Source organism: Dermacentor andersoni, chromosome 2 (genome assembly GCF_023375885.2).
Source record: "Dermacentor andersoni chromosome 2, qqDerAnde1_hic_scaffold, whole genome shotgun sequence".
NCBI lineage: Eukaryota > Metazoa > Arthropoda > Arachnida > Ixodida > Ixodidae > Dermacentor > Dermacentor andersoni.
In genome coordinates, this window is record NC_092815.1 from 149,296,396 (window position 1) to 149,368,484 (window position 72,089).

At 45.8% G+C, this 72,089-nt stretch overlaps 1 protein-coding gene and 1 long non-coding RNA gene across 2 annotated transcripts; both read right to left on the minus strand.

Moving 5' to 3' along the window:
* Nucleotides 1–16,964: 16,964 nt before the first annotated feature.
* LOC126540943 (female-specific histamine-binding protein 2-like) lies at nucleotides 16,965–52,930 on the minus strand. The gene is made up of 6 exons (XM_055076146.1): nucleotides 52,873–52,930; nucleotides 46,577–46,721; nucleotides 37,968–38,134; nucleotides 32,234–32,316; nucleotides 18,324–18,407; nucleotides 16,965–18,187 (listed from the first exon to the last, which is right to left on the minus strand). The coding sequence occupies exons 2-6, from the start codon at nucleotides 46,706–46,708 to the stop codon at nucleotides 18,015–18,017; spliced, it is 639 nt and encodes a 212-aa protein (XP_054932121.1). The 5' UTR covers nucleotides 46,709–46,721; nucleotides 52,873–52,930; the 3' UTR covers nucleotides 16,965–18,014.
* On the minus strand, nucleotides 28,269–29,560 carry LOC129387293 (uncharacterized). Its single transcript, XR_008614569.1, has 3 exons — nucleotides 29,509–29,560; nucleotides 28,542–28,653; nucleotides 28,269–28,330 (listed from the first exon to the last, which is right to left on the minus strand). It is a non-coding gene; the product is annotated as an uncharacterized lncRNA (long non-coding RNA).
* Nucleotides 52,931–72,089: the final 19,159 nt, after the last annotated feature.

Consider the following 72,089-nt stretch of genomic DNA (forward strand, 5'->3'; position numbering starts at 1 on the left):
TAAGGACACTGCTGAGCAGACACAAAAAGAATTATCAATTACACAGCTGACAATGTCGTCAGTACTATGGTGCATTTATTCCTACAGCATGATGACACTGAATGAATTACTAAGCAAGCTAGGTAATATTTGAGGGTCTGTGATGAAGCACCGATATTTGCACAGCAACAAAATGCAAAATTAGAACTGTGCATTGCAGTGCCCAAGGTACACGTGAATATAGCAACATTCAATACTCAGTTAAATACTGGCCATTGACTTGCACGCTGCCTTCTAGCATCAGTGCACAGAATAAAAAAAAAAAACTACTTATGTTTTGTGTTTTGTTTTTGTGTGTGCATCATGCAAGCCCTCTTCTTTTTATTCATCCTGCTAATTTGTATGTGATATTCTCTGTACTTCTGTCTTATGCTTTATTGTTAGGTTTTTAAGTGCTATTTTACTTGTTATTTTGTACCTGTATTTCAGCTTTCTCTGCTCCCCACTGCAAAGCCAAACTGGCTTTGTGGGTACCTAAATAAATAAATATACAAAGCTATCTTTGTACTGCTTGTATGTCCCCTTACCGGATCACATTTAACGAAATATGCGATCATCGGAGCGGCGATGCAGCACAAATATTTTATCGCCAATTAGACAAAGCTGAATATAATAATGCATACTGTGCGTCGACTTGTGTAAGCACAATTTTGAGTCGATTCCCATAAGTGCGGTGCATTGCCAGCTATAATACAAACATACGGCATCGCCGGTCGACGTGGTAAAAGGAAAGCACTAGAATGCCGTGTTTCATATTAACACGCCAGCTAAGATGGAAACTTCAAGATCACTTACGGTCTACACTCCATTGTGTAGCGCAGAAACATCATCTGGTCAAAAAACAGCCAGATGACGTCGTCGTGAACGTCGACTGGCGCGGCTCTTTTCTTTCTGAAACGTCTTCCCAGGCGCCGAAATTTATTCCCCAGGGACTTCCATCACTTCTGCAGCGCTGTGATAACGTCATCTGCACAGATGAAACGCGTTTTCGACATCTGCGAGTCGGCTGATGAGAGAGGCAGCTTACACCAGTGTCACACAGCTAGGCTTTCGATGGTGATCGAGCGCGATCAAACTTCTCGATCACGATCGGTTCTACGCCGATTGCGCGGTACAGGCAATCGTGATCACAAAATCCGACTCCGATCGGGCTCGATCGCGATTGAAACTGCTCCGGTATGACGCCCGTATAAAATTCCGAGCACTCACCTGTTCGCTAGCGTTGGGCATGACGATCCATGACCACCTCGTCAACTGCTTGTTCTAGTGGCGCTTGTGTTTCGCCTGCTACCAAAGCGCAGGTCGAGCCTCAACGCAGGCGATCAGCGCTTCGTTGTTGATCGCCTCCATAGCCTCTGTGCTCTATCGACACGAAACCAGCAGCGACTCCCGGCGTCTTCGCACGATTCTGAAACTTCAACAACCTTTCCGAACCGCCGGAAGTATACATGCGGCCCACGTGACGTCGGTGCACAAGCTGCCACTTCGTTCGCGTACGCTCAAAATGACGCCGAAGATCAAGACCTCCTTGACGCGCGCGTTTCCTGCGCGTCTGCCCTCTCTAGACGCGTAGGACAGGCGCGTACGGCCTCGCAGACGCGTGACGCGCAGCCAGGCGCGCACGATTCACCGCGTGTGGTTGGGCCTTTACGTTTCGCCTACGACGCGCGGTATAGCCGGCGCGGATGCAACGGACGCCGGGGCTTCGTTCAAAGCGGCGGACATTTTGGCCCGTTCGGAGCTGCCGCAAAGCCTCCCCGCCAAGCGCGTCCAGGCGTGTTTCAGTGCCACGTGTCTTCGTGTGTGCGTGTGGGTGTGTGTGCCCACGCTTGTCAAAGCGCGGCAGCCAGGGAGAGGAGCTCCCCAAGTGTGAAGCGAGGACGTCTGACCGGCGCCGCCTTGGCGGATGCGTCACTACACTCGTCTCAACGTGTCTCTCAGCCTGTCCGTGCCCCGCCGTCACGTGGTCTCGTCACGAGGCCTTCCTCTTGCCCTCGACTCCGAGATTATAAGAGCAGCCCCCCCCGGACGCCAAGAGAGAGGCTCCGATTTCTTCTGTTGAGTAACGTGCTCTCCCGTCTCTCCACTTCGGTCGACCTGACCGGCCGCTCTTTTGCGATGCTAGAATAAACAAGTTGTTCTGTTACCAGTCGACTCATGCTTTGCCGGGACCTTCGGATGCTTCCAGTTGTGCCCCAGGCCGCCAGGCCAACGCTACCCTTGGGGCTTGCGACCCATTTGCAACAACTCGTGCCAGCGGTGCGATTGCAACAACGGGCGTCAGCACTGAGATTCCAACAACTGGCTGGTAGTGGTGAGATCGCTACAACGGAGGCCAGCAGCGAAGATATGCGGTTGACTGTATGCTGAGCAGCACAACGACCATCCGGGAGCAGTGCAACGAGCCCTGTGTGATGACTGGTTGCCTGCAGCGGAACGACTGCGCTGAATTCTTGGCTGCGAGGTTTGGTGAGTGCGGGACTTTCTTCTTCTGAGTTTTGCCAGGCTTTTGTTAGTGTCAGAAACAGAGCTGGTATTTGTGGTTGTCGTTGCTGCCGGGTTAGTTTGCGGCAAGACAATAGAAAGCAGTAGAGAAAGCAGCATTCATAGCAGCCATGGATTTGAAGTCGTTGCGCAAACCGAAATTGCTGGAGCTTGCAAGAGAGTTGGGTCTGGATGTCTCAGACAAACTCAGAAAACCAGAACTGCTAAGGGCTATTCTTGAGTTAGAAGCTGAGGATGACGAGCTGTCGGATGCCTTGAGACCATTGAGGAGAGGGAGACGGCAAAAAGACAGGAGCGCGAACTTAAAGAGCAAAAAGAGAAACAGGAGCGCGAACTTCAAGAGCAAAAAGAGAAACAAGAGCGCGAACTTAAAGAACAGAAAGAGAAAGATGAGCGCGAACGAAAAGAACAGAAAGAAAAAGAAGAGCGTGAACGTAACGAACAGATAGAACGAGAGCAACAACAGAAAGAAAGAGAGCGCGACCGTCAACACTCTTTGGAAATGAAGCGTCTCGAGTTAGAGATGGAACGCGCTCGTAATGGAAGTCAGGCACACGGTGCAGGAGAACGAGTATTGTTCAAAATGACTGACCTGATGCGGCCGTTTAAGCTTGGAGAGGACATTGGTTTGTTCCTGGTTAACTTTGAGCGAACGTGCGAGAAGCAGGGGTTCTCTCGGGAAACGTGGCCACAGCGCTTGCTCACTTTGTTACCCGGCGAGGCGGCCGACGTAGTCGCTCGCTTGAATAGAGAGGAGGCAGAGGATTTCGACAAAGTGAAATCGAGTCTGCTAAAAAAGTACAGGCTGTCAGCGGAGGCGTTCCGTCGGAAGTTTCGGGAAAATGAGAAAGGCAGAAGTGAGTCATATACAGAGTTTGCCTACAGGCTTATGTCAAACATGCAGGAGTGCCTCAAAGAAGAGAAAGCGTTTGATGACCACGAGAAAGTTCTGCAGTGTTTCGGGCTAGAACAGTTTTATAGTCGGTTACCTGAGAACGTGCGGTACTGGGTCTTGGATAGGCCAGACGTTAGTACAGTGACTAAAGCCGCTGAGCTAGCCGAGGAGTTTGTGACGCGTCGGGCTCGCGGAGCTAAGGACGGTCAAAAGGGTGAATTTGGCTCGAAGTTTGAGAGGCCGAAGTTCACGCCCATGAGAAAGCGGTTCGAGACGAGGCAAGCGCGCGTGTGTTATACGTGCCAGAAGCCGGGTCACTTTTCGGCGCAGTGTCCGACCGAACGTAAGGAGACGGTGGCAGCCGAAGCCGAACGTAGAAAGCGGTTCGAGGCGAGCCAAGCGCGCGTTTGTTATACGTGCCAGAAGCCGGGTCACTTTTCGGCGCAGTGTCCAGAAACAAAAACAAAAGTCGTGTTTTTGTCATTATGCAGCACTGACGAGAACATGAAGCTTCTCGAGCCTTACATGCGAGACCTCCTCGTGAACGGGAAAGAGTGCCGAGTGCTTCGCGATTCCCCAGCTACGATGGATGTAGTTCACCCCTCTTACGTGGAACCCGATATGTTCACGGGCGAGTGCGCATGGATCAAGCAAGCCGTGGAAGCTCATAGCGTGTGTCTGCCCGTAGCAAAAGTGCTTATTGAAGGACCTTTCGGAGCGCTTGAGACGGAGGCCGCAGTGTCATCTATGCTGCCCCCCCAGTACCCGTACCTATTTTCGAACAGGTCCGATCACCTCCTGCGCGAGAAGGCGCTTTTGTTTGGTGAGGCTAGCGTTCAGGCCTTAACCAGATCGAAGGTTCGGGAGCTCGCTGCAAAGGCGGTAGTTGCGGGGCCGACGTTGTCGAACAATGAGAAAGGGTCAGAGGCGCAGCAAGCTGATATTCAGAGCACGCCCGAACTGAATAAAATTGAGCCTGTAGCGTTAAAGGCACCAGATAATGGAGAGGAAATTCCCGATGCGGGAAAGTTAGAAGAGCTATCTGCAGACTTGCTCATCGCGCTTACGTCAGACGGACTTAATAGGTTGTTAAAGTCAGCCGGTCGGCTTTGATAGCCGAGCAAAAGAAGGATGGCAGCCTAGAAAACATACGCTGCATTGTCAAGGAAGGTATCGCCAAGAAAAATGCTCGGTTTGTGGAAAGAGGTGGGATCCTGTACCGGAAGTATCTAGACCGCAGGGGAGTGGAGTTCGATCAGCTGATCGTGCCTCAATGCTATCGTCAGGATCTGTTGCGCTTGTCGCATGGGGGTTCGTGGTCCGGACACCTAGGAGTTAAGAAAACTAAGGACCGTCTCTTGCAAGAGTACTATTGGCCAGGGTGTTTTCGGGACGCAGACCACTTTGTGAAGACATGTGACACCTGTCAGCGGGTGGGCAAACCAGGGGACAAATCGAGGGCGCCGTTGAAGTTGGTACCTATCATTACGGAGCCTTTTAGACGGCTCGTTATTGATACAGTGGGACCTCTGCCGGTAACAGCCACGGGGTACAGACACATTTTGACTGTGACCTGCCCAGCGACAAAGTTCCCTGAAGCAGTGCCGCTTAAAGAACTCAGCTCAGTTGAGATAGTCAATGCACTACTGTCCATATTTGCGCGAGTTGGTTTTCCTGCGGAAATCCAGTCAGATCAGGGCACAGTGTTTACTAGCGCTTTGACGACAGCCTTTCTCGAAAGGTGCGGGGTAAAGCTGTTACACAGCTCAGTGTACCACCCGCAGTCGAATTCCGTTGAGAAGCTCCACTCCGTCATGAAGCGCGTGTTGAGAGCATTGTGGTTTGAACAACAAACTGACTGGGAGCTGTGTCTGCCTGGGGTGACGTTGGCATTAAAGACCGCGCCGCATGCGGCTACGGGGTTTTCGCCAGCTGAGCTAGTGTACGGTCGCTCCCTGCGTTCTCCGCTTCGCATGCTTCGATACGGATCACTGCCCTCTCCAATGGCTGCAGACCGTCTCTTCCACAAATGGACGCCTCCTGCGCTGGAGCCTCGCTTTGCAACAATATTCCTTTGAGGTGCGTTACAAAAAGGGGAGTCTCAACAATAACGCCGATGGCTTAAGTCGAAGCCTCTAACGTGGGAATCAGCCTCAAAATTGTTTGTTACTGATGTTTTTCTTCCTGAGGCAGGATTTTTAACATATTGCTTTTGTGTAGTGTTTCAAAGTGATGATGTGCTTTCTAGTGCAATTTTCCGATTTGTGGACGCGTTCTGAGTGCTGCTAAACTACTGTAAGGAACTAGGCAGTAGTATAAAAGGGGAAAGAGCCTGGCAGGGCTTAGTGAGGGTTGTGCCGTGCTTGCTGACTGAGCGGTTGAGTTTCGGCGTAGTTCTAACGCTTGCCGGGAACGAGAACAAAAATGTCAACTCTCCCGAAGTCACTTTGCAGTGTCCTGTGTGAACCTGAACGAGAGAACGAGGCCTTCTCTGTGCGCTGCGCTCAAGAAACGCCGAAGGGCGACCGACTTCGGTTATGAGCATCATCAAGCGACATCCCTCCGGACAGCGGATGCAGTCCCCTGACCATCGGGATCTCCTTTCCCTTACGTTTCGCCTACGACGCGCGGTATAGCCGGCGCGGATGCAACGGACGCCGGGGCTTCGTTCAAAGCGGCGGACATTTTGGCCCGTTCGGAGCTGCCGCAAAGCCTCCCCGCCAAGCGCGTCCAGGCGTGTTTCAGTGCCACGTGTCTTCGTGTGTGCGTGTGTGTGTGTGTGCCCACGCTTGTCAAAGCGCGGCAGCCAGGGAGAGGAGCTCCCCAAGTGTGAAGCGAGGAGGTCTGACCGGCGCCGCCTTGGCGGATGCGTCACTACACTCGTCTCAACGTGTCTCTCAGCCTGTCCGTGCCCCGCCGTCACGTGGTCTCGTCACGAGGCCTTCCTCTTGCCCTCGACTCCGAGAGTATAAGAGCAGCCCCCCCGGACGCCAAGAGAGAGGCTCCGATTTCTTCTGTTGAGTAACGTGCTCTCCCGTCTCTCCACTTCGGTCGACCTGACCGGCCGCTCTTTTGCGATGCTAGAATAAACAAGTTGTTCTGTTACCAGTCGACTCATGCTTTGCCGGGACCTTCGGATGCTTCCAGTTGTGCCCCAGGCCGCCAGGCCAACGCTACCCTTGGGGCTTGCGACCCATTTGCAACAACTCGTGCCAGCGGTGCGATTGCAATAACGGGAGTCAGCGCAGAGGTTCCAACAACGGTTAAGTCAGCCGTGTAACTAGTGTAGAAGGCACTGACCAGCCGGCCAGCCTACACTCGCGCGCTCGTGTTAAATCATCGGTAGACTGTACATATTTCACTAACGTGCACACTGAATGAAAAATATCGCTTCCTGTTTCGGTATAGCGCCGAGTCGGCTCCGTCTGGACTTGTGATGCACACGTAATCAATGCAACCAGACACCATGGGAAACATCACCTTGGTATAAAAGTGGTGGATGACTTCATGCATATTGTCCTCGTCGGCGAACTTGACACGCACAGGGAACAACGTTGCGGCAGTCATAGTAGACACCTGTGAGACAGCACGGGAAACAGTTGGCTGTGAAACAAGAACCATGTCTCCTGAAAGAACTTGAAGTGTTCCTGTGCCGTAAAACCGGGAGTGTCACTAGTAACAACAGCGGCGGCACAGGGCAACCACGTCCATGCGTCTTCTGGTGCACAGGCAGCATGTAGTTCGAGCACTGTAACCGTTGAGGAATGGTACTTCGCAAGGTACCGTCATAGGTTAGTGAGGTCTAGGATTCACCTCAATTTGAAGAGAGAAAGAGGAAAATTGGCCAACAAGAAACAGGTCAACCTAGAGGCAGTAAACGTAAGAGCAGAGAAATTCAGGCTGGTACTTGCAAACAAATAAGCAGCCTTAGAACAGAGCGATGATGATGACATAGAGCTGATGAATGAAACCGTAACTAGGATGGCTTCAGAGGCAGCAGTTGAAGTGGGAGGCAAGGCACCAAGAAAACCAGTAGGCAAGCTCTCCCAAATAACAAAGGACCTAATAAAGAAACGACAAAAAATGAAAGTGTCCAACTCAAGAGAAAAGATAGAATTTGCGGAACCTCCAAAACTGATAAACAAGGCGAAACCAAGTGATATTTTTGTAATTTCTTTATTCACATGTTTACCAGTTTGCTTACAGAAAACTAGAAGGGTCAGGACTAAAGGCACTAGCATGCGCCTGAATGAAACTATAGGGTGAGAAAGACTCAAGAAACCGTAAAAAATGGACACAGCCTGAAATCGTTGAGAAAAAACCTTGGCATATGACAAACCAAGATGTATACATTGAAAGATAAGCAGGGTAATGCCACCAGCAATCTTGAAGATATAGAAAAGGAGTAGAAGAGTTCTATACTGACCTGAAGTCAGGATACCTCATTAAGAAAGTGATGAACAGGATACAGAAACTCTTCCTATAACTAACGATGAGGTCAGAAGGGCCTTGCAAGACATGAAACGAGGAAGAGCGGCAGGAGAAGATGGAATAAGAGTCGATTTAATCAAACATGGAGGAGACATAATGCTTGGAAAACTGGCGGCTTTTTATACGAAGTGTCTATCGACTGCAAGGTTCCCAGAAAACTGGAAGAATGCAAATATACTAATTCACAAAAAGGGAGACGTTAAAGAATTGAAAAATTATAGGACCATTAGCTTACTCCCAGTATTATATAAGATATATACCAAAATAATCTCAAATAGAATAAAGGCAGCACTGGACTTAAGTCAGCCAAGGGAGCAGGCTGGCTTCAGGAAGAAATACTCTATAATGGATCACATCCATGTGATTGATCAGGTTATTAAAGAGCGCAGAGTCGATTTACTTCGTTTACAGGGACTTCCCTGAGAAGTTCCCGATGACTTTTGCCTTGGCGTTACTCTGCGCCGTCGACAATTTTTGGTAGCATCACTCGGTGGCCACGCCGATGACGTCAAGTTTTCGCGTAGTGGGGCTTATAATGCTTATGCATTAATAAATTGCCGATAACACAATAGCGGCATAATGAATGCGTTCAACTTAAGAGGAACCTTTAGCACGGCTGCCCCTATCTAAATACATGTAAAAGAAGAATCCGTTTTTCTCCGCAACCACTGCACCAAATTTCACGAGGTTTGTTGCATTTAAAAGGAAGCCTAAAATCTAGTGACTGTCGATTTAGAGTTTTCTATTTAGGTCATAATTCTTTTGTTAAAAATTGGCAAAAATAGAAAATTTGCAAGAAGAAACTATAAAGTTTACAACTCTAACTCAACAACGAAAAATTAGAATACAATTGTGTGAATTCCATCTAAAAGTACATCTAAAGCGGAGAGAATTGATGTGTTACACATAAATATAAAAAAATTGTATTCTGGACTCAGACAGACAGACAATGAACTTTTATTGAGGTCCTGAGGGACTAGCCGGCGGAGACCCGTTGGGGCCCCCGGCTCGCCGCTGGCTGCTCCCATGTCGGAATCGGGAGGCCATGCCTCTCCGCTCTTTCACGGGCCCTCTGGACGGCCATGGACTGGAGCTTGAGTTCCGTACTAGATATGGCCTCATCCCAGTCCCGTTCGCTGGTGAGGAACGTATCCTGTAACGCAGGACACTGCCAGAGCATATCCTCCTGAGACCCCGCTATGGGGATTTGTCCAATATATTGGACATTCAGAAGTGAGACAGTACTCCTGTGACAAGGCTTTCATCCTCCTAAAACCGCGCTGTCCAACTAATTGGACGCCTGCTTGCGCCATCTATGCAGCATTTATGAAAATACATCGTTCAAATTCCCACCGAAACAGTTCCACAATGGCGGCATTCAGCAGCGCGGCGTTTTACGGCAGCTGCCGGAGAAGTAAGCACTATTTCTCGTATTTCTACCCGCTTTCAGGGCATATCTTTGATTTTATAATAAAGTTAATACAACAGCGTACGCGCAGAATACGAAATTTAAACTGTTCGCGCGCTTACTTTTTTTTACGCTTCCTTTGATTTCGCATGTCCATTACGTTGGACGCTAGGACTCAACCCGGTTATTTTGACCGCGTGTTTGCGATGGCCTTGTTATGAACAGCAGGCGAGTACTGTTGGCATTTAGCGGCTTGTCCATGAAATCGCGTCTCTTTCTTTCTTTGGGGGACCGGCCTCGCGTGTCTGATGAATTAAGCCGATAACTTTTCTTTTTTAAGTCTACGGCTAGGACCCGCAAGGCAGCTGTGGCAGGCGGTCTCGTAAGAGAAAAAAAACATAACAATATCCCTCAATCAAATATTGTGCTCATGTACAACGTCAAGATGGGTGGTGTCGACAAGGCAGACCGAATGATAAGTTACTACACGATAAAGCACGCGTTAACAAGTGGACAATCAGAGCCATCTTTCACCTCTTCGACATTGCCCTCAGCAACTCCTGGGTGCAATACACGCGGGAAATACGCTCCCTAAAGAAATAGCGGAAAGAAATACTCTGTTCTCAGTTCCGCCAATCTGTTACTGAGACTCTCGTGGCTCAAAGGAAGCAGGATGAAACGGAGAGTGAGAACGAAGCCGAGTGGCATCCGCCATCAAAGCAGGCTCGACTGTCTCCTCGAGAACCCCAAGAAAAGAGCACTACCCACTGCTCAATGCAGGCAGACACTGCAAACGCTGCCCGTTGCAGACTACAGGGCTGCGACATGAAAACAAAGTTCTTTTGCACCAAATGGCGGTTCTTAGTCGGCATCACCAAGGAAAAAAAGGTGTTTGAAATTACCCACAGGAAGTGAACACAAGAGAAAAATTTTTCTTGAGCAGAGGAATGCTCTTTTTAATGTAGTTCATTCACTACTTTCTCTTTCCAGTTATTAAAATATTTTTGCACGCGACTTTGAGCGCACTATCTGCGGTACGTCATTACGTGCGCGCTGGGTGAAAAAAGACCGGGTAGCATCCCGGTGTCCAATATATTGGACATCGCGCTATGCTGAAACTATCAGGGCTATTGAAAAAACATTTAACACTTTTCACCTTCAAAACCCTGCTGACTTATTCTGAAAGTTTGGGAAAAATCTGTGCACCTAAATACATCCCGGGTCTCAGGAGGATATATGTATTCTGGAAATATAGTTTTTGCAGAACCCTTGTAACCAACGTAACGATTTCACATAAGATTTAAAATGACATATCGAACTTGTCCGCTTTAAATGATCTAATGTATGCCGTTTACGGAACCGCGATATCTGTTCGTGATGCAGAGCTATGAATTTATAAACTTCGTGCTTCTATTTTTTTCAAACGGTCGAATATTTGAAAATCATTTTAACAAAATTCAAGCCCTAAATGGAAATTCCGCTTCCCACAGTCAGTATAATTTAACTGTCTTTCAAATGCAGTATATTTCATTAAAATCGGTCCAGGGCTTATCTCAGAAAAACGCTTTTGCGTTTTACATGTATTCCGAGTTCGGCTCGAGCTAAAGCTTTCTCTTAAGAGTGGCATACGATACTGTACAACGCATTACTGGCATACCAAGTTGTGAAAGGAAAGTGCAGTATAGCTCAGGAAATGCTTACGGAGCATATAAAAGGCAATGATGAAACCGGCGAGCGAAGAGATTAAAATGGCGGGGCTATGCTAGAGCGTAGCACGCCGCGTGCAATAATATGGACTATAATATTCGTTCTACTATATAAATATATTCCGCATACCTAAATGGAACGGCATTGCTCATAAAAATTCGGAGGACGCTTATGCTTTGCCTTTAAGAGCGAAACGCGATAGCTTTCACTGATCTCTTGACTGCTTCTCACGCTTGCCGGAAACAGCAGTTTAGGTAGCCTTAGTGTTTACCGGGAAACGCTGGCGGGGAACGCTATGCGCGAAGGAGAGCTTTCTGGTAGAAACGCGGCCCTTTGCGTGGGACAATACTGGAGGTTGTGCACAGCCGCGCCAAGAAAATTGTATCATTTTCAGGTTTGTGTCATTGTGTCGCACTTTGAATATTTCCGTGTGAGGAGATTTAACATGAAAGGCGTGCGCGGTCGCTGTTTTGTTTCATGACATTTATTTCTGGCCTGTCACTCTCAAGACCCCGTGCAATAACTTTGTCAAGCATATAAGACGAGATATGAGAAAGTTTAGCGATAGAATGGTGTGGCAATATAACCCGCACATAACGCATGTCATGTAGCAAGGCGTGATATATACATATACCTAAATATATGCGGGAATTTGCACTCAAACGGGACGCCGACACTGTACTTTCTGCAACACGGGGCCCTCAACGCCTTCGCGTGTAAATCGCGAAATATTTACAACGGTGTTCCACGTACTGGAGCTTATATTTATATAATACGCACAAGAAATATGTGTAACTGTGTTTTAATGAAACACACTACTCTTATCCGGAACCCCGTCCTACATAGCAGCAACCTTTATCCGCAGCATTGTTTAACATTCCTTCTCCTCAAACAATGCATAAGTATGTGGGAATGTTCCATTTCGCTAGATTAGATTGGATTCCACGGTTTTTTAGGTGCCCAAACCGCCATCTGATTATGGGGCACGCCGTAGTGGGGGACTGCGGAATAATTTTGACCACCTGGGGTTGTTTAACGTGCCTCGAATGCACGGGACAAGAGTGTCCTATCATTCCGCCCCCAATCTAAGTGCAGCAATCACGACCAGGATTTGATCCCGCGACATCCAGCTTTGCAACGCGACACCACAGCCCATGATTTACCAGGGCGAGTTTCCATTTGGGTAAGTGCAATATATGTTCAAATGTTTTCCACTTCTAGGTGGCCATCACAGTGCAGTCAGAATAAGAGTGTAGGGCGACAGACGAGTATAAGATAGCGCTAAAGCTAAGAGCGACAGAAACATAGACACGTTCAGCTGACCAGAACAATAATCTAAGACCAGAGCGATGTGGCGTTCAACTACGTCTGTGTCTCTGCAAGACGTCTCGCATCTTGCATCATCGGCCGAGTCTAGGTTTCCTGCATTCTAATCACGTCTTGTCTGCGTGCAACGCACGCCTATAGGAATACTTATTTTCCGCGTTCTTGCGTATTTTGCTTGCGCTTGCCGTCATTAACGACGCAAGTGGCTGATAGTTGTCGTCCTGAGAGCCACACTCTCTCTCTCTAACCTACCAATGACCCGCGTCAATAAGGCGCCTTCTAAATTAGGCGGCTTGTATTTTTAAAAATGTTTTCCCTGAATGGCACTGTTGATGCCTTTGACGTTATGTATGTAGCGATGTGTCTTAGTATGAGGCTGTGCACACCGTGCTTTTTATTGTTTTATGTTGTCCATATGTTGCCGATCTCACGCTCTTACTACGTGCGAATTTTAAAAGGTTATGCATGAGTTACGGAATGTTTTGTTTCTTTGATATGTTTTGCCTGCACATTAGTTTTTTTGTTAGCTTTTTTTTTTCTTACATATCTTAGTTGTTGGTGTTTTCACTTGGCGTTTGACGTAGCTGTTACTTTTACGGCCTACTTTCCAATTGTCTCATCACCTAATAAACAACATGATTAATTTCATTTTAGAGGAACGGCGCGTGGTACCAACTAATATTTTATATCTGTATTTGTTTTGCGAGTATTGCTTGCGTTGGGCGTCAATAGGGATGCAAGTAAACGACAGAAATCTCACATTTCGAGAGCCGCGGTATCTCTTCCGCCGGTCCTTTTTCCAAAACGTACTATTACCCTAAATATGAGTTGCAACACGCGATCCGCGGCTGCAGCTATCCTGTCGAGAAAGAACCGGATGGTGTCACCACTTGGAACAATGCGCGTAGCACCCGCTTCCCGTTGACTGCTTTCTTTGCGAAGTGATTATAGACGGTTTCACTCGCGCGATAAGAGCAGTGAGAGCGCGGCTCCAAGAAACTTCCGGTCACGGGCTTCATCAGTGTCCTGCGCCGGAACAAAAAGTGTGTTATTAAGTTGTTTCATTTTGCGGAAAGTATACCTTTAAGTATTGAGATAGAATGGGTGTATATTTCGCCTGAAGATTAACAGATAAAATTTTTCGTATAACTTATGGCAACCTTAACTTGCAAAATTATCGTTATGTACAGAGGGAAAGGGTTGAAAGGCTGCGGGCTGAGATTTTCACGCACCCTTGAAATCCGGTATCGCCGGCAATGCATTTCTTGCTCGTTACGTTTAGCGGCCTGCATCAATGAGCAAAACCGCAATTCATCCAGCGCCTATGTTTGTAAACAGTGAAAGCGTCTATACACTGGCCCCCCGAGCAGCTATTGCTCCATCGCTGATAAAAAAGAAACACAAGACAGAACGCTGCGCTAAGGGCTAAGGAGTTACAGGCTACTCTGCGGGCCACTGTATTAGCACTCCGCGTAGAAAGCAGACAGCGCAAAGCACGGGGGGCGGGGCATCCATATTTCTGAAATGACAAAAGCCTTTACGTTTTTAGAGAGACGCTTTCTTTGCATCTTCCTTCGACTTTTCCATTCCCGCTGCTGCTGCTGGTGTGCTGTTTTGCAGGCCATGTCAAGAAGTGGTTGGGTCGTTGACAGCGCATGGCAGGAGTGGACGAGAAGGCATAGATGCCCAGAGACATGCCTGATTTGGGGGGAGCATGACCACAATATATTCTGAAGTGCCCTGCGTGTTGTCGCAGTGTTCTGTCCCCGCAGAAGCATTACAGAAGTGGCAGTGCTTCTCTTCGTGCGGACGTGCAGCATTCACGAGAGGGAACCAGAGAGGCCGTAGGTGCAGGTACAGGTAGGGCCGCAGGTGCAACCGGGTGCCCTACCCGGTTGACATCCACCGATGCCGTCGAGAAACAAGTGAACAATTTCACCACTCTTCGCTAGTGGCAGCTCGCAAACACGGCTGCAGGAGAGGGGCAGGCGACGTTAGAAAGCACGCGTCATGTTTACACGTGAAAAACAGTCAACGTAAATTGAAGTCACTTTACTGCACATTATTGTTATTTCTGAAAAATAAGCATCATTTACCTGACCTAGGATGAGCACCAGAGCACATGACAGCACTACGCAAGCGGCCATCCCATAAATCAGCATTTCAGGAACCGACGCGGCATCTCAGTGGCTAGGGCGTTGCTGGAGGTCGCGGCTTCGTTCACGACCACGGCGGTCGGATTTATACGGCGGTGAAATGCAAAAAAATAGTGTACTTAGATTTAGGGTGCACGTTAAAAAAGCATAGGTGGCCAATATAAACCCCGAGTGCCCCACTACGGCGTGCCTGATAATCAGATTATATGTGCGTGCGTGCGTGCGTGCGTGTGTGTGTGTGTGTGTGCGTGTGTGTGTGTGTGTGTGTGCGTGTGTGTGTGTGTGCGTGTGTGTGTGTGTGTGTGTGTGCGTGTGTGTGTGTGTGTGTGTGTGTGCTTGCGTTCGACACATTTGTCCTGATGCGATGTGCCGTGTGAGGCATTGAGAGTGCAGTGCTAACCTTGGGTCCTATAACGTAAAACTATTCCTATATATTTTTATTCCAATCTCCTGACGTCACATCTACGTAACCGCCGACGCAAGCATAGGGCGGTGACCCGTAGGGTTGTCTAAACAGACCAATCAGGCACTCTCCTCGTTGATAGGAAGTCACTTTTGTTTGCTTTAAAAACGAATAACATTGCCTGCATTGGGCGGCTTGTCTTATCTAATTGGCTAAGAAGCGAAGAGCACGCTAAGTGGAGATGGATTCGATGGGGCAGAGCTAGTGCACTGAAAATTGATAACCGAATGAAGAGGGTAGGGCCGGCACCTGCGATTGGTCCGCTTTCCCTTACTTAGCTTGAGGTTCCTTGTCGAAAATCGTGACGGCATGCTAAGGAAGTTGAAGAAAGTCGCTAAAACGGATCCTCAGCAAAGAAGAGTTGGCAGACCGAGGTCGTAAACATGCCGAAAGTGCTCGACCATGCTACACGGCCACGTAAAAGGTTTGATTGGACGCAAATAAACCTATGCTCTCCGGCAGGTGCAAGTGGCCAGTGCCTGAACGTTCAGCGGCAGCCATCTTTTATTCCTTTCAAACGGGGCAGCCTGCGGCTATTCCAAAAAAAAATCTGTTTTGTTGGGCATATTGATGCATCTTTAACGCATTCACGTCACTTTGACGCCGTGAGTTGTCGCGGTTTTGTGACGTCGTGTGACAGCTAGATGAAGTAGCTGCAGTCCGAAAACTTTTATCCAATATCGGAGGGCTAATGGCGCAAGGGGATCTAATCAGAAATCACTATTTTTCTTTTGTTCGGTCCAGTCATGTATAATCAGTTTGTACACGTCATATTAGATGGGGAGCTATCGCGGTTTTCGTGACGTCGCGTGACAGACAGGGGAATTGGGGGTGATACAAAAATGTTTTCTACCCATCGGGCAGGGCTCCCTGCAAAATTGGAACAAAAGAGTTTGGAATAGGTTTATGTTATAGCGCCCCATTTAGCAGTCATGAGCAATGCCCCACCAGAACTAAATTCTGGGGTATTGCATACCAATACCACGATTTGATCATGAGGCCCGTCGTAATAGCGGAAACCGGGTTTATTTTGACCACCAGAGGATCTTTAATATGACTACAACGCACAGGACACGGGCCTTGTTTGCATTGAGCCCGAATTGGGGGTGATACAAAAATGTTTTCTACCCATCAGGCAGGGCTGCCTGCAAAATTGGAACAAAAAGGTTTGGAATAGCTTTACGTTATAGCGCCCCATTCAGCAGGCCCACCAGAACTCAATTCTGGGGTATTGCATACCAATACCACGATTTGATCATGAGGCCCGTCGTAGTGGCGGAAACCGGGTTTATTTTAACCACCAGCCGATCTTTAATGTGACTCCAACGCACAGGACACGGGCCTTGTTTGCATTGAGCCCCCATTGAAATGAGCTTGTATCGCAGCCTGCTCGTACCTGGAGGCCCGGGTTCGACTCCTACCCAAATTTAGATGTTCCCCACAACAACGCCAGAAGGAAACACGTCTCGGTTTGTGTTGTCTGTATTACGTGGATAAACTCAAGTGGTGCACGCAGGGGAAACATCAGCTCTCCAATCTCGTATTGCCCCAAGCGCTGAGTAATTACTTAAACGTTCTCCGTGACTATCACTGCCAATTACCGTCAACTAACGCAAAGACTACAGAAAATTCGCTTGCACAGATTGCCACGGTGCATGTATCTGCATAATTGTTCTTTCGGAAGCGTAGCTGCGCCCAGGGCTCGCGTGTTGCAGCTAATATTGAGCGCGATAGTACCTTCTAGCTTTCTCCCTTTTTTCACTTCGCATGTATCACAGAAAAGATTGCGAATGAGACATTCTTGTTATTGTGAATCTTATCTGATTGTCTACTGCAGTCGCGTTTGCACATCGCATTTATGTAAAAATACACTGACCTGTAGATTCAGTATAACAAAGTCAAGCTTTGTTTGCGCCTTAGTATTCTTGTGATTCTGCAAGGCCAAGCTGTTCGAGAAAAGTGAAAAACCATCCAGAGCACTTGCACTTTGGTTTTATTCGACAAGATTCTTTTACATTGCAACACAAGCACTGATATAGGATTACACCATACGGTAAAGACGTGACATGGCTTAGAGATGGTAAGGAGACAAATTAATTTCATTTGTGTGCTGCACGCAGCCGCTTTAGGTGGCGATTTCAGGCACTCCTTGTGCTGCATGGAATGTTATTGTACAGATGCAAATATCATGAGCAGTTTGACTCGCAGAGTTAAGATACCAGCAGCGATTCTTAGTGCACTTCTTGAGGTGGTTAAACTGCTGCTGGAGGAGACTTGCTGCACGTGTCCACCGGTCTCAGGATTACTTCCTGGCAGTGATGGTTGACGAGAAGAAACTCTTGAACGGGAACCAACCATCAGGTAAGTAGGCCTATGAGATGCAGTAGACTAAAGAGACAATTTCAGGGGCGAATGGGACGCTATGCAGCGCCAGGAAACGTGCGCGGTGTGTTTGAGTGAGCGTTAACGTTCGATGATTTTATGTAGACGTACAACTTCGTTGAAGTATGAAACGGCCATCGAGAAAGTACCGAGAAGATATGTTGGCCTGACTGCAAATTTGTTGAAATGAACCTATGGGTCAAAGCATCTGAATCAGAAGGACGAGCGCCTGTTCTATGTGTTATACAGCTTTTCATATTATACACTTTTTATGGTTCCTTCCATTGTGATTTGCTAGCTCAGTGAGTAAGGTTGCTGCTTAAAATAGGCAGTTAATAGGAATAACGAGGATGATCCCGGAAGGCCGCCCTAACTTCTATAACAATAAACACATCTCGGGATGCGTCATACGCATGAACAGAATAATAAATGCTGTCCAAGGTTACCGAGCGTTGAATACTAATTTACTGGGATAAAAACAGCGCAAGTTCATTGAGCGCGTTACGCTTTCCAGTATGCTCAAGCAAATCGGCCAAGTGCATGTGTCAATGAAAACAAAGAAAGCTTACATGATTCGGGTCTCCAAAACCGTAATGATCTGGCTTATTTTGCATTGGTGCTGGAATAGCATAATTTACATAACTAGTCCATTTTGTCATGTAAGCTGCACTCAGGTAACTGTAGCCGTTCATTTTTTTCGCACAGATCTTTGTCGTAGACGATGTACTTTTCGGGCCCACATAGCAAGTGGAACAGGAAGAAGCAGCTCGACTTGACCTTGTCGACTTCACCTGCTTTCGCCCAGAGTTCGCAGCCTGTCAAAATAAAACAGAGAGGAACCGTGTCCAATGATGCTATTATACACCATGCAGAGCGCACGATCAAGTGGTGTTGATTTTGCAGGTAGTGTGCATTAGTCTCGACTCGCACCTCACGTGCGCCAACACTTACCGTTTCTGCGGTGCGGGATCCTCAGGATGTCGCAGTTATCGTATTCAGAAAAGGCCACCGCGTACTGCACGACGAAATCTCTTTCTAACGGGACAAAGAAAGGTAATACATCGTGAGTGGCACACCAGTATCTTCTAAAACGACACATCCCATGAATTTCATGGGACACATCCCATGACACATTCATGGGACACGCTCGTTCATGGGACACATCTTATGAACGAGCGTGCTCGTTCGTAGTGCTTCCTGCGGCATCTTTCATTATCTTGGAAATTGGGAAGCTGATGCGGGATGCTTAATGCTACGCAGGTTAACGAACACATGCTCGCGCCTAATACAGGCCTGTGAGCATGAAACACTCTAGTATCCGCTTGGCACCCCGTCAGTACGCTACGCATGGATGGCACCTTTGGTACGTTCATACAAGTGTATCGACTACACCTGGAGGTGATCTGTACGTTTGACATCGTGTGTAAGATCAAGAAGACGTCGTGCGTCGCTTGCACCCACTGTAACACCCCGCATTCGTCTGGTGAAGTTGTACTAATCGAGTGCCCGCAAAACTTGCATCAATTTCTTTCTGCCTGATTTGGTGGAAGTACTCTCAATGCCTCAGGCTGACTATTTGTAGTGATGTGCTTTGGCGTTCTATGAGCGCAACGTTATTTTAGTTTATTTTTCGGCTAGGAACTGCAGGTAGTGGCTGTTCTCATAACACACGCTGTGACTAAACATTTATGTTGTGCCGATAAACCGTGCTTTGCAATATGTGCCGGAATGATGTGGTGTTCTTATTTTTCATTTCTGCCTGTGTTTTCTTTCTTTAGATAGCCACTGCAATGGATATTTTAGGGCAGCCGCTCACCGTTTAGTTAGCAGTAACATCATTTTCTCGAGTAGTTTGGGCTTACTAGACACGCGGTGGCTAATAATATGGCGTGGATAATGGCATGTGGTTATTAAGGCGAAAGCCTTACGGTGACTCGTTGCAGCAGCTCCTACCCGAAAAAAAGCGATGTCTCGTCCAGTGATAAAAAAAAAATCACATGAGTGGTACAGAAATATCAGCAGCAGCAATGGGTCGTAGCCGAAAAAAACAAACAAGAAACATGATCTGGTATGGCTCATGGTCCCGCAAGCAAGCAATGATGCAGTGCCTTAATATGAAAGAAGTGAAGAAAATATACAAAAAATGAAAGGAAGAAAGAACGAAAAAAAAGAATGAAAGACGGAACGTAGAAAACACGTAAAAGAAAGACAACGAAACAAAGAACGTAGAACATAAGAACCTTTAGATATTGCATTAGGTGCTCGCATGTGTCGTTGAGGAGATCGACCTACAGCACAACACATTTACTTCACACTGCAGCTCGCTATGCCTTGCAAGAAGTGTGAGCCCTCCGATCGGATAACTTAATGCGTTACAACGTTGTGTTATTCATGTGTTACAGGAGTGTCACACGCTGCCGTTTTCGCTTCACTGTTTTCGGCGTCAACTTGTATATAAGGCGCATGCGGATAGCGGGAAACATAATATTGTTCAGGAGGAAATTCGATGCGCCTATCAAGAAATTTTTTTGAAAGAAACCTGCTGAAGCAATGAGGCAAGAAGCGTATCATTCGAGCGATTCCTGGAGCAGTGCAGCAGGTCTGATTCTCACATCGGCACGCTGTGCAATTTCGTCGCTGATAGTGAGGTTGGCGCTAGCACAGAGCGCGCCTCCCGTACAAAAAAAATTATTGAGAAGGCATTGAAATATTGTTGGTCAATGTTGAGTTTTTTATTGAGGAATTATTGAGAGTATGTTGGAGAATTGTTGGGTTGAGTGTTGAGCACTCTTGAATATTGGCCACTGAAATCGAATTGAAACACCATTGGGTACCTCAATGTTGAATAATTGTTAAGTTACCATTGAAAGTCCATTGTGCTTAGACGGCCCGTTGTGTTCGTTTTGTTGAATGGTTGTTGAGTTACCATTGATTCTGCGTTGAACTAACGTTGTGGTAGTTCTGTTGACCTGTTGTTGAGTTATTATTGCCACAGCATTGAAAGCATATTGTGGCACAGTTGAGATGCCATTGAGATTTCAGAAGTCGCCATTGAAATATGATTGACGTTTCGTTGGGCTAGTGTATTTTTATTCATATATTGAAATTGCTTCGCTGTTCACACTTGCATGCCCCGGTGCCTGCTCGTAACTTTCCCAAACAAAAACAAAATCAAAGGAGAGACTGATCAACTTGAAGTACCTTTATTTAGACTAAAGATGCGTGCACGTGAAACATTATTACAGTACATAAGGCACCACTACATCGAACCTGGAGACATAGGCTAGTACATACAGCACTCTAGCAGTGTAAATACATCTGAAAAAACCTATACATATGAATCCAATCAAAACGATCATTGTGCTCTTCACTTTCGACTTAGTTTATGACTAGAAGGCAAAGCGACTCAAAAGGCAGGGCTTAAGCATACCCTTGTAACAACCAACTTTGAACACATGAACACTTGGAGCTGCTTGCATGTGAATACACAAAAGACATCTGAATATGTTACATTAAAATGTTGCGCACACTAACACATCACAGGAAGAGCTACGGCTGACTGTGAGAAGGTAAAATAACCAACTTGAAACAAATGACTTCACGTAAATATATACAACCTTTAGCACACGTCTTTCACCACGATTAAAATTTAATGAAGTGCCAAAGTAGACTAGCCTGAGCTTTGCCTTCGAGATATATATATTTTCATGTTGCCCAATTATTTTATAAAATAACATCATTCAACTTAGCTATTATTTGACGAGACATTATTTAGAAAGTTGTCGGGCATGATGAACACCTGAATCGTGTTTCTGACAAGCCAGGATTGTTTTCTTCAGAAATGAACTTGTAAAGCTTTTGTGTAATGAAAGCAGCTTATCTCCCTGGCACAAGTCAAGAACAAACAGTACACCATTTGATTATGTTAATTTGGGGTACAGAAGAGTTCGTTAGTGGCATTTCCTCAATTTAGTGAGCTCATTTTCAGGTAATCTTTCTGGACTTGCACAAAGCTAATTAAAGCACCTTTTGGGGCCTTTTTTCCTATACCCAGCAACTAAGTGCTACCTCAGTCAATAAAGAGATAAGGAAAGGCTAATACCTTGAACGATAAGAGAAAAAATAATTATTTAGCACAGAAAATTGGTAGTAACACATGGCTAACACAATTCCAAACAGCCAAATAAATGGTCACCTGCACTTTGAGTATCAAGCACCCCAGAAATAGTCATAAAGTATGAGGCAAGGTTCCAATGACTCGACAGCCAGATAGCTGCGACAATGAAAAACGCCAATAAATGCATATACGAAACACCAATTACCTCAATTTCGCAGATAAAATGTTAATAAAATAGCACCCGAATTTTGCTGCATAAAATACATAAAGGTTGCATAAAAATTGGGACAAAGCAGTAACTGAAAGACAGAGGGAGCTACAGCACCCATGTTGAAAAAGATTACAAGGAAAATGATATATATGCATATTTAAGTTTACAATTTTCGCTCCAACATATAGAAAAAGAACGCATGCACTTAGAGCATAAGAAGGTTCATGCGCTTGGAGAATGCAGCGCAGTACAAAGAAGCGTCATGAGAACCGAAACGTAGATCTTACTACGAATGCTTGCAACCTACAATCAGGCATGTGCCATGTCATGCCTTGAATGGATGAAATTCATAAATCTTACACACAAAGGAAGTTACCATCACTCTTATTGGCTTCACTCTTTATGGCCTTGAAATTGAACTAGAAAAATGTACTCAGTGTCAAAAACAAAGAGAAGATAAGACCCTATAGCGTTCTTCCTGAAATAAACAGCGCAAAAAACTTCATGTATCAATTCTATGGACACTTCGCCAATTCGGTGTACATTTATATTTCACAACCACCCAAACAGAGACGAGAAGGATGAATTAAGGTAGGAACACACATGAACGCTGACTCAAGTAGAAGTTTATTCGTGAAGACGAAGATTTTAAACACACTGGCCAACTTCACAAAGAAAAAGCCATGGATGCGCAGCATACACAGCCCGGCACAACAAAAAAAGGACCGAAATACGTCCTGTAGAATAAACATGTGCGTCAAAAACTAACAAAAACATGAAAGCTGAAAGGTTTCTCCTGTAAGTGATATTAACGAGAAGTACTGCAGCAACTCTTTCCCACTAAGGGTCACAGAAATCTTGCTTATGAATATTTCTTCGTGATCAATAAATAATGCTTCCATAAATCCTCTTGTGATGAAACAATCGTTCTTTCTGCTCTATACCGCAACACCAGATGAGTTCCAGAAGCAATATTTATTGATCACAAATGAAACAATTGCATAACCAAGTTATCTGTTGCCCTTAGTGGGAAAAAGTTGCTCTCAAAAGAGTATTTCCCGTTGGGTAGTATCACTTATCGGACAAATCTTTCGCTTTTTCAATAGATTTGACCGATAGTTCTCGTTTTTCACGCAAGTTTATTCTACATGACATGGCTTCATATTTTTTTCTTGTCGCACGTGGCTGTTTCTGCCACGCATGCACGGATTTTTACCTTTGCCAAGTTGACCAGTGTGTTTAATACCTTTGTCATCAAAAGCAAACTTTTAGTAGAGCTTGCGCTCGTGTGTGCTCCTACCTATTTCGTCGTCCGCCTCTGTTCGTGCTGCTGTTTACAGTACCCACGTATCACTTGGTTAGGCTGGTAAACATTCTCACAAACAAAAGTAAATGCCTCCCCTCAAAAGGTAGCCCATCCTTTACTACTAAACGCCAGTGCAAATCGAAAGTAAGCCTTCACAGCGTCCATGCGGCGGCTAGTACACCACAGAGCAACACAAAACATAGTTGAAAATCCCACTTGATGGAGAGTGGCAACAGAGATGCGAGCTTGCTAGTGAATCAGCCACATATCAACGGGTGTCTCTTGCACGACGCCAAGGTGCTTTTGGCGTAGAACACTTTAGCATCTGGGAATTTGCTGCATACGTAACCTGTGAGAAGGGAATGTGGACAGAAAATGAGATTGCGCAGATTAAGAATTTGCCACACACTGCACATAACTACGCACGAAATAGAAGTACACACTATACTGGCAAGTAAAAATTTGCGACTCTTTACGAGTGCCGTCGAGAAAAGGAAGGAATGGGTTGCTACGGTAAATGTTAGCTAAAACACGCACAGGGATGTTTCACAGTGGGGAAAATATTCCCGGCTCTCTCGCAGAACCAAAGACCACGCGACAGTGCATAGCCCATACCAAACAGATATCGAATCTTTGGGCAGAAGTCCAGTAGAAGGAATGACCTAAACATACACCGAGAGCGATGCGAGCGTGAGCGTGCCAGTGCTTACTGCGGTAGTTTTGGCGGTGATAGACGATAAGGTGAGCCCGTCGGCGGCTGTGTTCTTTGACCAAGTCACCACACCTCTGTTCATTTGCGCTGTGTATCCGTGTACAGTCACCGCGCGGAAGCTGTGACTAATCGGTTGGCCGTTCTCCGCAAATCCCAGAGAGGCGAAATATATTTCGCGGTGCGCCGCATCATTAGCCGCAACCTAAATCGAGGCGCGCTTAACCGCTACGGCACAAAAGGTGATCACACTAACCGTATGGTATACGATGAGCCACTACGGAAAAAAAAATAATTCTGATGTTCCACGTGCCAAACCAACGATCTGATTATGAGGCACGTCGTAGTTGGGGACTCCGTATTAATTTTGACTTCCTGGAAATTTTTACGTGCATACAATGCACAATGCACGAGCGTTTTTGCATTTCGCTCCTTTGGAATGCGGCCGCTGCAGGGATCGTATCCACGACCTCGAGCCCCAAATTGCCACGGAGGCCGCCATAGTTACGAAATGCGTAAGCGTGAAGTGCAACACTGCCTTCCGGTACGAGTGTGGTACAAGCGTAGCACAGCTGCACACCTGCTGCACGATTATTTGTCGCGGTTCTCCTAAACTCGTAGTGCCTGCCTAAATACCTTGAAAGGCAGCGCGCCTCTCACGTAACGGAACGCGATAACAAGCGCTTAGACGGCATACGTGAGCCCCCATGAAAGATGACGTGGCCACTGTAGAAAATTATCACTGCGCAGAGAAGCCGATCCTTATGTTCCAATTGTGTTCTCTCATACAAATGAAGGAAACGTTATTAGACAGGAACAAATGAAGCAATGCAATTTTACGCACATGGGGCGCTGCTGCCTCTTCGCCTACCATTGTTTCAAACGAAGAGACGGCGGCAGCGAGAGTTAGTATCGCGCGCATTTGCTCCGGGGCATGCGGTTTGCTTCAAGAAAGTGAACGGTGTGCTTAACATGTCACGCTCGTCAATGTCAAAATAGAAAAGAAGGCTACGTGCCCAAGAAAACGAGATTACTTACCTATCTTCAGAAGTGCGGCTGCGACTGTTTCGGGCTGCCTTCTCTCCAACAGGCATCATGGCCTCTGCCGCGCAACTCATCAAAATCGTCAGGCTCGCACATCAGTAGAAGACTAGTTGTTGGGTGAGCCAACCACTTCACCGGATAAACGTCCCACTTATCGTCGTTAAAGCATTTCACTAAAATGTGCGTCATGATGTCCGTAAAGAAAATATTTTCATCAAGAAGCACGAGGCGTGAACCACCGCACAACCATAGAATAAAGAACAACTTTAGAGAAGGGAAACTGTACCTTCCACAGTGGTTCGAAAATAAGAAGCGGCAGCGCATGGAACTTAGCGGGGGGCCCGACAGATGGCGCTACTTAAACAGGAAGCGGAAATGTCTTTTTTTTTTTAGTATAATATTCAATATGGCCGCTTTATACCGGTGCCGTACGCTGGGCACGCGCCGTGCTCGCCTCGCTGTTTTTGCGGCATGCCTCAGCTGCCGCGTTTTAATGGCCAGGAGACTAAAAGAGCCTCTACTGACGCCCATACAAACAAGCCACAAGTGAGTGAACAGGACGTGCGACTTTATTGGCAGAAGAAAAAGCAGTGCACCTTCTCATACAAGATCAGAAATAAAATTTGCATGTCGAGATGCGCTGAAACCATTAACGCGAGCTCGTAAACTGCTCACTTTCGTCGCCGCACATGGCGATCTGGTAACGAGCGACAATCAGTAGCGCAAGCAAATTGGGCAGTGCACCACCTGTTTTCATTAACAGTCGCCGTAACTTACATTGGGAAGCAATCGGGTGACGCAAGGCATCTGCTGCCGCAACCAACACAGCGACATGGACTAAACGGCATTTTAGCGTTCCCGCCTTTCCAACCTGCACGTTTCTTTTTGTTCTTTCGGGGGCCGCTAATGTGTAACTCATAGTTGGTGCCCCACATTCTCAATGTGGGCATCACCATTTTGCAGCCACTTTTGCAGGCCTTTCCACCTATGTGGCTATCAACTTTGGACCATGTAATAACGTGTGCTGTCTCCGCTCACGCCACATCACGGCCGATGAAGGCCCACAAGCATAATTTGCCGGCGGCTGCAGCAATAATGTCGAATGGGGAGAGCACCAATTACGGTGCATGTAAATTGGGAGTCTGTCGCTGTGTGGACGGCAGGAGCAGATGGTTACCTCGGGAGACTGTTGCCCATGCAGCTAACCAGGTCGCCACACCGAAGAAACATAACACGGCGATCATTATCAAATTAGACTCTGCATTCAATCACCGCATAAGGTTCAGACAATACACTGTACATTGGCTAAGATCCATATGACAACAGTGGGCATTCACGCACTACAAATTGCATACAGCTTATTCAGCTATCCGACTTCAGGCACAGTGCTTGCCTACGTCGCACATAGTGGTCTAGTAACGAGTGACAACCAGCAGCACAAGCAGATTGGTCAGTGCCCCACCTGTTTACACTGACAGTCACCGTAACTTGTACTGCGAATCAATCGGGTGACGCAGGCACCTGCTGCCATAGCCAACACAGCAACATGAACTACCCGGCATCCTAGTGTTACCTCCTTTCCTGCATGCGCGTTTCTTTTTGTTCTTTCGGTGGCCACTAATGTGTTGCTCACACTTGGTGCCCCACCTGCTCTCAATATGGATGTGGTCTGTTTTGTGGGAATCGCCATTTCGCAGCCACTTTTACAGGCCTTTCCACCCATGTGGATATCAACTTCATACACTTCAAACCATGTAATCATGTATGATAGTCTCTGTTCACGCCAAAACATGGCCAAAGAAGGCCACAAGCACGCTTTACCCACGGCTGCAGCAGGAAAGGACAAACAGGGAGCGCCAATCACACTACATGTAAACAGGGAGTTTGTGTCACTGTGTGGACTGCAGGAGCAGGTACTTTACCTCGAGAGGCCATTGGCCAATACAACTGAACAGGCTGCCACATCCCAGAAATGTAACACGGCAACCATGACCAAGTGGGACAACATTGAAACAAGATTATGCAATCAAGCATACTCTAACATAATGCTCAAGCTATACATTGGCACTATGCATTGGCTACGATCTACATGACAACAGTGAGCATACACGCACACAGGTTGCTTGCGGCACATTCAACCGTCCGACTGTAGGCATAGTGCTTGCCTTCGTCGCACACTGCAGTCTGGTAACAAGCAACAACCAGCAGCGCAAGCAGATTGGACAGTGTGTCCCACATGTCTGCACCGACAGTTGGCGTTGAATATGAGCAGCTTGCATTGCGAAGCAATCGGGTGACGCAAGCATCTGCTGCCACAGCCAACAGCGACATGGAGTGCCCGGCATTTTAGCGTTACCGCCTTTCCAACCTGCATGTTTCTTTTTGTTCTTTTGCATGCCACTAATGTGTAACTCACACTTGGTGCCCCACATTCTCTATATATGGGCATGCTTGGTTTTGTGAACATCACTATTTTGCAGTCACTTTTGCAGGCCTTTCCACACATGTGGATATCAACTTCATACACTTAGAACCATGTAATTATGTATGAGAGTCTCCGTTGACGCCAAATCATGGCCGAGGAAGACCACAAGCAAAATTTGCACACGGCAGCAGCAGGAAAGGACGGAACGGGGAGCACCAACCACGGTGTGCGTGTAAATTCGCAGTCTATGTCACTGTACGGACTGTAGGAGCAGGTGCTTGCCTCGAGAGACTGTTTCCCAATGCAACTGACCAGGCTCCCACATATGAGAAACGTAACACGGTGACAAGTACCAAGTCGGACAGCGCCGAAACCAAATTCTGCAATCAATCACTTCAATGTAGCTTGCACAAAAACACAGGCTGTCGAGCAAGCATAGCAATCCTGAATGAGACTAGGAATTCAATATGGGAATGAGAAAGCTTGCATTCAAGAAAGAAGCCACTCTACCTTGCAAGCACTGAAAGCCAAAAACATTAACAAAAGTTAAATGCTACATAGCACACAGTGTAAAGGTTAATGCAAGACACACGCCAATGCTGCATCAGCTATTTCAGGAGAGGAATTGCACATGGCAACATACACTAGAAAGAACTGCTACACATATGTTATGCTACTAGACAGTGACTGGCATTAAGTGTGAGCAAAGAATCGGTTGACCTTTATTGTTTGTATGAGGAATAGGAATGATCTCTAACAAAAGTGTGGAATGAAAAAGCTTGCATTCATTGAAACAAAATTATACTTGGCAAGAACTGGCAAGGCCAGGAAGCTCACTAAGGAAGGGCAAGCTGACAGAACACTCTTAGCCAGCGTCATCTGTGCTTGTTCAGAGGTTGCAGGTACATCTGAAGACAAATAATTTTTGTTGTTGAGGTACCTGGATGACTCGGCCAATATCCGTGCTGGTGGAATGATGGCGTAGGCTCTTTTCACTCTTGAAACAGTCGTCCGTAGACTTGATATCTCATACAAATAATTCTGCAATGGCTTCTTTGTTTGTGGTCTTGCGAATTCAGCTCCAGCTCCTTCCTGTTGGTGTAGATGGGGGCTCCCGTGATGACCAAGATGTACTTGGCACAGACTCTGTTGGGGCAGAACAATGGCACATGAGATACAGCAGAGATTATCCAAACTCATGTAGTGTTTTCTTTTATGTTCGAACTAATTATGCTGAACTGTAAACATGAACAAATGTTCATATCATCTGCTACAAACAACTGACATGTCTCTCAAGACTAGCAAGCCAATACAGCATATATCAAGCATATTTATTTCTGAACCAGGTGTTGTTTACCTTGTAGTAGCAGCCAAAGTCCACACAATGACCTTGTTGTAGCAGGCAGCAGCTTCTGTTTAGTGCATGGAGTGTGTTGCTTTATACTGGTGCCATCCTCATTACTGCATGTCTGGAACAGAAATATTGACTGCATCAGAAATTGAATAGGCACAATTTTGCAATATAAAATGCGTAAAGGTGCGACATATACATTGCAATGGTTTGTGACTACAGAACACATGCAAATGTACTGTTTGTTCTAGGGTGCTTAAGCAGCATGGTAAATAAATATGGTTACTCTCCGTAAAAGTGATGTCTGCGTAACTACAATGCATATCAACAGCTTAAGTATTATTAAGATCAAAAATAAGTTCATTTGTGCGCTCGTTTATACACTAGAAGAGATCACACTGCTGATTTCAAAAGCAAGCCAACACGCCCAACAAATGGCAATGCTGATTTCACAAGCAAATAGATGAAAGACATGAAGCTATTAGAAATGATGCATTCTTTTTGTGCATGAACGTGATGCACCGCTTCACTACTGCAAAAATAGATGTCCTGAGGTAAGCCAAACTGAACAGCAAGAACATTTGGAACCAACAGGTACGAAATATTGGTGAATTATCATGTGTGCAACTGTTTAATACATTAAATTCAGTACTTTAGCTTCAGTTTATCAAAAGGTTATTCGGTTCTGTGAACGAAAGATGTTGCCGGCGGACTCGAAAAAAAAAAATATATTGATAAGGCAACTCAGTCACTTATGGCTACGGCTACAACGAGATGAAAAATGTGACGCGCGTTCCGATATCCTTTCTCTTTCGTGAATGTGTGTATAATGATGGCCTCGCAACTGAAAGTTTATTTCGGAAACAGCAACGGGGGGTCCTGACTGCCCTTATGTAATGCAGCATCTAGTTCGTTAAGTTAACGAGACGAATAAATTACATAGCGATTGAAGCAGTGATGTTAAACGACTCACCGGTATTGCTGTCCCCAGTTGCAGCAGGACCCGGCTCCCATTTCGATGCAGACGTTCCATATGGCTCACGACTGAAACCTAGCTTTCAGGCTTACACCCCAAATTAAACAACGCGAGACATCGAAGCGCAGTAAACTGGTGTTAGCACAAAATAACCAACCAATGTACGAACCAAGGAATCCGTACCTGCCGCGCACGCGAACATACCAGTAAAAATTTTAAATCCAGGCCACAGGTCACGTGGGAGGTCGATGATGCTGAACGCTATTTTGCGTTTAAAATGACAAAAAACAACAAAGTTGGTAATGAAAAGTACAATGTAAAATTAGGAATTATAATTTTGTAGTCTTTATTATGCAATAACAACGCTTCGTTTACTGTTGAAGAAAGTTTGTAGGTTAAAATTGCGCTTACTACGGCGCCTCTAGCGGGAGATAATGTGCTCAACGGGGAACCTTTTTAATTGGTGTACTATGCCTGTTTCTTTAGCAGCGCCGCGCGGTCGATTTTTTCGCCCTCTGTGGCCATTTGTTGAACTTGAGAGTGTGCGGGCCCTGGCACAACTGCAACCGAATAACTGAGTCCGAAAGCCGTTCACAGCTTCACATGGCTTCACTATCGTATTCAGTTATAAAAACCTTTAAAACACAAAATAACGGCACTTAAGAACCACTAATTGATTAGCAATAATTTTTCATCAACTAACCTTCATCAATTTTTAAGAACTACCTAATTTATAGCGTAAACAATAAATACTACGACCAAAAAATGCGACTACGAAACTAGCGGTAACCATGTGTACTGTTCCAAAAGTGTGCGCAAAACGAAGCTCGGTTGCGCCCGTTTGCGCGCACACATACACACCCGAACGCTGCTTTAGCGTTTGTCGCGCCACCTAGAAATAAAAATTACTACTAGTTTTAGAACTTTTACAAAAATAAAACTTCTAAAATAGTTTGCAGCATCTTTGCAGATGACGAGGTGACAAGTAAGCTACAATAAGAGTCCGTTACCTGTATTTCTTTCATTTCCCTTTGGTGTTAACTGAACATACGAGACCTGCAGGCTTGGAACGTGAGAAGACGACAGTTCGGCGAGGCTCAAATAAATCGCGTGCTTCTTGCAAGGCGAGAAACGGGAGCAGCCGCAGTTACAGCGATTAGCTGTGATACTGTTGCGGCTGTTGCTGAATCTGAAGCTCTTTGAAGTGAATGGTTATAGCGGCTGCGCGCTGCGATCTCAAAGCGCGTTCATTCTTTGATCTCTAGTACCACGGACATTGGACAAAAAACTCTTTGCTTTACGGACAGAGGGTCCGTCGCAGGAAATTCGAAGACCTCACCCGTGTATGTTTGTAGCGTGTGCGTTCTTGCATCCTACGGTTCCCACAGTGCGTCCGATGCTCGAAGGTAGCGTCGTCGCCTGTCGGCACCTGTCTTATCGCCGGCCGCGCTGCCGCCGTGTCTACTTTTGGGGAACTCCACAGGCGCGTAGTCACCGTGTTTGCAAGTGAATTTCGCATTCTTCTGCTCCCCGAAACGTGCTCATTTCGGATCGTACCAATGGTTATGTCATCTAGTGTATGTTAAAACGACGATGGCATTTGTACACCGGCGAAGAAATAAATCGTTATGAACTTGGGCGGTCATGAATCTAGTCCAAAGTTGCAGTTTTTACGTAGCGAAAATGGCTACGGAAGTGGGGTGGTCCCGGAGATAGGCGCTTCAAAGCGCCAGCTGTAGCGACAGCACCAGGAAGTGGCACGTGGCGCACACGCCAAGCATTTCAGAGCTTACTGGCTTTCGAATGAGAGGAGTATGCGCGCGCTCGTGGCCTATTGGTTAGAGTACCGGGCTCGACGGCCGACGTTCGATTCCACCCCATCGGTCACACATAATTTTCTATTAATGAAAGCGAGGCGAAAGAAGAACCTACCTGCCGCAAAGTGACAGGAATTAGGTTGTAACGCATCGCAAAACATGTTTGGAATGTCTTCATAAGCGATTTCTAATTATTGTATACTGGACTCAACTGCTACACAACAAAAGAACAACTGGAAAAATCAACACAAATTACCCAATAAATTGTTTATTGAGAATACTCAACGGTAATATTGTTGCGCAAGGGTTGAGTGAACTCAATCGCTCTTGAAAATTTGTTGAAGTCCGTTGTTTCAACAATTCCCCAACAATATATCAATGGTTAATCAACACTCATTTTTGTACGGGCTTCGTGGCGTCTGTGCAGGACAGTGACGGCAGTGCTACGTGAGGTTTTATTTAAACTAAGAAATGGGCTCTCAGGGAAGCCTACATTTCTTCGTTACACAGGCGAATTCGTTGCAGTGGTGTTCGGTGTAGAGTAGCTCACATTACATGTGAAACACAGGAATTGGGCCAGGACCCAACCAGCCGTTCGTTATACATGTAATTTCGCTGTAGAGGCGTTCGTTGTACAGGCGTTCGACTGCATTTGAGGTAGCGGTAATGCAATTGTACTTATGCGGGCCGTGAAGTTAATTTGGCTTGAACGTAACCGGCCGTTGCAATAAGGCCTCTAATGGGGCCCTATTGGGGCGGCACCGCTTTCCTATTATAGACCCTATTTTTCCTTTTTTTTTTCCTCGAGCTTACATGAAGCTCAGGAGAGATAATCAGGCTTAAAGAGATCTCTGCACACATATTTTATGCAGAACACAAACCATGCACATGTGAGTGTGGCTTACCGAGAGAAGTGGATGATTCAATCACGTTTGGAGTGTCATAGCCGTCCGTAGCACGTGCCCATGCGTACGCAGTTGCATTCTTCCTAAAGAGGGGAACAATCGTGAATTATTCACCAATCCATCGCGCTGATTATCTTGTTCATTGATGTAAATTAGATGCCCAAGAATCAGTTAACAGGAGCGATATTAAAATTCGGGAGGTTCATACTGTGCAAGCCTTCTTGGGTCAAGTATATTGCTCATACAGTAGTTCGCTATGAAGAATGCTACGATGAACAGTGTGATGAGTATTCAGATTCAACAGCACCACATGCGACAGGAACAAGCAGGGAGAATGCGAGCTCATGTCTGGTTTTATATGTGCCAGACCGTCTCGTAAGCGGCGCTGCTGAACGCAAATCATTACCGACTGGCTCAAATTTGCAGTCCTAATATTCTCTACTCACTTTTTACATGCACTCGTTAGCCATGACTGTTCTGGCTCAATAGGGGCATATTACGTATAATATTGTCCGCCGTGGTAACTGCTACGCACGATGCTGTAGGTTCGATTGCGACTGAGGAGCCAGCTTACCGTTAGGAGCGTAATGCGTAAGACGCTTCTGTACCAAGCTTTGGGTGCCTGTTATGTAACCCCGGCTTGTCGAAATCAATCAGGAACCCTCCACTTACAGCGTCCCCCATAACCCACTGTCCAGTTTCGGTAAGGCAAACGCAGCCGTTCACTTGTATTTATAGTAATTATATTATTCCTTCTATTGGTGATGTACTTATGCTCCTAGGCGTACCGCCACGACCGTACCATGTTCTGTTTGAATCCGATGGCGTGTAAGAGGGAAGGGCATCACAGGCATCGGTGGTCGTCGCCATGGCTTCCACCGCACAACAACTTCCACCGCACGACAGAAAGGAGGGAAAGGACAGCCCTAACTCGGAGGAATAAGTGTGCCAGTTCGACGGCAAATATTCACGCTGGAGTGTAACTGAAAGTGCAAACACAGTGAATGTTTCAGCTAAGGTGCAAGCTTTAAGAAAGGTTTCATTGCGGATTAAAGAAAAACCGCGTTTTCTGCTCTGTTTTGCGCGCCATCGCCCGCTGCGTTGCCGCAGTTTCAATGCTGGATGCAGCAAGATATTGCTCGCGAAGCGCCAAATGATAGATTATGCAATTATTTACTCGTTTATTAGTACATTATAGCTGCCGTCCAAGCAGGCAATGTTATAATATTGAACAGTATGATTGAAATGTTAATTACACCGAGCACAAAAATCCGCCTATCTCATCCGTGCGTTTGCTTACAGGATGTTTAGTTTATTATTTTAGGGAAAATAGAGCTATTTATGAATACCTTACCGTCCTCCAGGAAGGCGTCGGGTAAGGGAAGAACTACGCTTACATCAACGTAAAACGAGCGTTATGCAAAAATGCCAAAAAAGAGAACATCAGGTAAGGTAACAAAAATTTCGAGGACGCTTAAGCTTCGCCTTTAAGAGTGGAAGGCTATAGCATTCAAAGACCCCTGGCTGCTTTTCATGCTTCGCGGCAAGTGCAGCCTATGTAACCGTAACGTTTACCGAGAAGCGCTGGCGGCGAACGCTATGCACGAAGGCGAGCTTTGTGGCATAGCGTGGCCGCTCGCGTGGGTCGATCTCCTGTTACTGTTTCGCACTTTTAATATTTCAGTCTGAGAAGAGCTAACATAAAAGATATTTTCGCTGTCGGCGTTTTTCTCCCATAACATTTGTTTGTGGGCTGCCGTTTCCAAAATTCCTAGAAATAACTTTTGAAGAATGAAAGACAAGGCATGCGTGGTTCGGAACCTGGTTCGAAATTCTCTTTGTCGAAGTGATGTCCGACGTCGGGCGCGGGACGCCGGATGCCAGCGCTGGATTTTCCGCGACACGGGGCCCTTGACGCTTTATTCGCACAGTGTAGTAGCATGCAAGATCTATACAGTCAATTCAAAAAGTACAATTGCAATAAAATTACGAAAAATAAGCACGGTACCGTACTAGTAAATGTTACACGAAAATCATCGCTATACCAGACTAGGCATACAACGTGGCAATTGCCGTATCACTTGCTGCATAATCACCATGCAAATAGCAAACGGGATACAAAGAAGAGAATAAACAAACTAAGACGAGAAATAACTCTGCCATCGGGCCCGCGACGCTGCAGTGACGCTCGGCCTTTCTGTACCAACGTGGCAGCGGCCCTCTGAATGCTGACGCGCGTTCCCAAGGACCTAAATAGGCTTACCATACCATCTACGATAAGCAACATGTTCAGACACAATGAATTGTGGGTGGCCCCACAAATGATTAGCGTAGAATAATAAATTATTAAATCCACGTACTACAGAATCAATGCATAAGAATCTAGAAATATGCTCCAAAGAAATTGCGTCCGAACCCATCTCGCGATGACTGTTGGCGGTAATACGTAATAACTGAATCAATATAGCTACACAACGTAGTGACAACGTCAAAACGCGATATGTATTACGTGTGTACTGCAGCGGGAGTCTTCTTTAACGCTTCTGTAAGAACACTCGGCGTCATCTAGAGCCATTGCCGTGAATTCTGTGCATGGCATGAAGTATGCGCAAGGTTGGTTGAAGAGCGGCACGTATGTGCACTCTTGTGAACCCAAGTTGGTCTGATGATTGATTTCGAACCCTGCTACCTCTTTACAGCAGGCGATGCGCTTCTTATTTCACCACTGACTACACAGTGACCCAGGTAGGTGAGAAAGCGGTTACATACAAACGTAGATTGATAGCCCTTGGAATGTGCGTGAACTGCCATAAAGAATGCTAAAGCATTATTATAGACGCTAGAGAACAAGATGACTTAGACCTTTCAAACAGATGTTAACCTCTCGTGTCCTAAGCTGCTTGCCTGAATCACTCCAGCAGCCGCAAGTAGAAACATACCTGATAGAAATTGTGCTTCTCACTGACGGATGAGACCAGCCAGCGGTTTCCTGCAAATAGTTTCAGGCACTCGCAGCAGCTGTCCGTGATTGGCAACCGATATATTGGTACATGACTGAAGGCTGGCGCTCTGTCGTAGGTGACAGCGAAGTAATGAAGGAATACCGCAAAACGCGACACGAGTCCGCGGGGAAAGGGTTGCTCTTTGGGGACATCGTGTAGTGATACCAAGGGCGGTGCAAAATAGACTGTTCAAGCTGCTGCATGATTCTCATCAGGGTGCGTCTACAATGAAGACAAGGGCGAAGTTTAGATTCGGATGACCCGTTCTATACCAAGCCATTAATCAATTGCTACAGACTGTTGACGCCTGCACGGTATCCCTTCAGTTGGCCGGTTTCGCGGGAGAGGTGTTCACGGTTGGAAACAGATTACGCAGGGCCTATTGAAGACAAGATGCTCTTAGTTTTTGTCGAGACATACAACAATTGAATATAAGCTACCACGCGCGGCAGCCACTGCTAGTATGGATTCCATACTCGAACCTTGTTCTACCGGCACGGTTTAACCTGCACCGTAGTTACAGACAACGGGACATCGTTTACCATGTCAGACTTTGGTCAGTTTGTGCAAAAAATAGCATCGAACAGATTGGTACCCCACCACACCACCCTCCAAGCAATGTGCTAGCAGAACACGCCATGAGAACTATAATGTATTGAAGAGAATGCCTGAAGTAGAGTTAGCAATTGCTCTGGCCAGAATTGTTCCACTACGGAAATTCGCCACAGGCTTCAGCGTGCGTACTAGACTGCATACGTGCTTTCCTCCCATGAACCACGAAATCTTGAAGGATCCAGGTGCTGATTCCGCCAGTTGGTACTTCATCCCTGGAGACGCCGTCTACGTGTGCAACTACGGCAGAGGAGACAAGTGGACGCAAGGCAAAGTAAGAGCAACCAGTGGTGCCCGTCTCTTGAATGCAGCTACTGAGGATGGCGTCCTTCGACGTCTTGTTGACCATATCCGGAAACGTTCACCAGTGACAGGCGCAGGTAAAGAAGTGTCTACCACTGAAGTGCCAACTAGTACGACCAACGAGGCGCCGCATTACGGGGCTGAAGACCTCTCCGAAACTTCTATTCGCGAGCTGCGTCGGTCCACAAGAACCCGAAAGCCAGTGAAACGCTACGTCTTCTAGGACGGAGGGACGCTTCACATTAAAAAAAAAAAAAAAAAAAGGTCTGGGACAAATACGCCTCAAGAGCATGCGTCGGTTGTCCCTCTTTCTTTGTTTCTCTCCCTTTTCTTTTCGATATATTTCTGGGGCGGAAATAAACTGCTGTCTGCTAATAAATAAGCTGCTGCGACATCGGCCATGTTTTCACCTGGTAGCTGCCGGCCTGTGAGCGACAAAACGTTACAAGAGGCAATGCGCACGCTGAGATCTCGCGCGGTCTGCCTGCTACCGCCGCAATCCGCGTGCGGAGACCTCGGCTAACGGCGCCATCCAGGTTCCTCAGGCGCGCGCCCCCATTAGTTCATCACTGTTTTCCTAGAGAGTGCGCCGAATGCGACCGCCGAAGCAAAACTTTCGAGCGCGCGCAACAGAGGCCATCAGCATAGCCTTTTATCGGCCCACTATTGTCGGCGAGACACCGACTGAGCACATGCACCAAATCCTGTGCCTTCAGCTTAAATGAAGGCAATAATGCACTTGCACTACGATGATGGATGCACTAAGATTATGGATGCGGAAGCATCAAATGGTTCATTCAGCGAAAAAACCGCCGTCTGTCGCATACAAACGGCACCTAAAAGGGTACCGGCTGCACCTGTGGTGGCGCCACTGCCCGGTGCGGCAGGTTTTCTAAACAAACCTTCGCTTTGAAACTTGGGAGCGCTTGTCACTTATTCATATTGCTAGGTTCTCTCAGATTTAGTGCAGACATTCACTAAGTGTGTGCATTCGCACCGCTGCTTCTACTGCCTGCTGAATAATGGTTGGGCTGCCAATGTTAGCATAAAGTGCTCACAAGCAAACGTTTCATGAGAGTATAATAAGTGTAATGAAGCTATTAGGCTTACGGCCTACACCTAGTTTTCAAAACGTGCTCATAGTTCAATAAATGTTTCTTTAGGCTCGTCTCGTTGATAACCACTGCGAGAAAAAAAAAACGCTTTAATATGTTTGGATGTTGAGAATGATATTTTATGCTGTACTTTAATTTTTCTAACTTTGATATGCTTCGCTTGTTCTCTACCCTAAAGTAGAGTTTGCCATATTTACATTAGGAGGTTATAAAGATTACTTGTCTCTATTTTTTTGTTTTTTTTTTGCATCGTTTTGTGCTCTGAGTGCTTCAGTTTATGAATCCTTAACATTTGCTTCTTACAGCTAAAGGATGTCCTGGCATATTTCGACTTTGGCATGCTTCGTAGTTTAGCGTAATGACAGGCTGCACGTAATGCTATACGTCACTGTCAGCGTGATCACGGAAATTTCTACAGTTGCAGGTCACAAAAAGCCAGGCGAACGTGGTGCGGCCAAACTTCACTGTAATGTTCGGAATTCCTGGTCACGACACGTAAACCAATTTCTCTCGAAGCCTTGCTAGGCATAATTTTAGTTGGCAACGCACAAGCATGCTAAATCTTAAATAGTTTGGAAGAATCCCTGCAGATAAAAATTACGTTGGCATTAGCACGTAAAAGTACGAATGCAATAAGTGTGACGTTTCGCGTTCGCAATGGTGCGTCAACCAAAGAGCTTGTCAGAATGAAATGGTACTCACACTGAGCCATCCTTTGGATCCGTACTTCCAAATATGTTTGTTGTGTACTTTTCCTTGTCGTTAACAGAAATTAGGTCGTTGAAGACGCACTTGCGGTTCAATCCGTAAAATGGCTCGTCCTCATAGGACCTCATATACAGGTAATACCTTCCCGGCGCTGTTAGTGCCTGCAACAGGAATATTATAATAAGTGCGCCTTCATGAAATCAGGCGCGAATGATGTGCATTGCACTACTAGAAAATCTCGGTCTGATTGCCAGTGTGAGGGCTTGTCTAACTGCCTTCGTAGCTGGAAATTGTTCATTGGCATTTTGCTGCAGCGATTACAATTTAACGTGTTGCTAGTATAGGCATTGCTGATACGACACTAAGTGAAAATAAGTATAGAGATATAAGAATGTATATGGCATCAAAAGAACACAGGTGGCAGTATTCCTGCAGAAATTAGGCAACAAAGAAGGCCGAGTAATTGCAGTAACACCTGCAAAAGAGCACGAGTTAAGGAATAAATATCGCAGAAAATATTTAAACCGGAGGGAGACATAACTGAGGCTGGGAATAATCAAATAATAGCGGCGTTTTTAAAGGAAAGATCAGCTTGTCAATCAAAGAAAAATGAACACAGATGAAGTTTGAGTTCAACAATGAGAAACACAACAAAAACAACAAGACGCGTCAGTTACTTCCAAGCATCTGCATTAACAAATTGAGGCCGTATTAACAAATTTCGCCAGACGCTGGTGTCACTGGCAGTTCGTGACACTGCAAGATCAGTGTCAAGGACCTCAAAATGAATAACAATTCGCACGAAGCAGAGCGGTTCTGTAGTGAGCGGATTGCAGGGTTGTAATTACAGAGCGATGAGAAGTAAGGAATCAGAAATTTTGATCGGGCGACGAAAGAAGTCGCACCAAAAACTACCGGTGCTACGTGACGATAATCAGTTCGTGCACTAGGCAGTTTTACTCGTAGATGTGATAGACTTTAGTTCACAGCTACTAGGGATTAAATGCTAGACGCGTCAACGACTAGATGACTCGTTGTGCTAAAAGAGGTTAGAGCTTCGATAAATTCAACGACAGATGCCGCCGAAAAGTGGACGTATAGCACTCGCAAACTCTTCAGCTTTCTTCTAAACTACTCAATTTTTTTGAAAACTTCAATTGTGTACTATACTCTGAGGGATAAACCAGCGCGTCCACCCCTCCTGCACGCTCCGCATTATTGGACGGGCAAATCTATGATTGTTCTTAAGAGCAAATTCCAGCCACTACCGACATTATTAGCGAAGGCGGCCCGCTAGTGGTAAAGAGCATTTACAAATGAAAAGCTTCGTTAAATTCGGCCCCACGGCTTTACCTTCTGCGAAAGCAGGCACGCTCAACTCCAGTTGACGTCTACGCATTCTTGGTGTGTGTGTGTGTGTGTGTGTGTGTGTGTGTGTGTGTGTGTGTGTGTGTGTGTGTGCGTGTGTGTGTGTGTGTGTGTGTGTGTGTGTGTGTGTGTGTGTGTGTGTGTGTGTGTGTGTGTGTGTGTGTGTGTGTGTGTGTGTGTATGTGGATTCTGAGTTACAAAAGTCCACGAGTCAGTATTATTAGCTGCACGTGACAGGAACAAATTATTTTTATTCCAGTGAATTATATAGCAAGGCTGGATACATCGTAGACATAGTTACATGCAGTACACCATATACTGTGTTTCCCAACTAACGTTAGCCAAGCTGTTCAACGAAACAAATGATTTAAAGGAGATAGCGCAAGATACACATATAAATCCTACGGTGTTTGGTCGTCCGAAGTGCGACTTCCGAACGCTGGAGGCGTTAAAACCTAATTACTGCACCGTTCTTTTAATTTTTTTTGTTTTTCAACTGCTTGGCTAACGTTACCTAGGACACCACATATGTATTATTTCTTTCAATTTTAATTGCTGATCCATAGGGTGTTGTGTTGAGCTCGTTGGTGTTTCTGGTGCATCGATCTCCTCTAGTGTGACTGCCGATATTAACGTACCAAGCGTTTTAACGCGGTGGCTCTGCCCGCGGGAAAGGGTGTCGCCGCATGCGTGTGTGTCGCGGTGCTTCCAATATCAGGCGTGTGCGCTAGAGGTCCTGTGCTCAAATCCAGCCAATAGTTAACTTTATTAATGGTCACTTTAGTATTTACAATGCCATACTTGTTTGAAATGACGATTATGCAAAGTCACGAAGCCATTTGAAGCCATAATGACGAAGTTTAGACAAATCCAAGCACTAACCATCCTTCCCCATGATGGCTGAAACTTCCAACTCTCGTAGGCACTAGCACCACGGTTCCCTCTAGTAACCATTGTATGAAATTGTGTTTTGGAAATCGTAAACTACTTCTTCGCTGCGCCGTTCTACGTGGCGCCACCATCCCTTCAGTGGAGAGATACGTAGGAAAAATTGCCTCGAAGTCGGACAGAAAGCTTCGCTTTAGTAACTCAGCCCTGTACTACAACTCAAGCTGGTAGTAATTCACCCTAAAAAGACATTTCCGCAAATTAATGGCGAAGAAAAGAAGTCCATCTCAGATGTAAACCTATAAAACGCATTAAGAAGGATAACCAAGCTGTACAAGCGACATCTTGAGTCTTCGGAAGCACTGTATTTCGTTTCATACACAGCGTGTAGCGCTGTAGAGGCTAAAAAGACTTCTTGCAGTAGCTGCGTTCGCACGAAGACATTGTTAAGTTTTCTTTTTTTGCCGAAATTACGTGATCCTTTTTTGTTATTTAGGCTCAGTAATAAATGAAGTTACATACCTTAAAAATGAAGAAACTATCTTACGCCCTAGCCATTTCATTGTTTTAGATCATTTAACCTTTTGTGGTTTCCCTTTTCGGAGTTCATTTGAAGATCGTCGCTGCGCCTCCCGTGCGGGCACGCATAGAGCTTGCACGAATATCAGCGACCGTGTAGTTTACTATGGGACGCGCGGAGGTATACATCTTGATAACCGAACTTCTTGCGCAGATTTCGCAGCGTTGCACGCGAACTACAAAGCGGAGCATAAGCGTCTGCTTGCTGCGAGTTCTTATGATGACTCATCATCAAGGCTGCCTGCACGTTCTCACTGATGCTGTAGTTGTACGACCGCTTGTGAACTCTACCGCAGGCCCTGGGCAACGCCGTCATCTTTCGTCGCCACAGCCGTGCAGGCTAACAGCTGGCCTAAAATGTGCTGAAAATCATGGCTTGCTGGTCATAAAAGACCACGCAAAGAAATTGTTTTATCACGCTACATCGAACGCCATGCAGTTGTCGCACGCAATGACCTATCGTTTTTTTCACGTCAATTAAGGATGAATTAATTGTTCATTACGCACTGACATCACACAAGCATAGTTCGTATGGAGAAACCATTCCTAATTTAAGCAAGCGAAGAAGTGCGATTGGCGAAGCGTCCTGCCAATAGCTTTCCTCAAAGCCTGCGGCAATAAATCAACGCAGGAATATTTTTTTTTTCATCGACAGCGGCGACGCGCCAGTGTAGACTGATATGCTTTATAAAGTGTTTCCTTATTCTTCATCGGGGAACTTTAAATATAGGGAGCGCCGCGCGTACTGGGGGCGAGGACTTACGGAGTCGCCATCTGTCGGAAGCACCTCCCTTGCGTAGTGTAAGGGATCACGTGGCGCGCTCCTCATAGGTTTGGCTTACGGCGCTTAATAAGAACACCACGCGGTAGCCCTCCTGTAGATTTCTGTAAGTACTCTCAAAACGAGGGAACTTTATTACTGTCGAAATATTCTTGGGCAAACTGAAAGCACAGAATCGTTTACAGACGCCATATCTTTACCGAATACGTACAGTGAAAGCCACTGCGCGCGGTCGCCGCGATGGAGTCTCCCGGACCTAATTTCGTGAAATGTCGGCAATCGCTAAGTGCAAACTATGTGAAATATGTTCTTATAGTTAGCGGTCTGTATAACCAAATGGCGCATAACAAAACGAAGTATCAATGCATGCAGCGATCGCACGCGTTCGCGGTGGCCGACTGCGCGTCTGCATGCATGTCCGTGCACAATGTTTCGCTTTCACTGGAAGCGTTTTCGCACCGTGCTGTGAGCTTTAGGTCGCAGAATATGAGCATTTGACACTCCACAAGCAACCATTGTTGCGTGGACGTTATCAGACAGCTGTTCAAAAACAATTTCTTTAGCCGCCGCCGGCTTCGCTGGATCCCGTAGGGGGCTGCTGGGACTGCCACACCAGAAGTCTTGTACGACCTGCTGGTGTGGCACCTTGTCCTGAATGTTCTTGATGGGAGTGATGGTGCCATCTCTGAACGGTACTGGGAACAAGTACCTCTCGCGACGATATTGGACGCGCCGCTGCTGTTGGACTCGACGGTGCGAAAGCCCGCGTGAATGAGCAGTAAAAGAGCTTAAAACAACTTTCGCGATCTCAAAGAAATAAGAGAGTGTCTTTTCGACATGTCAACTTCAGTCGTCTTTTTTTGCTGTTGCTAGCTCAAAATAACTAGACTGCTGCCGCCTTCTGATGAACTTATGGTGGGTGCGCCACATTCCGCGTTGTCACACACAAAAAAAGGGACGCCTTGACATCTTCGGGACACAATATCGTCACGCTCGCTTGATGGGAGGGCCATCGCCGACTCCGGTGGACCGCCAAACTATCCATCTGGCCCAGCGCCTCGGACGACCACTGGTTCTGCTCGAGTAAATGACTGCCGAGCGAATTCCGTCGTCTTGTCGGGCAGGAATACAAACCAACGACTTCGGAAGATGACACTCCACACGTGACTGCAGCGCTGCTTACCGAAGCTCTCTTCCCGCGGTGTGGATCAGGCCGCGTGACACTGCCTCGCGGGTGAGATTCGGACGGCGGGCCGCCAGTTGCCAAATCCTACTCTAAGGTCCAGTCTCTAATGCAAAACTCGTTTTTTTTCTACTTTCTTAGTTAGCCCAATGGTTATAAACGGCAGCCTAAGAGGCAACAAATTTTCACATATGTACACGCTCCTTAAAGTAAGCAACCACTCTTTTTCACCAGCGAAAGTGGGAGTAACTTTTTCATGAGCCTTAAGACCGCCCACACCAAGTCGTGTTTGGACAAGATGAGCATCACCTTGTGTATACAGGTTACGCGCCTCGGAAGCAACTTTTCCTCATGGTGCCGTAGCCACTGTTTCGAAGCAGGCGAAAAAGTACACAATGTTTTGTCTCGCACATGACTGCAAAAAGCATTGATAGAGAGGAGCAACTCTTGCGCTATTCCTTACATTCATTCTCTGTCACATTGACTTAAGAAAGTAAGAGGTCGATACGTGGTCAACGTTTTGTCTACGGCTGACAATAAGTTAGATGAGATATACGTCGCCCTGCAGAGAAAGAAAAGCTACTTGAACTGCAAGAAAGAGTTCACAAATGTTATGTAAAGCACACCAGGAAGTTCGCAGAATTCTGTGCGGGTGCACTTTATGAAGCTCTTTTTAGCTGCGGTCACTTTTACGTTGTGCAGAGACGGTGTTGTATTAGTCAGCAATTAACTGAGCATAAAAGTCCATTGAACGGTGATACGCCGTCGAAATTTTCTTACACTGTCGCGATTGCAAGCGTACTCCTGGATTTGTGGATAGTTTAGTTCTGCTCAGGCATAAGAACGAAAAAGTGCGCCTTATGGCTGACGCTAGGCTTATTACTAACAGAGGTAGCGCGTGTGTAAGTCACCGATCGATCATCTTGCACAAAGAGTTATTGTCCTGCTAAACGGTTGTGTTTCGCGAGCGCCGACACTTGACCAAGATTGGCGGGTTACCGGTGCGCCTTCCCTTGAGTATGCGTAGATAAGTTTCGTATCTTCCTTTTATTCCGCCATTGTGCAACCTTTCGGTTGAAGCGAGGTGTTTATCTGGTTCAGACTGTTCGCACTTCTATCCATGTTTGTACGCCTGCCGTCGGTGATATTAAAAAGAAAAGGTTTTGGCCATTCCTCCTTAGCAAACCAAGGCTGAGAAAAAGAATGATTCTTAGCTTTTACGTGCCAAATGCACGATCCTATTATGAGGCACGCCGTAGTGGGGCTCCAGAATATTTTTGACCAGCTGGTGTTTGCTAACGTTAATCCAATCCAAAAAAAGAAGAACACGGGCGTTTTTGCATTTTTCTCCCGTCGTCATGCGGCCGCCGCGGCCCGTATTCGATCCTGCGCTGTCTGGCTTAGCAGCGCAACGAACATGACACTACGCCACCACGGCGGGTCAAAGCTAAGGCGGAGGGGAGTGAATATATATTTCACTTGGAATGTCAGTCCAATGCTTCTGTTTTAAAGCCTTGGAATGCATTCGATGACTTGATGTTCACTTTCATAGAATGTTCTCTATGGTCGGTTATAACCGATTACAAAGGTAATGGAAGCCTGCCTACCACATAAAACAGGTCCATGGCGATGGAAGTATCCATTGGAAGCCAGCAAGAAAGCGGAATGAGGCTGGTATATTTTTGATATATTGCGCGCTGACTAAATGGACTTCCAGATTTTGTTAAATGTGTTCAAATAGATCAACGAAGTTATGTTTTCAACAACTGTTCTGTTTTCTAGTTTTAGAAGCCAAAAAGTGAAGATGTTCGACTTTGAATTAAATAAGAAAATAAATCATTTTGGATATCGACCCGACCTGTATAGACATCGGGCGAGGAGCAAAGAGCGCGCCGCGAGCACTTCCTCCTTTCTATATTATGCGGACCGGCGCGGCCACGCTTGAGTGTCTTGCCGTCGCGCTCTGGGTCGATTTGGGGACGTTTTAGCTCGATTACCGGACAATTAACGTGATATCAGTTCATACAATGGTCATGACTGTATTGCACTGACGGAAGGACTATAGAATGAACGTAACAGAACAGAAAGTGGGCTTACGAGGCGCAACGTACGCGTGCGCAACGTACGCGTGCGCCACGTACGTCCACTTTCTGTTCGTTTAAGGTCCTTCGTACTTTTTCTACCCGCGTAACACTAAGCTCAATACACTCGCGAAAGCCACCATCTAGTGCCGTTCATGGCTTCAATAAACCTCATACAAGGTCGCCGAAGAACCACTGTGTAGCCTTTCGGTGCAGCGGTGACTACACGGTGCGAAAATTTCTCTTCGCTGCGCTAACACTCTACGTGCATCATCAATGGCGGTGCATGACCATGACGCGCACTATTTGGGCTGTATTGGTTTTTCGCTCGACGAAAACAAGCTGCACTTGTGAATAGCCAGCGTAAATTGGAAAATACGCTTCCTATCTGGTCGCTTGGGTGTGGGATCAGAAATGTAAGAATGCTCGTGTACGGCTAACTCACTGCAGCGCAAAAACATCGCAGAGCGCATCGTCATAGAAGTTTTGCGTCAGCCACTGGAGTCGTATTCCGGCATTTCAAGTCGACTATGCAAAGTGCACGTTAGGCTTCCGTGTGAGGCCGATGGCGTGGCTTAACACAGCGATCACTGAGGTTTGTAAACCAGCGTCGTACATATAGGCTTTGTGCGTCAGTATTGCCTTTTTGTCCTGTAATTCTGTCATTTTTAATGAAGATCACATAAAAACAATGCGACGGCAATCTCCTTAAGATAGTTGAGTTCGTCGGAGAGATTGAACCGAACAAGACCGAACAAAAAAAATTGGTTTTGATCCTCATGGGGTTTGAAAATATGTCAGTGCTGCTTGTCTAGAACGGTGAATAGCCCGGTCTAGTCACCATCTATGGCAAAAAAAAATCGAAGAAAACGAAACACGACCTAACGCCGCAAGACCACATATGGTCAAGGCGCATGCTCGGCTCATGCGCTATACTGAAAAAACCAATTCATAAGAAGGCAGTGCTCGTTCGGAATCTAGGTCATTCAGCAGCCGGCCGCTCGGTCACTCGACAAGTGTGACTCACACTACGATATGCTTTTATTACAAACGAAACTACTACATTCATGGGACGAAGCCGTGCCGAGGAAACATGGTAGTGGCGCAATGTATAATGACAAAACATTTTGAATGCTTGTGAAATAAACGGCAGATCTTGCTCCGTAGCAGAAACGGTGCACGCGTTGTTACGATCGTCGCGTATGCTTATTAACTACTAATTGCTGCCAAACCAAAGCGTAGAAGTACATGAAGAATATTGCAGTAAGGCCACGTTCGCAAAGCCAATTATTAGAAACATAGAACTGATTTCCCAGGCTGATTGTAAGCTCAAACACGCGCGCACATATCGCGCTGTGTGCTTCGTCCACCTCAGCGCCAACAAAACTTCTGGCCATGTCATTTCAAATCACTTTACTGTGCCTCACAAGATCCTTTCCCACCTTGCAGACGCTGCATAATGTTAAATAAACCGCGTTTACGCGAGAAAAACCACCGCAACTGTCACCAAGGGCATATCTAGTGTATAACGAGTATAGAAAACGGAGCGCTTGCCCAAGCCAGCATGCCGACTGCTGATAGATGGCGGCATTGCCTATGCAACATGGTGGTGCCCATGAAAAATTTAAGAAAAACAAAAACAAGAAAATCTATGCTCTTCAATTTTACTATGCTGATGTACATACTCAAAAATGCGCCGAGCATTCTACAGCATTTCGCTTACCTTCCAAGCATCTTGGTGGGGCGATAAATCCGGTCTGCGCTCGGGAAGCTCTGCTCGGCTCAGGGCAAAAGCAATCGTTATGAACAGCGCTCGTGATATGCTGTTCCCAACGGTCTTCGGTAACGACGTCATGTTAGGAACAGGTCTGCGTCATACAGAATAATAAAAAGAACGTGTACATGACATCAAGTGGTCTCCAAAATCAAAGATAATCTTTCACACGATTACAACATCCCCTCGCCGCTTTACTTCAACACAATCTTCGCCGTTTGATTTTTGCAACATGCAAGAACTCAAGTACTTGAACACTTGAAAGCTTTAACGACTTCTAAGGGGCAACGATAAACCAGTAGCCGTGCAGTACAGCCTAAGTCATAGCCAAGGTCTTCCTTTAGAATCCTAAATCTAGAAACACTCCCCTTCCTTTCCCTTATCCTACATATCTGTCGATTTGGACTTCCTGAACGCGAAAGCAAATATGAAAACACACTGAATGCTAGACTCCGCTGCTTCTATTTAAAAAAATTGTTCGACAGTTCTAAATTGTTTTTGTGTGCCGACACGCTGTTCACACAAGTTATCTCTGCCCATTACAAAATCGTCCAGCCGCTTTACTGGTTACATGGAGATACAATTCAATTTAAAGGGGCCATCACTTCCAGGTTTCAATATTTATTTCTGCATTACATGTTAAACGGTACTCGTTCCACAGCAAGCTGGCACAGTTTGAGGGCATTTGGCAGGCGTAGAAAGCTTTTATTTCATTTCCATTGCATCGCAGTCGAACCGTACAGAAGTGTGGCAAGACTAACGGGTCACCAAAATAAAATAGACAAGGATGTAGGATTTGCCCCCCCCCCCCCCCCCTTGTATGTAAATCATTCTTTAAAGTTCCGATTAACAGCTCAAGGACACCACAGGTGACAGAAATACAACAATTTTTTTTAGAAAGCACACACACACACACACACACACACATATATATATATATATATATATATATATATATATATATATATATATATATATATATATATATATATATATATATGTATATATATGTAGTGTTTAAATGCGTACAAGATCGAAGGGTTTCACTCCAGACCTGAAGGTATAAGATTAAAAAAGACAGACGAACGTGCTGGCCTATGTTTTCACTGACGATTGACGAAGGCGGGGCCTCCGGCCGAAACATTGAAAACATAAGCTATAACATAAGTCTGTTCTTTCTTTTGAATATGCTATATATATATATATATATATATATATATATATATATATATATGTAGTCGCAGAAGCACTACAGCCATGCGCTGAACGCATACGAAAAATACACACAGAACTATTCAACGTTGTGATGGCAGCTCGAGGAAACTCTTGTCCTTGAGAGCGACAGAGGGGGTACGACGCACTCTTCCTACGAACATGCAATTTTCCGCTTCAATTATATAGAGCGTGGCACGATCTCGGTGTTTTGCGGTTATACTACGCTCTGTGAATCTTGGGCTGCATCCATGCGTGCTGCAGTTGGCAGAAAGCCATCCCTGTTTTGCGCGGTCTAAATTCTACCTGCGTTCGGTCACATGTTTGAGGAAGAGATGAGATATTTCGAGCTATCACGGCGTTGAACATTTTTTGTAGTTTTTTGTTCGTTGCGTTCTGCGCATGGCTGTTGGGCTTCTGTGTGATTGTATATACCGTGTGTGTTTCTTTTGGAGCACCCAAAGCTTTTAAAAATTACCTGTGCCAGATAGCACAGTTCTAATTCGTGTTCTAAATTACTCGCTGATGCGGCCATTACTTCTTCGAGAAATAAAAATGTTTAAATAACGAATAAGCGTAATTATAACTCTTCACTGAATTATTTTACGGCCCATATTTAAATTTACGAATTATAGCTCGTGAGTTGACAAGGTGTATATACTTGGAACCAAATTTCTGGACACCACCAGTATCTAGATATTGTGTCCGACGAAATGAATTGCTGTTCCAGTTACCTCTATTAAGAAAACGCTGTTTTATGCACTGCTGCACAAAAGTAACTGGAACACTAATGCGCTTCGTTGGACACTTTGAAAATTAATCTCTGAACTAGTGCAGTCCACATGATTCTTTCCAAGGAGATACGCCTTGCGAACTCGCCTTCTATAATTCACAGATTTCAATATAGGCCATATTACAGCTAACTTAAAGTGAATTAGCGTACTTACGTTAATCATGCAATGAAGCGCTCATCGAGTCATCAGATGAAAAAGCCCTCGTCGAGTCATCAAGATGAAGGGTTAAAATTGTTCTATCGGACACAGGCAACTTGCATACATTTTTGACATAAAAAAAGGACACCCAGTATAGCAATGCTTTTTAAGAATGAAATAAATTGACGGGATTCAGCGTTCTGTCCTCTTTTATTTTCCTCTCTGGTGCCCTTGCGTTAATAATCAAACCTTAAAAAAATAAAGTGACACATTCAGGAACGGGTCCCTCAGAAAAAAACGGAAGCCGATCTCGATGTCAGTGCGTTTGTGTCCTGCCGATTCTGGAAGCAACTGAGCGAACCGGAACGACACCATGATCGCCAGGCGTTATCGGCGGCCATCTTGGGATGCTGAACTCAGACGTTCTCTGGTTTGTGCATGCTTTTGTCGCGGTGGCAAACGGAATTGTGGGCACAAGTTTTGTCGGCACCGCCCTTGGTGCATTGTTGAGATGAAAGAGTGTGAAGGAAGATGTCGAATGCAGTTTTAGACTTCTTTAGCAGGGGCTTGAAGACAGCGATTGCAAATGGAAAGTGTGAGGTAAAATGGGTGCTAAGTTGCAGTTTTTTTTTTTTCGTTTGCATGTGTATAATCACGTTGGCTACTCGCAGTTACGGTGGTCAGCGGAGAACAGTTCCCGGTCCCTCTCATATGGTCCATTATTCGTTTTATTTCATGTTCCAACGGCTGATGTTGTGAGAGAAAACAGCTTCTTTCGAGCAGCAGCGCCAGGGGCACATTCACACAGCGATTATTGTGACCATTTTTGCAGATAATAAATACGCTAACACGTGTTCTTGTAGAAAAGATATTATAACGCATATTCAAATGTCAATGCGCACTATCACTATACATTTACAACACATCAACTATAACACATTTGCAGTTCTTTAGGCATACATATATGTAAATCATAATCAGCCTATCTATACGTCCATTGCAAGACAAAGGCCTCCGCCAGCGACCTCCAATTACGCATGTCCTGCGCTAGCTGATTCCAAGTTGCGCCTTCAAATTTCCTAATGTCATCACACCACCTAATTTGCTGCAGTCTTCGCCTGCGCTTCCCTTCCCCGAGAATCCATTCTTCCACTGAAATAATCCACCTGTTATCTTACCTACGCATTACATGGCGTGTCTAGCTTATATATATATGTATAGCTCAACATAAGCCTGGGGTAAGGTATATTATAACATGCTGTAGAAAGCTCCAACGTTTCTAATATTCTGGTGTCACGGCATCATCAAATAAATGTCGACATTTCCACACGTGTTCTCACATACGAAAAGAAAAATGCGCCAACAAAGAGCATCAGACGCAATTTCTCAGCCGAGTTGTAACAGCTGCCCAGGAATTAGCTATATTTATTTATAAAAACAACACAACCACGCGTAAACGGTGCTTGGATGTGGGAAATACGTAAATGGAAGGACAATACCAGCCACGAATCCTGACAACGCATTCATCTCCTAGCTAGCCATGAGAGTTGCACGAGGTATGACTATACCTGCAAGGTAGTTCACTCGAATATGTTGATGGGCGAGTTGGTTCTAGTCCAGGGGGTAAATATTAGCTTGAGGTGGCGATAGAGACTTAATAGGCGGGAATATCAAAGAACAGAGCGAGCGCTGCTTCCCATTCGCTCTAACATGTACTCCCTAAACGGCAAGGTATCTTGTTTTCGCGGAATCTTTTAAAGGGAAAGAAAAATCTGGCCTGAAGTTTGAGCACCGGGAACAATTTGAATGTTCTCTGAGTATGTTTACTGTCATATTGGGCATAAACATTCATAAATTAGTGAGGTAATTGTGACTACTAGCTCGCTCAAAGCACCAGATAATACGGACTTTTTAATGTTGTTTACGACGACACAGAGTTAATTTCATCTGCATTGCTTCAATTTAAAAGAAAAAGGAAAGTGTCTGTTGATTGAGATACTCCCTAATGCGATGTTTCAGCGCAGCTAAGATACGCGTTTTCATTTCGCGATATATTGACGCATAGACTTTTAGACAGAAATCACTGCATCGACTGGCAGTGGACCAGTGCAGTCAGCGCCTTCGCTGAGACAGGGGCAGTATGGGAACGCTGGCATGACTAGGGGCATCTGAGCGAGCTGTGGAAGAGGACGAACGCGCGAGCAGTGGCATGAGCGCGGTTACGCCGAGGGACGCCGACGCTCAACCCAGGAACGGGCGCCTGAGGGCTGCGCTCTCAAGAAGAACCCTGGTGCCTATAATTGAGCTTAATTAAATGTATTTTGGATCATGTTTTATTGTTTTGCACACGCGTTACCATTCTAGCCTTTTCTTGAATTGTTGGTGCATTCTTGTTTGTTCTTTCGAAAGCGAACGTTTCTCATTTTGTTTTATTTTAATTAAGCTCGCTGCTCGTGCTTTCACGTTAGATTTGAATATGTTTCTTTTTTTTGTAGGGACACCTCTACAATAGCAACTCCAAGGCGACATAAGAAAGACTGAATGAAAAAATGATAAAGTAAATAAATAAATAAGAGATGGCAAACAACCTGCGCGATACCCTCCACTTCATTGTATAAGGTGTTGTTCGCTCAGGGCGTTGAGGATAATTAATTCACTTGTCGTTCAACGCTTCTGGCGAATTTTTAGAGAGACGTTCGAGGAAATCGGTATGGGGATGCCTTAAGCTATCTTCAAGTAATTTTTCTACGATTAACCGCGAGCTACCCCTTTTATTTAGTCGTTTAGTCTGGTACGTGACAGTTTCTAGAAGTTGTTAAAATAAAAACAGTGTCGCTTCGTGTCAGCCTAATGCAAGGAAAATCAATCAATCAATCAATTATAGGTAAGCCAGTTTCGCTTGTTCCGTTGGCTATTTGCACGCATCTATGTGCGACCGAATATGCAATCTCACTTTCCCCATGATTTATTGCACAGTGCTCAAGTTTGCAGAGAATATTGATGTTGGGGTAAATGAAAACCTTTCTCTCTTGTTTCTGGACCACTCTCGACCGTATCGTAGAATTTCGGTTACCGAAACGATTCTCCCACTGCCTTGCAACTTTATCGTTCAAGTGTGCACTGGTTGGTGCCACGTTATTATGCGCCACTTGCAGGTGTTACGGCTCGATCAAACATATCCCCACCTGCCCTAGCTACAACGACCAGCGCCTTCGATTCTGCAGGACTTTAGATTTCCTTGATTGACGATATCTTGGTGACATAAAGTTGGACCCTGGCCGCACGCGTCGTAATCCCCAAAGGCGATATGTGCACACAGCTGTGCCTGAAGTCGACCGACCTCAGTGAGCGACTATAGCTTCGATGTGCATAACCGGACGAAGTGACACCCCTTTCTTTGCTCTCCTTTCTTCCTTTTCATCCGCTAACCCTCTTTGCCCTGCGTAGGGTAGCAAACCAGACGTGCGGTCTAGTTGACCTCTCTGTCTTTCATCATCATCATCATCAGCCTGGTTATGCCCACTGCAGGGCAAAGGCCTCTCCCATACTTCTCCAACTACCCCGGTCATGTACTAATTGTGGCCATGTTGTCCCTGCCAACTTCTTAATCTCATCCGCCCACCTAACTTTCTGCCGCCCTCTACTACGCTTTCCTTCCCTTGGAATCCATTCCGTAACTCTTAATTACCATCGGTCTCTGTCATCTCTTTTCTTTTTCACCCATAGCACACTTTCAACGGTCAACAAAGTGACCATGCACCTAGCAGTTAATCAAGCTGGTCTACACAAATGAGCTTCACTAAACAAAGGCGGCTGACCCTGGGTGTCAAAGGATGAAGGAGAGTTTATATCATGAATCAGGACACCGGGAAAAAACAGAACAAAACTGAAGACCTCTAGTAGTCTAATGGAAGGCCGCGGAGATATGCAGAATGTACAAAATGCGCTTATTTCGAAATGGAATTATTCCATGTTGTGCATGATTTTAAGACAGTTGTTTAATTCCGAGTAAAAATGAAAAACGTTTTTTATGTGCAACATTTCATGTGCAGCAAAGGTGACGCCCTAGTCAGCTTCCTTCATAAATCGTTTTTCACTCACCGATGGAGATCCCGGCTGCCACTGATGATGCACGTGTTCTCTGAAGAGCGGTCGTCCAAACGGGCTCCTACTTATAAAAGGCGGGCAAGTAGAAAATCGGAAGGCGAGACAAAAATAAAAGAAAAGCGACATTCAGGTGCGGAGCAAAATTTGTCCTACTTATATATATATATATAGGCGAAGGTGGCTTCTCTTTCTTTTTCCCGTAACAGGTCAAGTGGGCACGCTGGCTCATCGTGGTAACGAAAGCTGTTCGGCAAATGTTATGCTTTCAAGCTTCTCGTCGCTTCAAAGCACGTGTAGCCGTACGTAAGCCTCACTCTTTTTCAGTACTTCAAGGGCGAATTATTTGCACGCTGCAACCTAGTCACTCGCCTATCTCGGGTATTCGCGCAGATCAGGGGCAAGGCATTTACTCGGAAACGTGCCGCAGGATTAATAACGGGTTTTTTTTAGAAGAAAGTACACGTTCTTTTGTAGATGTTACACTTTCTTTCTTTGCTTCGCTTTTTTTTTCTTTCGGGGGTGAGGGGGCGCGCTTTACGTGGCATGCGGCGGTTCAGTGGCCGTGGTGTTTTGCTACTGAGCGCGAGCTTGCAGATTCGACCTGACAGCGCAGGGCCTCCTCCTAAGAAAAAAGATATAAACAAGCGCTCGTTGGGTTGGCGTGAGTGTGTGAACTGAACGCGATGACGAAATGCAGTCAGTAGAACCAGAGTCCTTCCATGTTTTTTTCTGGTCACGAAACTGCCGCCTGAGCTTCGTATAGAGCCAGCGCCCGCGCCTGGAGGCGCAAATGTGTATGAGGGGGCATGAGAACGCCGCTGCGCTTGTGGTTGTGTGTCTGTGTGCGCGCTTTCCAAGTTTCCGCTACCGTCGCTTTACATTCGCGTAACTGCTTTTAAAATTCTGCATGCATTGATAAATGCCTGAGCGCGTCTTCTGCAACAAAATGAGCGCCCGGGTAAAAAAAAAAAATAGCCGCTCCTAAAATGCAGCTTGCGGCGGTCTCGATCAAAAAGGGAAAAATAAATTCAGGGATCTCACGTGCCAAAACCACGCTATGTATACGAGGCACGCCGTAATGGGGCATTGCGGCTTCAGTTTAACCACTTGAGGTCCTTTAACGTGCACCTAAACCTAAATGAACGAATCTTTTTTTGCATTTCGCCCTCATCGAAATGTGGCCGCCGTAGCCGGGCGGTCTCAGTACGGTTTGCCTTCTCAGCGCCGTTCGTCTCAAAGCTTCGCTAGGTTCCGCATTTTAATAATTACCTGAAATTAATCACCGCGCATTCGCAAAAAAGCGCCAGTGGTGGTACTTGTTAAAATGAGACAAAAATCTGGGCTGTTGCGTACCCACTCACTCGTAAGTGCAAACTCTTGGTTGCGCATAGCGCCAGGCTGTCTGCCGAGCGCCAGCCGTTCATTTTCTGCTAAACTGTGAGCCGTATCTTATCAGGAGATTAAAACAATGAAGCCGTTACTGCAAGGACCGATTGCTTAGAATGACTTGCTTGGCAAAAAAGAAGGATGGCAATAAAAGAAGGAGCTAAAATGGGCGCTAAGAGGGTAGTTCTTTTTTTTCGTTTTCGTATGTATGATCACGTTGCCTAGTCGCAGTTACGGTGGTAAGCGGAGAAGACTTCCCTGTCCCTCTCATATGGTCCATTATTCGTTTTATATAATGTTCCAACGGCTGACGTTGTGAGAGAAAAGAGATTCTTTTGAGCAACAGTACCAGGGGCACATTCACACAGCGCATATTGTGGTCACTTATGCAGAAAAGAAATGTGCTAACGCATGTTCTTGTAGAAAAGAAATTATAACGCATATTGAAATGTGTCATTGCGCACTATCACTGTACATTTGCAACACATCAACTATAACACATTTGCAGTTCTTTAGGCATACATATATGCAAATCATCATCAGCCTATCTATGTGTCCATTTTAGGACGACGGCCTCCCTCAGCGATCTCCAATTACCGCTGTCCTGCGCTAGCTGATGCCAAGTTGCGCCTGCGAATTTTCTAATTTCATCGCACCACCTAATTTTCTGCCGTCTTCGACTGCGCTTTCCTTCCCCGAGAACCCATTCTGTGACTGAAATAATGTACCTTTTATCTGACCTACGCATTACATGGGCTGTCTAGCATATATATACGCACAGACACACACACACACACAAACACACACACACACACACACACACACACACACACACGCACGCACGCACGCACGCACGCGCACACACACACACACACACATATATATATAGATACATATATATATATATATATATATATATATATATATATATGTAATGACGCGAAATAGGTTTCCACGTGTTGACACGGGACCCTTAAGGCAGGAACGACGAAGTTCGTGGTTGCGCGCGTGCTCTGCGAGGACCAGCCATCGCTAAAGGCAGACGTTTTTTCTCAATGTGTCGGTGCTAAACTGTTTTAGTTGTCATAGCTGGGTGACATTTCTGGTGGAGGTGCTGGGTACGGTCGATGTTAAGATCTCCGGAGCATACCCCAGACCTAAGCCCGGCGAGTAGTTCAACCGAGCTTACCCCTGTGCACGTACGTACCAGCCGACGCCTCCAGGGATTCCAGCCACAGCACGGTCTGCTACCTGAACGAACTAGAATGACGACCCAACCACCTCCTGCCACTCCTGCAGTATCGCACGTTGTCGTCAATCACATCCGGACGCCGAATCTGTTCCACGGAAGTGCTTCAGAGGACGCCGATGACTGGCTTGACCATTTTGACCGGGTTGCCAACCTCAACGACTGGAACCACGAGCGTAAGCTACGTTACGTGTATTTCGCTCTTGAAGATTCCGCGAAAACATGGTTTGAGAACCACGAGGCGACACTGACGTCATGGGAAGAATTTCGTAGGCAGTTCCTCAATGCCTTCGCCAGGGCGGACAGGAAGGAGAGAGCGGAGTTAGCGTTGGAGGCAAGAATTCAAGGCCCGAATGAGCGAGTGACTGCGTACGTAGAAGACATGAATCGGCTTTTCAGACGTACGGACCCTTTGATGACTGAAACAAAGAAGGTGCGCCATCTCATGCGCGGCGTCAAAGAGGAAATCTTTGCTGGCCTAATTCGAAATCCGCCGACGACACTTGCAGAGTTCCATGACGCAGCCAGTACTATGGAAAAGGCCCTTCAACAGCGGGCCAGGCAAAACAACCGCGACGCCGTGATTTCAAGGGAGGTCTCTGCCGTTATCCTCGGTAACGACGTTGGCGCCTTGCGAGAACTCATCAGGGCTGTCGTCAAGGAGGAACTGCAGAAGATGCAGACGACCACTGCGCCTGTGGGACAACTTTCCATTGCGGAAATGGTGCGCGCCGAGGTCCGACAGGCCGTCCATGTTCCTGGACAGTACGAGGCACCACAGCAGGTACCGCACGCCGAAATGAGTTACACTGAAGCAGTACGCCGTCCACCACCCTCAAGTGCGTGCAGCATGGTACACCCCACTCAACAAATGGACGTAAAATTCAGGCCGCCTCGCGGCCCACCGCACATCGCAGGACAAGGAAGCGCGACGTCTGGCGTACCACAGACTACAAACCCCTATATATATATATATATATATATATATATATATATATATATATATATATATATATATATATATATATATATATATATATATATATAGCTGAATATCTGTGAAAGAACGTAAGCGTGGGGTCAAGTATATTATAACTTCGCCGCATAGGAATCTCCAACGTTTCTAACGTTCTGCTGTCACTGTGTCATCAAATAAATGTCGACATTTCCAAGCGTGTTCTCACATACAAAAATAAACATGTGCCGAAAAAGGGCATTACACTCGATTTCTCAGCCGAGTTACAACAGCTGCCCAGGAATTAGCTATCTTTATTAAAGAAAAACACAACCAAGCGTAAACGGTGCTTGGACGTGGGAAAGCACGTAAATAGAAGGACAATACCAGCCACTAATCCTGACAACGAATTCATCTCCTCGCTTGCCATGAGAGTTGCACGAGGTATGACTATAACTGCAAGGTAGTTCACAAGAATATGTTGATGGGCGAGTTGGTTCTAGTCCAGGGGGTAAATATTAGGCGGGAATATGAAAGAACAGAGCGAGCGCTGCTTCCCATTCGCTCTGACATGTACTCCCTAAACGGCAGGGTATCTTGTTATCGTGGAATCTTTTAAAGGGAAAGAAATATCTGGCCTGAACTTTGCGCAACGGGAGCAATTTAAATGTTCTCTAAATATTTTACTGCCATATTGGGTTAAGCCTATTCATTCAGAACCTAATGAGGTAATTGTGACTACTAGCTCATTCAAACCACCAAATAAAGCGGACTTCTTAACGCTGTTCCCAACGACACAGTTAATTTCATCCGCATTGCTTCAATTTAAAAGAAAAAGGTAAGTGTCTGTTGATTGAGATACTCCCTAATGCGATGTTTCAGCGCAGCTAAGATAGGCATTTTCATTTCGCGATATATTGAAGCATAGACTTTGAGAACGACATCACTGCATCGACTGGCAGTGGGCCAATGCAGTCAGCGCCTTCGCAGAGAGAGCGGCATTATGGGAACGCTCCCATGATGGGCGGCATCGGAGCCAGCTGTCGAAGACGACGAACGCGCGAGCAGTGGCATGCGCGCGGTTACGCCGAGGGACGCCGACGCTCAACCCAGGAACGGGCGCCTGAGGGCTGCGCTCTCAAGAAGAACCCTGGTGCCTATAATTGAGCTTATGCTCCTGCAAAATCTTGTATCACTGAACAGCCATATACGGCGCCAAAATCATCGTTGGACCGGCGCTTACAACTACCAAGCTTTACTAAGTAACAATCTTTACAAAAATTTTGCATATTGTTTGCTTTATTTCGATTTTATTTTGTTTTATTTTAGATTATGTTTTATTATTTTGCACACGTGTTAGTATTCTAGCCTTATCTTGAACTTTTCGTGCATTCTTATTTGTTCTTTGGCTTGTAAGATTTCTCACTTTGTTCTATTTTAATTGAGCTCGCTGTCCGTGCTGTTACTTTAGATTTAAGTATGTTTTTTTTTTGTCGGGACACCTCTACAATAACAACGCCAGGGCGATTGTAGAAAGACTGAATGAAAAAGCGATGAAGTAAATAAATAAATAAAAGATGGCAAACAACCTGCGTGATACCGTCCAGTTCGTTGTATAAGGTATTCTTTGTTCAGGGCGTTGAGGATATTGAATTTGCTTCTCCGTAAACGCGCTTGGCGAATGTTCATAGGGATGTTCGCGGTGATCGGTATGGGGAAGCCTTTACAAGAGCTATACTCAAGTCATTCTTCTACGATTAACCGCGAGCGACCCCCTTTATATTGTCGTTTAGTCTGATACGTGACAGGTTCTAGAACGTATTGTGAAAATAAAGGCAGTATCGCTCAGTGTCAGCCTAATGCCAGGAAAATATATCAATCAATCAATTATATGTAAGCCAATTTTGCCTGTTCCGTGGGGTATTTGCACGGATTTATGTAGGACCGACCATGCAATCTCACTTTTCCTGATGATTTAGTGCACAGTGCTCAGGTTGCCAGAGAATATTGATGTTGCGCTAAAGGAAAGCGTTTCTCTGCTGTTTCTCGACCACTCTCGACCACACCATACAGTTTCGTATACCAAAAGGATTTTCGCACTGCCTTGCAACTTTATCGGTCAAGTGTGCATTGGTTGGTGCCACGCCATTATGCGCCACTTGCAGGTGTGACGCCTCGATCAAACATGTCCTCAGCTGCCCTCGCTACAACGACCAGCGCCTTCGATTCTGCAGCACTTTAGATTTCATTGATTGACGACGTCTTGATGACATCATATAAATTGGTAGCGTGGCCGCACGCGTCGTAATCCCCAAAGGCGATATGTGCACACGGCCGTGCGTGAAGCCGACAGGCCTCAGTGAGCGACTATAGCTTCGATGTGCATCTACAGACGAAGTGACACCCCCTTCCTTTCCTCTCCTGTCTTGCTTTTCATCCGCTAACCCTCTTTGCCCTGCGTAGGGTAGCAAACCAGACGTGCGGTCTAGTTGATCTCTCTGTCTTTCATTGCTTTCTTTTCACCCATAGCACAGTTTCAATGGTCAACTAAGTCACCATGCGCCTACCACTTAATCAAGCTGGTCTATACATATGAGCTTCACTTAACAAAGGCCGTTGACCCTGAGTTTAAAAGGCTGAAGGAGAGTTTATATCATGAATCAGGACACCGGGAAACCTTTAGTAGTCTAATGGAAGTCCACGGAGCTATGCAGAATGTACAAAAGGCGCTAATTTCGAAAAGGGATTATTTCATGTCGTCCATGATTTTAAGACAGTTGTTTAACTTCGAGAGAAAATGGAAAACGTTTTTCATGTGCAACATTTCATGTGCAGGAAAGGTAACGCCTTGGTCAGCTTCTTTCATGAATCATTTTCAACTCACCGATGGAGATCCCGGCCGCCACTGCAGATGCACGTTTTCTCTGACGAGTGGTCTCCAATCGGGCTCCTACTTATAAAAGGCAGGCAAATATAAACTCGGAAGGCGAGACAAAAATAAAAATAAAAACCACATTCAGGTGCGGAGCCGATTCTGTCATAGGCGAAGGTGGCTTCTCTTCTTTTTCCTACAACAGGTCAAGTGGACACGGTGACTCATTGTGGCAAGGAAAACCGTTTCGCAAATGTTATGTTGTCAAGCTTCTGGTCGCCTAAAAACACGTGTAGCCGTACGTAAGTCTCACTGTTTATGAGTACTTCAAGGGCGAATCAGTTGCAAGCTGCAATCTACTAACTCGCCTCTCTCGGGTATTTGTACAGATGAGGGCCAAGGTATTTACTCGGAATCGTGCTTCAGGATTATTAGCGAGTTTTTTTTTTAGCGCACAGTACACGTTCTTCCGTGGAAGCTACACTTTCTTTCTTTGCTTCGCTTTCTTTTTGTTTTGTGGGTGAGGGGGCGCGGTTTACGTCGCATGCGGCGGTTCAGTGGCCGTGGTGTTTTGCTGCTAATTGTGAGCTTGCAGATTTGACCTGACCAGCGCAAGGTCTGCTCCTAAGAAAAAAAAAATGAAAAAGCTCTGATGACCAAATGTAGTCTTGACGTCTTAGGAGGGAGCTTTGACACGTGAGCGCCTATCTATGAGTACATTAGAACGGAGAAATAGTTTTTCTCGGGAAACATTGTGCCAAATGTGATGACCTTTGTTGCAGCGAACATTCCATTAAGCCGTCCAATGTACATTGCTGTAACTTGAAGATTTCAACAACCAAAGAAAAAAAAAAGAAACTATGCTACCAAGTTTAGAACTCTATAATTCAGCCATGAAAAAAGATATTACAATTCTGTAAACGGCACCGAAAGAGTTTGTGATCTGGAAACTTCATGCTTATATTTTTCTTGAAACCTACTAAACATTGCAGTTTGCGTAAAAACAGTTTGTCATAAGTCAAAATTCAGCTCCGGCAGTCAGTAGAACCAGAGTCTTTCCATCTTTTTCTGCTCACGAAAGTGCCGCCTAAGTTTCGTATAGAGCCAGCGCCCGCTCCTGGAGGCGCAAGTGTACATGAAGGGGCATGAGAACGCCGCTGCGCGTGTGGTTGTGTGTCTGTGTGCGCGCTTTCCAAATTTGCGCTACCGTCGCTTTACTTCCTCGTAACTACTTTTAAAATCCTGCATGCATTGATAACTGCCTGAGCGCGTCTTCTGCAATAAAATGAGCACCCGGGTAAAAAGTAAAAAAAAAAAAGAACGCCGCTCATAAAATGCAGCTTGCGGCGATCTCGATCAAAAAGGGAAAAATAAATTCAGAGACCTTACGTGCCAAAACCGCGCTATGTATACGAGGCACGCCGTAATGGGAGATTCCGGATTAAGTTTAACCACTTGCGGTCCCTTAACGTGCACCTAAACCTAAGTGAAGAAATGTTTTTGCATTTCGCCCTCATCGAAATGCGGCCGCCGTGGCCGGGTGGTCTCAGTCCAGTTTGCGTTCTCAGCGCAGTTCGTCTCAACGCTTCGATAGGTTCCGCTTTTTATTATTTGCCTGAAATTAAACACCGCGCATTCGCAACAAAGCGCCAGTGGTGGTACTTGTTAAAATGAGACAAACATCTGGGCTGTTGCAGCCCCGCTTACTCGTAAGTAGGCGCAAACTCTCGGTTGCATTAGCGCCAGACTGTTCGCCGAGTGCAGCCGTTCATTTTCTGCTAAACTGTGAGCGGTTTCTTATCAGGAGATTAAAACACTGAAGCCGTTACTGCAAGGGCCAATTCCGTAGAATGACTTCCTATAATGCAAAAAAAATCCCGGCCACGGCGGCCGCATTTCTATGGGGACGAAAGGCGAAAACACCAGTGTACTTAGATTTAGGTGCACGTTAACGAGCCCCAGGTGGTCGGAATTTCCGGAGTCCCCCACTACGGCGTGCCTCATAATCAGGAAGTGGTTTTGGCAAGTAAAACTCCACAATTTTTTTTAATGCAAAAAAGAAGGAAACTGAGCTGCTGCATACGCTTCAGATTTCTAGGTAAAACGATGTTATTTCTTGACGAGATTTCGGTAGGTAAGACAAACGTCACAACTCAATATCTTCCACGCTGTTTTTAGCATAGGATTAAGGCGAGCGTGAAGTCAGTTGAAAGTATTATTAATTAGGTAATTGTCTTAGCAAGCAGTCGTTTCGAAGCGTATGTAAGTCGAACATTTATGCACGCTTTTCCTGGTCTCGGCTCAGAAATGACGAGACTAAGTGTTCTTAATGCGCAGCTATTTACGAGAGGTTACAAAATTCGAATCACCGGTCCTGATATTCTGATTATGGCTGAAACATTGAAAAAAAAAATCTCTTTGATAACTAAATCAGAAAAGTTAATAAAACGCGTTGCGGCAACGACAACATACAAGCACGGTCTCTTATTTATTGTGTAAAATAAGCGACATACAGAGAGCACAATGAGGCGTCCGGTCACGAATGTTCTACCATTCACAATGCATGAAGTTTTTAAAATTATGGCACTGATACACAAAGCGCCAAGAAAGAACATCAAAACATGGGAGATATGCATTGGGGAGGCAGTCAACACTACCAAACGAATGGCAGTAAATACATAATGCGTAACCGATTGTTTCTACACACAAGAAAGTGCAAAGCTTCGATTCAAATTATAAAATCGCCGCTTTCCTGCCGCGGTATGGCCCGCTTCCGTCTCTCGCACTGCTCCTTGTCACGCGTTAAATAGAGCAGCTTTTCATTCATTCCCTTGAGCCGGAACGGCCTCCCGGCACGCAATACGTGCTCGGCATCGTCTTGCCAGCCAACCACTTCAGCCAAACAGTCCATATTTCGAAAAATGGCGCAGCACGCTCTCGCAACGCACAGCGTCAATCAGCTCGCCTCGCACCGCGCGAGTTTTCCAGGACGCGAACGATGCCCTCTGTGGCACAGTGGCGCCGCGTGGCGGCAGCTTTGAGCAGCGCCTGAACCTCTCCCCTAAAGTGATGTCGGGGTTATTCGTGATCAGAAAAACATGGAAGGACTCTGCGAGAAGTAAGATTTCTCTCGCTTTTTTATTGCGAAAGCAATACTGCTCGCACTTTCGGCCCATCGGTGGTCGTGGCGCCTCCTTACACAGCTGCGCGTCACGTGACCGTGTGACGTCACGCCAGACCGAGAGACGGGGCCCCAGCTCGCGGCATCGATGGTGGAGGCCACGGAGGAAGGAAACTAAGGAGAGGCCCTGACGTCACTCTTTGTGAAGCAAAAGTGAAGCCGGAATTTGGCGTTGCTCATGGCGATGCTCCGCCTTTTGGGCCACCCTCCTCTCTTGTTTACATCTTTCGCGAAACCACGCCGCGCTGCGCGAGGTGTCGCGCGCGGAGCGCGCGCGCTCGCGCAACATCTGGCAGAGCACGGTGCAGGTAACACAGCGCAACAAGACACGGTGACTAACGCAAACCCGCCCACTCAGCGCCTTTGCCACGGCCCGAAACCTACCAGAGCAACACGTGTGAGCGCTCAAAACCATAACAACGCCGCCATTGTGGCCCAAAAGGCGTGGCCATACAACAAAAAAAATAAAAAAGCAGCGAAAAAATGAGAACCTACTACGTCATTTCCGCCACACTTTTGACCCAGCGCGCGGAGGGGGTAGGGCCTCTCCTTAGTTTCCTTCCTCCGTGGTGGAGGCGAAGCCTTGCGCGCCGCTGCTGCGGCGCTACCGAGAGAGGGCGCTCGCTGGTGTGACGTCACGCTAAGAGGATAAATGGGGCTACAGCTCGGCTCCTCGCAGTGGTCGGCGCGCTGCCTTGCGCTATGTCGGATGATGTATAGCCATAAGTTTAACAAAGGGAAACCATGTCCACACCATCAGCCGAACCAAGGTGCAGCCAAGGGTATTGCTTTCGCAATCTTCTAGGCTTTAACGAAGCTAAGCCTTCAGGCATTTTTTTTTTCAAATTCCCATTTCATTCATGACGCTGCAGCGGTTGCCTTATGAAAGCATTTCTGCGTTTAGAAATTAGATTTACGCCGTCAGCCACAAGCTTTTCTCGAAATTTTGCATTGTCGGAAAGAGCACACCTGGTACTTGGAGATTCTCATGGTATCGTATAAACCCACTGGTACTGCTCGAAAACATGAGCGGACTCTAGGGCCCTAAAGAGTCAAGAAATGGCTCTGCAAAAAGCTCTCCCTTAAGCACGAAAGTCAAGCAGATTCTGTGTAGTAGCCTATGCAACGCAGACTGTTCGATGCAGCGTTCATTCCCAAGCAGGACATGCAAGGCACGCGCGATTTGCGACACTTGTGCGACTGGATCTTTACCATTTCTTCACAGAGAAGGTGTTAGTAGGACAAGAAGCGCTTGGAGACAAGGAAGGGGATTAACCGAAGGGCTCGATTTTTTTATTAGTCATATCAAAAGAAGCCAACAAATACTGACACCAAGGACAACATAGGGGAATTACTCGTGCTTAATAAATGCAAATAAAGAAACGATAAATTAATGGAAATGAAACTGGATGAAAAAACAACTTGACGCAGGTGGGGACCGAACCCACAAACTTCGCATTTCGCGCTTGAGAAGAGCTTGAGTATATATGTGCGTGTTTACACGCTGTCTTGAGAGAACAAGAGAATTCACGGAATTTGTATTTTGTGCGTATATGGACCACGTAGAAGGTAATGTGTACAGACAGTATTGTATAGTCAGCGCTGACATAGCCTACATTCCCATGCTTGTACATCGCAATAACAGAAAAGATCAACTGCGTTGGGTAATTGCGGACTAAATACAAGCTACCGAACCCTCATTTTGGCTTACTTATAGATGTGGTATGAAACGCTTACAAAGATTCCACGCTGCGTTGGGAGAACCAGAGGTGGTGGCAATTCTGTATTCAGAGAGAATATTGACCATATTATTGGTGACGGGCACGGTGTGTTTCATGCGTTGAAGTTTGCTAAATCATATTAGAAAGAGTATTTGCAAGCGCATCTTAAGAACCAAGCAGGAAACTAGTACACTGCTTCGCATAACCCCGACTCGACAAGGGAATGCGATTGCCACAATTTGCATGTCGTGATATTTATTACATAATTAGTCAAAATTGAAGTCGATAACGCCATTTTGACGAGAGACTATGACCTCCAGGCACGAAGAAAAAATATTGAAAAAATATGCAATAGAAGTAAAAAAAGCTCATTCACGAAGAACACTCACTCACGAATAAAAACAAACTAAAACAAGGGGAACAAGAATGTGGTGGCAGTGTTCAATAAAAAGTACCACTAAACAAAATAAATTCCGTAGGACGCTATTAGAGAGTACTAGCCTGTCTGAAAAACCGGAGCCCTGGATGGTGGTAGGACCGTTGGTAACGACATGTTGCGACGCTTTGTCCAACTACAATACGTTTCTAGCGTGACTAGCGTGACTGTTCACGTTGAAGGTAAATAATAGAAGGGCTGTAGGATACCCATTCCTCTGGACGTCCCGATTAGATCCGAACGTCCAGTCCCGGTTAGGACGTCCAGTGGATAACATGACAAAATTAATTTTGGGATGTCCTATTTAAGACATCCCTCGCACATCCACACAATTGACCTTCTGGATTCTAAAGAAATCGCCAAACCTTTATTCTATGGATGCCCGAAGGATGTTTTTAACGGGATGTCCCATACCGGGAATATATGTGGGACCAGCACACACAATCCAACACGTAGTACATGATCATATCGCGGAATGTTAAGTCTCTTCTACGGCTGCGTTCAGCGCACGCTCTTCGAAAAAGACACCTCATCCAGCAACGTGAGGCTGCTGCAATCAGGATCAAAGTTCCGAAGCAGACGATAAATGGAGAAGTTGCAATGAACGACTGAAACTGCAAAAGCATAGCTGAAGGAAACGTTACAAAACGGTAGGCAGAGCACCGGAAAAGCTGCGCATTACCACACATTACCACTTACCGCAAAGCGTAACGGAATCAATCGTGTCCTACGCTCTTACGCTCTCGCAACATGTCGAGAAAGGCGAGTACTGCAACTTCTGCAACAGCAGCAACCGCTGTGGTTGGACACAGCAGCGACTGCCTTTACTCAGTCGAATCGCCACTGTCTCTTGCATGAACGCTTTGCGCTGATTTGCGCGCAGCTGGTAACATGACTTAGCGCCGCCATTTTAGTGGATCTCTATGCCCTTCCCTGTAGGCTCGAAATGCGTGAAGGTTGATGCACCCCGCGCTCAGTCTGCACGTTTTCTCTGGACGGGGTGGTCATGTCATGGGCTCATGAGTTCCAGCGTGAACGTTTATCCATTCCAGGTGAACGTTTTCGTCGTGCGCTTTGGAGCTACATCTCTGCGGCGCCTGTACGTCTTACGCCTATCAAGAGGTAAATACAGTTAATGAAGGCAGTGCTTTCCTATTAGGAGCCCAGTAATCTTGATTTAGACAAAGTGTCGTCGTGCCTGCGCGTAATTGAATGGTGGGCATTGTACATCCCTATGGTTTGCGGCGACGATAACATCTATCGATGATTGACCTCCTTTGTTCCGCTTTTCGTCGCATCGTACTGCTTTTCTGCAAACTTTCAAGCTTACTCTGTCCTATATTATTTCTGCACAGTGCTGAGGTCCGCCCGCAAAAAATTTCTGAATTCGAAAATTTAGGCCCGTTAACTCCCATGTAGCCCACAGGATGGGCCCGCGAGCATTATCGTTGTCGCTTTCCTGAACAGCGGCGAATAATAACAAAATTAATATAACTGATAATAACTATTCTCGACATGCACTTTTCGGAATAGCCCTTGCTTGAGCTTCGTTAGCTTTTTGTTTGCGTAACCATGATTGAGAGAAATCGCACAGCTCTGTAAGGCTGGAATAGCTGAAATTTTGTACGCATGTGTATCTCGGTCGGGACACTTGTTGCACATTACGGCCGGTCGGTCTGCTGAATTTAACACGCATATTTTTAGGGCTGCTATATTGTTCTTGCCAAACAGTGCCATGCACGTTTCTTCGAATAACGAAACTTTTACTTGTTAGACTTCTGCTTACTTACACGTAATGGGATTGTAGTATGGTGGTAACATCAAATGAAGTTTACTCCTCAGCTTTCTGTGGCAAACGAAACTTTTGCGCCGGCCTAATTGCTCGTTCTCACGTGGTCGTATATTTTAGTACGTAGCCGTGAAACCTTTTCTCAGTTGTCTGTTTCTTTCACGCGCTCGTAGTAGTAACCGTGTCGCTTAAACTTTGGTACGTGTGCAGTTGGCGTATTCTTTGTGTAACCGCGATTGCCAAAGGAATCGTAAAAGTGCGTACATTCGGAATAAGAGAACTTTTGTTGGCGTTTGTATAGCGATCTGAGAATTTGCCGCCCGTGATGGCCGGTCGCGCTGCTGAATTTAACCACGTGTGTATTTAAGCTTGGTATTGTTTTTGGCTAACAGTGCCGGGCAGCGTGTCATCATGACAAAAACTTTGGGCTATTTGTTAGACTTCTGCTTATCTACACGTGAACGGATGCATGCTAGTATGGTGTTGAAGTCAATTTCACGTCTAAGCTGTGTAACGATGAAACGTGTGTGCTGAATAGCTCGTTCGCACATGGTCGCATTTTTTTTTTGTATTATGAAAGTTTATCAGAGTTAACTCGTAGTGATTAACTGTGTCTCTTAAGCTTCGTCTGCCATTGGCGTTTCGTTTTCGTAACGATCGCAATAACAATCGTGAAAAACTGCGTAAGGACAGATTAACTGAATTTTCTTTGTTTATTTGAATGCTCTGAATGTCACGTGGGGCATTACAAAGAGTAATGGGACTCTACACAGTAAGCGTGAATCTTGGTTTTGAAGCATGATGGAACAGTTTGTCGCTGTCCTTGGAATAGATGAATAAGCGGTCACGTTTCTACGTGAACTTGGGACGTGGAATACAGGTGTAGGCATCTGTATCGCGATCGGAGCGCTCGTTGCACGTGATGGTTAATTGGCTGGCCGCACTGTTGAAGTTTGCCACGCTTGTCTTTACGGCTGGTATATTCGTGCCAAACAATGGCATGGACATTTTTCGAAATAGCAAAACTTTTGGGCGACTTGTTGGGCTGCTGCCTACTTGCACGTGGGCAGATGCATGCTATTTTAATGGTAATAAGATTAAGCTTAGGTCTCAGCTTCCTGTAATTCTCTAAATATTTGCGCTACTTAGACTATAGCTTGTTCGCACGTGGTCGTGTTGTTTAGTATTAGTAATGGGGAACTTTTGTCGATCTGTGTTGACTGCGAAATTTGTGCCACGTGCCCGCCCTACTGATTAACCGTCTCTCGAGCTTCGTCTGCAGTTTGAGTTTGCGTAACCGCCATTGCGAGAGCGATTGTAAAACGGCGTACGGTTCAAATAATTAAGCTTTTTGGGGCATTTGCATCGCGATCGCAGCAATTGTTGCAGGTGATGGTTGGCCGGCGGTGCTACTGAATTTCACCACGCGTTTCTGTACAACAACGTCGTACATGTTTGTTTCTGGGAATAACGAAACTCTAGGGCTGCGTGTAGACTGCTGCTTATTTACACGTTGTCGGGCGCATGCTAGTATGATTGTGAGGTCAAGCTTTTACGTCTCAGCTGTCTGTTACGATCGAAACGTTTACGCTACTTATTAGACTATTGCTCGTTCGCACGCTGTCCTATATTTATTAATAGGGAACGGTTGTCTCTGTTAACTGTCACGCTACTTCGCTAGTTCAGCGTGTCGCATAAGCTTCGTCTGCTGTTTGAGTTTCCTTTGCTTGACCGCGCGATTGCCAAGAGCAGTCGTAAAACAACGTAAGGTTGGTATAACTAAACTTTTAAGTACTTGTATCACGATCCGAGCGCTTTCTGCTCGTGATGATTGGGCGGCCAAGCTGCCGAATTCTCGCGTTAGTTCGAGGCCGGTATATTGCTCGTGCCAAAGAATGCCGTACACTTTCGTTTCTGGAGATAACGACATTCTTGGGCGATGGTGAAAATGCTGCTTATTTACACGTTCTCGGGTGCATGCTAGTATGATGGTGAGGTCAAGCTTACGTCTCAGCTGTCTGTAACGGTCGAAACGTTTACGCTCCTTATTATACTGTTGCTCCTTCGCAGTTCTCGTATCTTTAGTAATGGACTTCCGGCCACGGCGCCCGCATTTCAATGGGGGCGACATGCGAAAACGCGGGTGTACTTAGATTTAGTTGCATCTTAAGAACCCCAGGTGGTCCAAATTATTTAGGAGTCCCCCACTATGCTGTTGTCATAATCATATCGTGTTTTTGGCACGTCAAACCCAATAAATTAATATATAGTTATGGAGAACGTTTGTCTGTGTTGACTGTTAATTAAATTTCTGTCAGGTGATTTACCGTGTTGCTTAAACTTCGTCTACTTTTTGAGCTTTCTCTGCATAACCGTGATTGCATGAGCAAGCGTAAAACCGCACAAAGGCCAAATAACGTAACTATTGCACGCATTTCTATTTCATTGGCAGCAGCTCTCCAACAGGGCGGCTGACTCACCGTGCTGCTCAGTTCTCTTTCCTCTTGCATTTTCTGTCATTTGGGCCAGCGTCTGTGCTTACATGTGTGCGTAACGCGCTGGACAACATTGCGAGACTGTTGCGTCCCCATATTGTCATTGTACTCTTAGTGAAACTGTACGTCGACATTCGCCAGATTTTTTTTATTATTCCGATGCAAATAGAAACATCCCTGGCGAATTTCCGCTGATGTGAACGTGCACCCTGGTGGGTTGTGGATTCCTGAGCGGCTGTTCCCGCGCAGCTGTAGTGTCGAAGGCCGCGTAAACATGGCTCTGGAATCGCACTGTGGCTGGAAGCAGCAAGAAGCGATCGCTTGTCGCTGCTGTTTCGCTTCATCACGCCAGCGTTCCTATAGCGAGTTTACGGTCAGTGAAATGTGTTCATTTTCGGCTTTGCGCACGACACCAAGTTTGTTAGCTTAACAAGGAAGCGAAGGTTTCCTGTAATGTACATTGGTGATGGCACGTACAGCCGCTTAACTATAGTTGTCTGGTAATTTGCCGTCGCAATCACTGCTTCGCTTTTCGGGCGAAATTGCGACATTTTCTACTGTTATCACTCGTTTGACAAAGATGTGCTGATGTAGAGACTAGGAGAATTCCTTTTATCTTTGTGCATTGTTGAAATTATTACACGTTCTTTTCTGCTGATTGTAGCTCAGCAAGTTTGTATAAAGCCACAAGGAAGCAAGTTGCTGTTAAAAGTGAAGGTTTTTAACATAAACATTGTGGGTATTATTTTCGTACATATTTTTAACACGTCTTTCTTGCGTACTTTAGAGCCATGCTGTGTTCTTGCCATCAGCCTTGGGTCACTTTGCGTTTACATCATTCTTCGTTGATGATCAGTACAAAAACAAGCCCACAGAAATAAGCTAACTTTCTTAGTACCGCTGATCTTAACAGTGCATTTTCGTCTTTGCGGCCACTGGAACTGATCCTGCAGCATGACTAGTAAATTGTGTAGCGTACCCATGATCTCTTCCGTTTTGCATCTGCAATCATGGATGAAAGGCTACACCCAGCGAGTGGTAATTTCCTTATAGGTCGACGTACCTGTAAACTCTGGGTTAAGCTTTGTCTCTGTGACTCTTGAAGGAAGTCCACAGAAATTCCCCACAAAATCTCTTAGTACATGTGAGCTGCAATGTAATTGTCTGCGACCGCTGAAGCCAGCCTACAGCAAGACTTAGTAAAATGTTTAGTCGCCAACATACCTGTGATCTTTTCAGAGTATTTGTATCTGCTGACATGGAAGAAGAGCCTTACTCTGCCTCTGGTAACTTCCATCGAGGCTGTCTAAGACCCCTGAATTTTTATAACGAACTTGTGTTTGTGTGTGACCGCTGAAGCAAGGGCACACAAATCCTGTGTTACCTTTTGGTACAGCTGAACTCGTGCAATGCATTTTTGTGTCTATGACTGCTGAATCAAGCATGCTGCAATTCTTTAGTTCATTCTGTATTCGCCAAGGTACCTGTGACGGCTTCAGCAATATTTGTCTGTGAGCACGGAAAGGTCGCATTCAGCTTCTGTTTAGTTGCTTAGAGGCCCTCGAGCCTGTGAACACTTACGGTGAATTTGTATCTGTGACCACTCAAGAGTAACAACTATCTTGAAACTAGTACCTATGAAATCAGCTTGGCTTTGTGCTGAAGCAAGTGTCTGGTAACTGCTTCTGTACCTGTGAACACTCCCGTAATGTTTGTGTCTGCAACTACTTAAGTGATCCTTTAGTAATTTAATTATTGCCCAGTGTATGTATCAAATATTTAGTACTTTTACTGTGTGCGACCACTGAATCAGGCCTGCAGAAAGACTGGAGTAGCTTCTTTCATGGCAAATACACCTGTGAACTTTCCAGGCTAAGTTGCATTTATGTGCCGGCAACCGCTTAAGTAAGCCAGCCAGCAGCAGGCCTCCTAGTATCTTCCTTTGCACCCCCCATCCTTGTAGAGGGCTTTCAAAGTTCTATTACTGGCCGAATTGCATCTGCAAAATATTAGCTCAACTGAAGTGGTCTTGTCACTACACGAACGTGCCAATGTTTGTTCTGGTGACCTTTCCCAGAATTTCTTATGGAAACAGAGCGCATTTGCTATTTAAGTGGATGATCATACAGCAGCTGTTTGGGTCCATATATGACGACTGAACTAGTCTCAAGTAATTTCGTTAATGCCAAATGTAATTGATATCACTTTAGCATAAATCGTGTTAATTTGTGTTACTACTAAGTATGGCCTAGAGAAGGGCTCTCGTAACTTAAGGTGGCTAGCATATCTTCTGTTCAGCAAAATTGCCTGCGACCACGAAATTGAGCCCACAGTAAGCCTCATAGCAACTTCCGCAGCGGCCCCACTGCGAATACTTAAATTTCCTTGCTACGCATAGTGCATTTGTAAACAGTTTAATTCATCGACACTTTTACAAACCATGGTGCATCATAACTCCTAATGGCTGAGCTTGTATAATGAAATTATTGAATTTTATTTGTTTGCATTGATGCGGTTTACTGAAAACTGCTGAGTACATTTGAGAGTCCAAATTATGATCTTCCTGCAACTGTTTTATTGAAATAAATGCTGTATCTTTAATGAGATTGTCAAATGATTCAGTAGCTTGCAGAACTTAGTTCTGCAGCTTCGTTCCTGTTAGCCCAAAAAAGTAGAGCTTGCATGTCTATATGTTTTGATTTAATGCAGTTTTATCAAGTTGTATGTAATGTATAAGCTTACCGTAGCAGGGAATTATGTGCATAATGCTTAACTGTACTGCAGGCTTCTTTAGCATGCTTTGAGATGCGGTGGGCTGTATTCCGGGCCTTTCTCGTGGCACTTAAGGTTTTACATGAAAGAAATGTTTGGTCGCCTTATTGGACGGCTGGGATGGATCTTCAAGAGTCATGCAATTCCTTTTCATCATTGCCCCACAGGCCAACACAAAACCAGGCCAAGCTTTGTTAACGGTATGTAAAATGCAGCAAGCTTGCTGCACACTAGGGTACTTTATGAGAAACGTCCCTATTATGCTAATTTATAATCAGTATGCACGTCCTGTGGATATCCTAAATCCACAGCCAAATGCCCCACAAACGTCCTTTGGACGATAGGTAACACAAAA

Excerpts from the sequence above, each read along its gene's own strand:
- LOC126540943 (XM_055076146.1), bottom strand. The coding sequence starts at position 46,708 with ATGACGTCGTTACCGAAGACCGTTGGGAACAGCATATCACGAGCGCTG. Across the intron at positions 32,317-37,967 it reads GATCCAAAGGATGGCTCAGT|GAAGAATGCAACTGCGTACG; the intron begins GTGAGTACCATT and ends TCCCCTCTTTAG. Across the intron at positions 18,188-18,323 it reads GATCCCGCACCGCAGAAACG|GCTGCGAACTCTGGGCGAAA; the intron begins GTAAGTGTTGGC and ends TTATTTTGACAG.